Here is a 72,089-nt window from a genome sequence, read left to right on the forward strand (position 1 = left end):
TCTGAGCAGCCAGGTTTAGGTGAACTTCTTTCTTCCAAATAATAGACGCACCAGCAAAGGTGCTATATCTTTGACGAATCCAGTCTTTTGCTGAACTAACGGCGAAAGAGCCTGTATAATATGGCATCCAAACTCTTGAATCATCCCCACCATTCGGAATAGGCAATTGAGCTACAATAACACCAGCTTGTAACATACGATCCATATGCACTTCAGGGAAATCCTAATGATCAGCTAACCAAAATTCACCTACCAGCACATTTCTATCAAGGCTTTGGTCTTTAAGGATGTCAGCAAAACACCTATCCGAGTACCATGCATCATAATACAAAAAAGTAGTACGACCATCACCTAAGAAAACTCTAGTGTTCGATTCCACCAGCTTGTAAATCTTCCTAATACCCGGAAGAATGGAAGAGTTAACCCCCTTAACTTTGATACAACCATTCCTACCAAAAAATTTGGCACGAAGAAAACCATCCCACTTTTTCTTAGAAGTACGAATGTTCCACCAAATTTTCATTATAAGAGCATCATTCATAGTAGACATACGAGTTAAGCCTAGTCCACCCTCCTCAAAAGGAAAACAGACTTTATCATAAGCTACCACCACCGCACGACTTAGATTAGAATCTCCCGTCCAGATGAAATTCCTAATCGCCCTTTCACATTGCAAAATAAATTTGCGAGGTCATTTGTAAATAGCCATATTGTGAATAGAATAACTATCAATGACAGATTTAACAAGCACAATACGATCATGAAAAGATAAGGAAAACCCCTTCCAACCAGCTATTTGAGATTTTATCTTTTCAACCACATTAGAAATATGACGGTATCTAATCGTACCTGGCATTATTTGAACTCCCAAATATCTGTCCGGGAAAGTGGCAACACTCATCCCCAAATAATCAGCAAGGTAAGTACTTCTACTCAAAGAACCACCACCATAATAAATCTTGCTCTTTTGTCGACAAATTGTTTGACCATAAGCTCTTTGATACTTGCCCAACAAATCCACAAGTTATGAAGACTTTTTAAATTTCCTTTACAAAAAATCATAATGTCATCAGCAAAGAAAAGATGAGTAGGAGAGATACCACCTCTTGTAACCATGTGAGACATCTTTTTATCACGAAAAAACTACGTAATATTTCTGCTAAGAACATCTTCAAGAAAGACAAAAATCAGAGGAGAAAGAGGATCCCCTTGACGCAAACCTCTATTAATTTTGAAATAACCCTCCGGACTTCCATTCAAAAGAATAGAGATTATAGCTGAATTCAAGATATTATGAATCCAAGTGCACCACTGTTCCGAGAAACCATATCTGCGAAAAACCTCCAACACAAAAGCCCAACTCACCGTATCAAAAGCCTGAGAAATATCAAGATTGAGGCCAATATTACCATCTTTGTGCTTAAGGTGGAGTTCATTAACCATTTCAGAAGCCAAACTAATATTTTCATGGATATTACGCCCTTTCATAAACGCAACATGTTCCTCAGAAACCAGATTATCCAAAACACTTCCTAGCCTAGTAGCAAGAATCTTAGTAAAAATTTTAAGAAAAAATTACTAAGACCAATAGGCCGAAAATTACGAAGAGTGTTTGCACCTCTTACCTTCGGAAGCAAAATGATGAGGCTAGAATTGATCCCATTTGGAATATGACCAGTATCCCAATAAAAAGTATTAGCCTTAATCAAATCATCCTGAATAATATCCCAGCAATGACGATAGAAACAACTAGAAAAACCATATAGACCTGGAGCACTGTCAGCTCCTAAATCAAAAACAACTTGTTTGATTTCCTCCAGAGAAGGTATTCTATCCATGGCAAGACTCTCTACCTCCGAGATGCTAGGATGCTCATAATCAAATAAACTAAAATCATAGTCCAACTCTTGGCCATTGAATTTTCTCTCGTAATATTGCACAACATGATCACGAACCTGGTCATAATATGAAATAGTAATGCCTGCATCATCGACTAATTCAAAAATAGTATTAGCACTTCATCGAATACGAATGCTATTATGAAAGAAAGTAGAATTGCTTGAACTCTCCACAAGCCATTGATTTCTAGCTTTTTGTTTAAGCATAGTGTTTTGCTAAAGACGCATTTCACTTAGCTTAGACATGGCCTCTTTCATAAGATTGAGATTAGTAATATCACTAGGATTCTCATCCGAACGAAGAGCAGTAGCTTCAAACCTCAATTTATCTTGCTTCAACCGAGAATGAATATTACCATAAACCATAAGATTTAATTCTTTGATCACACCTTTTAGTCTCTTCAATTTATAAGTAAAAATAAAGTCAAGAGAACCGTGAGCAGGCATATTCTAACTTTCACTAACCATACGAAGAAAATCAGCGTGCAAAAACCACATTTTCTGAATACGAAAATGAGCTCTCTTAGGTCTTGGAACAACAAAAGGATAACCCAAGAGAGTTGAATGGTCGGAAACTTCCCTAGGAAGAGCTTTACACCGGCAATTCTCAAACTTTGCAAGCCAAGCAGCATTAATAACAACACAATCAAGTTTACTAATAATTTTATCAGTACCCGACTGGCTATTTGTCCATGTGAATTTTGTACCCAAAGAATCCGTTTCAAAAAGATTATTGTCATCTAAAAAATCTGAAAATTCATTGATAGCTGAAGTTCTTGGCTCAAGACCTCCCTTATTCTCATCAAGACGAATAATACAATTGAAATCACCCATAACAAGCCATGGCTTATCATCATCTTGGAGATTAAGTTGATGCCAAAGTCTTCTTCTAGTAACTTGAATATAACTAGCATGAACAAAAGAAATATGAACTCCTTCAACCTCAATAGTAATGGCTTGTTTACTCCTATTGATTATAGAAGGACTTATTGAATTCAGATAATAAACCCAAATATTAGCAATACTATTAGCAGTAGCATTATGAATAACATGAGAAGAAAAACCTTCAAGTTGAAGTCTGTTGCCAAAAGCAACCGAGCAGTGCACCTTTGGTTCCACAAGACAAAAAATATCAGGTTTGAATTCCCTTATTAACTCCCTAAGTTTACATTGAGCTGCCTCACGAGCAACTCCATTAATATTCCAAAAGAGAACCCGCATATTAAACCTTGGTATTTTGAGGTTTAGTTAGCTTAACTTGATTAGAAGTATTTGAGGAGGACTTGAGTCTTTGTGAAGAACCATTCCTAGCATGGATTCCCAGTTCAGTTTCATCATCCGAATCAAACATAACATCATTATTTTTCAAAGCATTAATTTTGTTTTGAAGAGCTATCAGCTGTTGCTGCTTAGCACGTTTAACAACTTCGTCAACCATATTAATATCAAGTAGCTGGTTATTAGAAGATTCTCCTACATAGTTCGCACCCAGGATGTTAAACTTATTGTGAGAAACATATTCAGAACTAGTTTCAAGAGCGTCACACACCGGTGTTGGCAAAGATGATAAAGGAATCCTACCAGGATTAGGAAGTTTAGTTCTAGCCAATTCAACATTCCCACCTGGCTTAGTACTCAAAGCAGAAGTACTCACCGACTTTTCCTTGGTAACTAAAACTGAATGCATAGCTTGTTTGGCTCTTTCAAACTCATCTAAAGCACTATGCAAAACAGCTTCGGAAATAGCTAAATCATCTTGTAATTGTTGTTCCTTCTCAACAGTGCCTTCAATGCTCACAACTTCATGTTGAACGTTAGGTTGAGATGGACCTTTTCGATTTCTCCTGCCATTCTTCTTATGAGTTGCAACTTGCCATGCCGAATTTTGGTCACCTTGATGAATAACAAGAGCAGAAGATTGCTGAGACACGCCAACTGAAGAACCAGCTTGCTGAGACGTACCAGCTGTAGCACCAGCTTGCTGAACTGGCGTAACATGTTTTTTTTCTACATTCGGAGTCTGAATGTCCAACAATCTTGCACTTAAAACAATACTTCGGTTTCTTTAAGATTTCAAAGGGCTGCCAAAAGTTGCGACCACCCACTTTGACATGAACAAAATCAGAATTGAGCTTTGAAAAATCAACATCAATCAAAACAGAAGCATAATGACCATCTCCATGGTTTAGGGTTCTTTTGTCTACCACAATAGGGGTTCCAAGCGACTTACCTAACGATAAAAGAGTCTTCTCAATCGACATCTCGACTAACGATAAATTAGAGTATCTGCACCTTGTCTAAGAACTGGGAGATGTTCAACATGAAAAAGCTGGAGATATTCTTCAGGAATCATCCATTGACCATTCACAATTAAGATGCTAACTTTTAGGTTAGGATTTTGAGAGATCAGGGGGTGAGATGGATATAATTTGCTTATGGGTTCATCATAAATCCATCTGTCATTCCATAGAGAAATTTTCTTCCCATTCCCAACTTCTCATCTAGTAATCTCATTGAAGTGTGGTAATATCCATATAAAGCCAGGCCAAATGGAAGACCTTTTATAATAAGAAATCCAGTTTCCAAATTTATCAGTGTATTTAGATAAGAAGAAAAGAGCCCATTCATCCTCAGATTGAAGCATTTTCCAGAGAAACTTCATTAAAAGAGCTTTGTTCATGTCTTCTAGCCTTTTATCCCCAACCCACCTTATTCAAATGAAGTACATACTTTGTTCCTTTTTGAGAGTAACACACTTTTTATCTTCAGCATTCCCAGGCCACAAGTAATTTCTAATGATTCTTTCACAGGTTTTCAAAACCTTTCTTGGCCACTTATAGATTGACATATTATACACTGGAATACTGCAAAGAACAGGTTTTACCAAAGTTAATCTATCTTGAAAGCTTAATAACCTTCCACTCTAAGTAGAAAGTATTTGTTGCATATACTCCACTAGGTGCCAAAGATGAGATGATTTTACCTTCCCTTGAACCAGCATAACACCAAGATATTTGTCAGGGAAATTAGAGATATCCATATGGAAAAAATCAACAATTTGTCTCTTTCTAACAGATGAAGTACCACCCACAAAGCATCTACTTTTTGAAGTATTAATAATATGACCTGCAACGCTTGATATTCCAAAGAATATTTCTGAGATGAGTAATGCTTCTCATGTTTCCATTGCAGAACAAGAAAATATCATCAGGAAAGAGTAAATGAGTGGGATGAATACCATTTCTTATCACCATGGGTTTAATTTTCCTCTCATGAACTAGTTTGTGAATGTTCCTACTTAAAATATCTTCAGCAAGAATAAAAAGAATTGGAGAAAGGGGATCACCTTGATTTAAGCCTCTGCCAACACCAAAGAATCCAATAGGGCCTCCATTTAACATGATTGATAATTTTATGGTTTTAAGTAGGACCATAATCCAATCACAACACTTCTTGGAAAAACCGTATCTTGTAAGAGCTTTATAAAGAAAATCCCAGCTCATAGTATCATAAGCCTGAGAGATATCTAATTTTAAACCCAAGTTGCATCCTCTTCTTTTAACTGATAATTCATTCACTAGCTCAGAAGCAAGCAAGACTTGTTCATGTTTTTATGAAGGCACATTGTTGAGGAGATATTATTTTTGCTAAGTATTGACTGATTCTCATGGTAACAATCTTGGTAATAACTTTGAAGCTGAAATTGCTGAGACCAATAGGTCTAAGCTGCTTATCATTCTTAGCTCCATGAACTTTAGGAATCAGGACAAAAAATTGGAGTTCATCCCACTAGGTATAAAGTTGTTCTCCCAGCAATACTGCACTGCAGTTACTAAATCAGTTTTTATTACTTCCCAAGCAAACCTGTAGAAAATACCAGTAAACCCATCAGGCCCTGGAGCACTATCTTGATTTAGATCAAAAACTACATTTTTGATATCTTCTTCAGAGGGTACTTTTTCTAGAATGGAATTGTCTTCAGCAGTTATGACAGTTGGAGCAGCTTCAAAGAAAGAATCATGTATATTAACATTTTGGTGAGCAAATTTGTAGCTGAAGTAATCAATAAGAACATTAGAAATACCTAGTTGATCAGTAATAATATTGCCAGAAGAGTCTTCAATTTCAGAAATAGCATTTTGGGCTTGTCTTAACTTGATGCTTGTATGGAAGATTTAGTGTTAACGTCAACATCTTGAATCCAGCTAATTCTTGCCTTGTCCCTAAGAAAAGTATTATAATTGTTTGCAGCCATATCACAAAGTCCTCTACTAGTAACCAAGTTATTTAACAGGTTGATGTTAGTGGGGTCACTATCAGACTTTAGAGTTTCCTCCAATACCTTTTCTTCTGCTTTTTTTAGGAGTATCCTTAACATCACCAAAGACCTCCCAATTCCACACTTTTAAAAACTTTTTTAATCTTTTGAGCTTATTCATGAACATATAAATGGGATTACCATAAATTTCTTCATTCCAAGAATCCCAGATTACTTGCAAAATTTTGGGTAGTTCAACCAAATTTGTTGAAATCTAAAAGGAGGATTAGGAGCTCTGGGAATGATTGCATCAGAACCCAGAAGAGGACTATGATCATAAATCCCTCTATTACCAACTTTATAATGCCACCCATTAAATTTATCCAACCATTTAAAGTTAAATAAGGCTCTGTCCAGGTTGCAGAGAATCCTCTTGTTGCCAGCTCTCCCATTACACCAAGAAAAATCTAGCCCATTTTTAGGATCTTGTAACAAACCACAAAAATCTACACAATCCTGGAAATCTTTCATTGTTGTTGAAATAGGGCTTCTACCTCCTCTTTTTTCATCAATAGACAAAATAGTGTCAAAGTCACCCAGCACTAATCATGGTTCATTCATAAGACTAATATCAGATAAGTCTTGCCACAATTCTCTTATGATGATAGTATATGAATTGGCATGAACTCCAGTGACAAGGACATCACCTACTTCAACAGTAATGCATTGACTAGTTACCTTGATAACAGAAGGAGCAGAAATTGAACAATTCCAAAAAAGCCAAATATTACCTTTAGAGTTATCCTTAGAGTTATGAATTATTTGATGATGCATTCTAGGAAGCTTAAAATGAAAATTTGAAGATTTAATTTTGGGTTCAACAATTCATACAAGAGAAGGATTATTGGAGTTAACTAAACTTCTCAATTTGTCTTTGGCCTTTTGTCTTTTAAGGCCTCTAATATTCCAAAAGATTACCTTCATTTAAGAGGTGGTGGTTGAGGAGATAAACTCCCCTTATCAATCATATGCTTAAGGGATTCTTTACTAGCTTTCCTTGTGACAACTGCTGCTTTAGAGGAGGATTTTTCTTTGAAGATTTAGAAGAACCCACTTCTTCACTTGACTGAGAACTAGTTAAATTTTTTGGGATAATAGTAATATTTTGTGGGATAGTACCAAATTCTAAAAGGTTGGTTGCATTAATTTCCTTAATTTCCCCATCTTCAGGTTCTGTAAGCTCATTTTCATTTTCTTGTAATACTTCAAAAGGGTTGATGCCTTCTGAGTAGAATTGATAACATTCAGATCAGAATTTATCTCAGTAACTTCAGTTGAATGATTTTCCATGGAAACATGAGGATGTTGAACAAGTTTTGCAATGTCTAAATTTATTGGAGGTATAGTAGAATTACCAGAGTTGTGAGGATTTTGAACTTGACTGGATTTTTGCTGCTCAGAAGGCATCAACCTTGATGGTGGAGAGCTTTGATTTTGCTCAATAATAATCACCTTCTCCACCTGATTAGAATTGCCTGTTTTTTAAGATTGTTATGAAACTCTGCATTCTGTAGTTAAGTGATCCACAATTTTGCATTTAGTACAAAATTAGGCAGTTTGGTAAGAGTTACCCCCTGAGAGAATGCTCCATACTTAGTAATTATCCAAATCTTATTGGCAATTGTTTTAGCTAAATCAATCTCAATCAAAACTTTTGCATAATATCCACTCTGGTATTATAAGGTAGCTGCATCAACTTTGATAAGAGTTCCAATTGCTCTGCTAATAGTAAATAAAGTTTCTTTATCCCAATACTCCAAACTAAGCCCTGGATAGTGAACCCATACCATAGCTTTAGATGTTTTTTGATTTTTAGGTCGGAAATTTGGAATCCAGTTCCTAACCCTAAGAACCTGGTCTTGAACTTCCCATTTACCAGAAGTAATATACTCTTTATCTTCAATGCTTGATAATTGGATAGTGAAGAAACCTTTGCCAGTTGAATAAGTTGGTATTTGTATTTTAGCTTCCATTGATTCCGAAGACTCGTTGCAGCATCCGAAAATGTAAGGCGAACAAAATCTAAACGACCAATTAATGAATATTTCCAGGCTTCATATCGTAAATCATCTTTCTCATTCACCAAATTAATCGGTGGATGAATTTCAGGGTTTTTTGAAAGATCTACAATTACAGGATTCATTGTAGACCTAAAAGAATTTCAACAACAAAAAAATTGAATAACGAGGGTGAAAACTGAAAAACTAACCGTAAATGAAGATGAAAATGATTGAAACACCAATCATTTGGATATTTGAGTAATGAAAACACCTGGTAATAACGGATTGATTGACTTGAAAACGATGAAGTTTCAAAAAAATGGAAACAAGTTAGTCGCCCGATTTGCAGAGCGTGGCTCGTCCGAGTTTCTCAACTATTACTTTTTCAAAACCTAAAAAATGAAACTTTTGACAAAATCATATGTCTTATAAGGCGTAAATAGTTCTCGTAACAAACAATACTTCTCTGACACAATCATAATTCACATTTGGCTAATGTTTTTTTTCTTATAAAGTCAACAGTAATGTTACCTAACTATTATTAAGATACTAATATTAAATTAATATTAAAATTAAAAGTGATAACAAAGTATCCAATCACTAATATGTTTGCCACTACTTTTTCTGATTTAACTCAACTTAGCATGAACAGAAGTTCATTCGCACCAACTATAAATAAAAGCATTAAATTACCAAAATACCCTTTTATGTAAAAAGACAAAAATGCCCTTGAAATTTGGATGATTATTACTAAGCACAAGTACCTGGGCATCGTGTATCCTGTTAATATCTCTTATTCAACATAGAGAGTATACATAATCTACCTAAAGATACTTTATTTGTCTTTATGTGTAGAGAAGTTGTCTTACAACAACTTGTGTAAACAGGATAAGTTTACTTGTCTAAAGTATCGTTTGATACCTGATCTATAAGATCGATTCTTTTCAAAGAATCGTTGTTATTCAATAACACATTAGATGCGAAAATATTTTTAAATCCGGTCAGAATTGTTTATTTAAGGTTGGCACCTATGTTTGGTATGTGTTAAAGAATACTCGAGTATATGTACTCATCTTGATTGAGAACTTTTACTAAAGGATGTATCCGCAAACCAGATCTCAAGCTAAAATTTTGAAAGCATTGAGTGGAATGGCTTCCAATGAAACTATTAATCTTGATAATTCCTTCAAGAAATCTGGTTGTGAAGATAAAGGAAAAGGAAAGGAAGATGCGACTCATCTTCTTGTCCAAAACAATTTGGATGCTAAGATTGATATCCTCAATCTTCGACAAGTCCTCCTCAGTACTATTGAAACACACCATAGAAAAGCAGCATTACTAAGAACTGTTATCTGTAACCAAAGGAAGCTGATTAAACTTTGAATCGGTAATAGGGAGTATGCTCGGAATATTAATCGAAAGGTTAATGCTTTAGCCTGTGAACATAATCAAGGTACTGTGTGCAGAATCCGAGAAATCAGTCGAGATGCTGTTGATGAAGATCCTGAAAAATTTGAGGAAATTGAAGATGATCTTTGAAAAATATGTTCAAAGAATGTTCCATGAAAATAGACATCAGTTTTTTATTTATCTCAATTATTGTATAAGGTCTATTTCTTAATAAAACTATCTATTATTTATGAATAAAATTATTAGTTTATAATTTTTCTTGTGATAGTTTTTCTGATTACATAGCATGTGCTTGAATGCTCTATATTGTTGCTATGTGTTTATGGGATGTTTGATTTCAGTTTTCATAACCTTAATATTCTCATACGTGTGAACCCTTATGGTTTTTGTGGCTTTTTAATTTAGAGGGAGGCTTTATCAAAGGATCATAAGTTGTTCCGATTGAGACTCATATGTAAAAAGTCACAATGTGTTGAATCAATTTGTGTTTACATTAGTTGTGTTTAGCATAAACATATGTGTTTCGGGTTTTCACTTTTGCTATTGGCACGCATTAGTTAAAACCGTTTCAACCTTTCTCTGGTTAAGGTCGCTTTTCTTGTTGTTCTTTTATTCTTGCGAGAGGATGACAACACAATGGAGGAGAGTTCTAACTTGAACTTGCGCTTAATGATATATCTTTATGGGGAGAAGAGGATACGGAATCTGAGGTAACAAATTTGTTAGTTAATCGTTTTCCTGTTTAAGAAAAGCCTGATTTTATTGTATATATTTTTCTTTTTCTTAACAAAATTTGGTACAATTGATGTTTATTCCATTATGTGTGTATGGACGTGTGTGTGTGTGTGATTCAATTGTTTCCGGTTAAGAAAAATTATTGTTTGATATCCTTCTTTATTGTTTGGTATCAATTGTTTTTGACTTAACGACATTTCGGTGCAATTGCGGTGCTATAATGTCTATGCTTGTTTCAATTTCTTCGGTTAAGAGAAATAATTGTGCAAGTCAATTCTTTTGTTTGTATGTATTTTTTATGGCTTAACAAAATACGTGATCATTTATTTAGTCCAATTTGATTCCGGATAAGAGAAACTAAGTTAATTCTGATCTTAGTTATACTTATCAAAGTGAAGGATTCGGTTATTCAAGTATAATCGAATGCCTTGACAAGAAATACTAGTTAACTAACCTAGTACTAGTCTTGTCTAAAGTGAAAGGTCTAAGTTATTGTCTGAATAATTAGTGCCTGATGAGAAAAATAAAGTTAATTCTGATCTTTATTTTGGTATTATCGAAATAAGGGATTGTATTTGTGCAATCGGTTTAGCAAGGGAACTAAGTTTCTTAGTCAATTTGTTAAACTATTAGGGAAAATTGCTTCGGGAAATTGTTTCCTTGATAACATATTAAAACCAAATTACTTGTAGTTTCGTTTTTGATATTGGTTATCTAAAATGGTATGTGAAACCTTCGTGCTTAACTCTTATAGGTTGTACAAGTCTTTTAGATTTGTAAGATCCTTTCGATTTAAATTTTATTTGCTCGAACCTTTGTCATTTTGTGACAAAAAGGGGGAGAAATATATGGAGTAAACAAGTGATTTGTAATCACTAAGGAAATAAAAATTGTGCTTAAACGTTATATCTAACGAAAGAGTAAAGCATTGACTAAGGGGGAACAATATATCATATTGCTATTGTAGTTATCTTGACTACAAAAGAGGAATAACAAAGATGTTCGGAATGAAAATCTACCTATCTTACCTTTAGGGGGAGTATTAGCTTTATTATTCGAATGTCAACATCGGCATTTATGGATCGAATATATGTAAGTTATTGTGTTTTTGAAACTTGGAATCAAGCGTATGTGTAGCTCTGTTGAATCCACCAAGCGTTGGTATGTCAAGTTTGGTTGTCATATTTTAGTGAATCAAAACTCATTTAAAGAGTCGCTTGATTATGTACTAGAGACAACTTCGTATAGGTCAGACTAGAAAGTCTAGGATTATGAGACATACAAGTATTACTCGAAGACTTGAAGAATGTGAAGAAGTAACAAGCTATAACAACGACATCATCCTTCCTCTTGATGTTAGTAATATTTGACTTGAACTGTTTCATTCCTAACGTATCTTTCAAGTCGTGTTATATTGAAAACATAACTGCGAAGCTGTGAATGATTATACTCTAGTAGTAACACATGATCATAGTGTTAAGGAATTAGGATACGAAGTATAACGCTTATCTTTTAAACTTCGTATATGATACATCGACATAATCGTATGAATGCTATTGTGATTATGTGTATGGGTAAAGTTGAAGATTTCGTCCTAGGAAACAATGTTTACATTTGTTTAAAGGAAGTACATTCATGAACTTGTTTTATGAATCTAAAGGGAAATCACTAGGTTTATTGGTGATGTTATTCATTGCATATCTGTGGATTACCAATATGTGTGAGTTAGTAGAACCTATCATAACTCATTATGTATCTTGTTAAAACTAGTCACAGTGCCTGACTTATGTATTGGTATGAATTTTATTAGTGTAACTAATCCTAAGTAATCACCTGAGATGGTATGATCGATATTTGTAATTGGTGTGACCGACCCTAGTAATTGGTGTGACTGATCACAAAAGAGTTGTGTAATCGATCCTTGTAATTGGCGTAACCGGTCCTAGTAATTGGTGCAACCGATCCTAGTGACTTGTGTAACCGGTCACAAGTAATACCATGAGAATATGGTAACCGGTCCTGGTAATTGATGTAACTGATCCTGGTAAGTGATGTAACTAGTCCCAGTAACCATATTAAGGTAGAACCGATCCTTGTGTTTGGTAAAATCGTAAACTCGTGATTAATTAATTGATATTTGATCAATCACATAGTTGTCTTGGAATACAGATGAACCAATTCCAAATTCGTTTGAAAGTGTGGTATAATCGATTCCAAGATTGTAAATATGAAAGAGGATTTACAAAGAAAAGATGTCGACATACTTTTAACATGATCAGTAATTCTTATTTTTTATTGTTCAAAGATATTACATAATAACTCAAGGAGATCCCTGACCGAAATAAATTAAGAATCTTTTAATTAAGGTTATTAGTTTTATATTCTTTTAATTACCAGCAATTAAATGCATATCTCTGGATAATAAAAATTAGTAATGTGCATTTACTAATTGGAGATTTTCTAGTGAGATTTCGGAAATATTGGACAAAGAATTTCCAGGAATTATGAAAACCGATTTGGGCATTTATTGCATATCTTGAGAATATTCGGTTTTGGAAATTCCTTGGTGTCCAAACATCCTTGGTCTATAAATACCTAAGTTTGTATCTCTTGCAAACTATCCTAAGAGCCAAACAAACTTCATCTTCTTGTAGTTTCTGGTGGATCCGTCTATCCGGAGAGGAAAGTAACCTAATTAGGAGAAATCTCTTACGACCGCTCGTTTAAAGACTTATGTTGGATCAAGAAGCTCTACGAGTTCCGTTGGTAGGAAACTAGATAATTGCAGTTTATTTTAGTTTTCGATTGATTTGATTGACTAACGGTTGTTGAACTTTGATTGCACCTAGTTTGTTTATTCTTGAGAATCTTCTCTTCTGATATAAGATTCACTCAAACTAGATCGAAGTGTCGACATGATACATCTTGTGATAATATATTGTTAACAGACTTTGTTTTGTGTGTGATTGATCACAAGATATTCAAGTGGTGTTGTGCAGGTGTTTATTGAAGATTAAATAATATTTCTGATTTGGTTTCTATATCTTTGGGTGTGCACAAACCTTGATTGCCTGAGATCAACTAGAATCGTATTTATTCGATTGATTGGTTGTGTAAGATCGGCATCACCTTATAGTTTCTTGTTTGATTATACATTGATTGATTGCAAATCTAAACTCTGCTACTTCGGTAGTTGTTGGATAGATTGATCTGACCAGGCAAAGGAGTTTATTGGTTAAACAGAAGAGCCTTTGCATATGACTTGAGATATCTTCATATGAAAGAATCAAGAGAGTTGTTACCAAACAGATTTGTTGTTCCTTTACCGTTTGGAATACGATCCAAAGGAATTGTTCCAGTGTGTGCACTTATTGGATGTCGGAAGCGCATGGATACTGAAGAAACTAGGTGAACTATAGGTTTAGTTGCTTGGTCTCAACTATATGAAGTTTGTTATATTTTGTATAGCGGCTTAATTCTGAGAGTATTCAATTCTGTACTAGGTCCCGGGGTTTTTCTGCATTTGCGGTTTCCTCGTTAACAAAATCTTGTTATGTCTTTTACTTTTCTATTTCCGCAATTATAATTTTTTATAAATACACAAATGTTAACTCTGTATTACTTGATAGTGTACCTATAGAGTTTGGTTAAGTCCGAACCTATTATCAAGTAATCACACTTTGATTGTTGAATTGTCTCGATCTCGTATCCATAGACGATCACAAAAAGTGTGAATACCGATTTGTCGTATTGTCTCGACTTTGTCCATAGAAAATCACTTTCGGTAAGAGGACTTATAGGTGGATAAATTAAAGATTGTGGAGTATTTGGGTATGCCTCGTCTTTTCAGATACTAAAATATGACAACCAAACTTGACATACCAACGCTTGGTGGGTTCAACCGAGCAACGCTCTAACACTTAATCATCTTCAATTCATCACCAACCATCATTATCTCAGAGACCCATAACCTTCTCTTCTGCCAAATCGACCATATACCTAGTTCATGTTAAATTCATAACAATTCCAAATCTGTGAACCTCAATTTCACAAAGAACCCATGGCCTATCTTTACACAACCATTTCTACTTCAATTCCAGTAAATACCCATAGATAATCAATCAAGTAAATTCAATTTCACATAACATATAATTCAACTATAAAACCCTAAATTCAAATTCTCTAAATTACCCTTTATTTTGAGGTTGGAACAAACACTCAAATTAACGCCATCCTCATCAATCTTTCCCTGATCTTTCTTATCTCCACCCGATCTCAATTACAAACTCAATTCTCAGAAACCCTAAAAAAACAATCCTAGTCTTCAATTTTTCACTGTAAACAGAGATTCAATTGTTAACTCTTCATCCTTGCTTTCAATAATGAAAACCCCTCATTAATATCCTGATTTCATCTTCAATTTCACATGATCTCTTGATCATCTCTAGAAACCCTATCCTTAATTCTTAGTCATTTAGAGTCGCTTGATTAAATGTACTAGAGTCAACTTCGATTAGGTTAGACTAGAAAGTCTAGGACTGTTGAGATGCACAAGTATTACCTTGAAGACTTGAAGATCGTGAAGACATATCAACTACAATATGAAGACATCATCCTTCCAGTTGCGGTTCGTAATACTGACTTGACTTGTTTCTGTTCCTCTCATTATTTTCAAGTTATTTAAGATTGAAAACATAATATGCGTGGTTATATTTAATACTCTATTATTAGACTTGGTCATTTTATTGTGATCAAAGTATCAAGGAAGAATATTTGATTACAAAGTATAACGTTTATCTTTTGAACTTTGTAGATGTGACATCGACATAATCTATGTAACTTGTTACTTGATTTTGTATTGGATATAAGTGTGATTTCATCCTAGAAAACTATGTTTAACTACATATGTTTAAAATAAGTACATACACGAAACTTGTTTCGTAATCGAAAAGAAATCAATAAGAGTTTTGGTCTGATTTTCTATGAAAGATCCATTGAATGACCAATTCGAACCTTATATGAGAATGTTGGTAGAACCAATCTTAACTTATGGTGAGATTTATGTTAGAGACGAACCTAGATTTTGTTGGGACTCTTGGTAGAACCGATCCTTACCTATATTGGGATGCATGGTAGAAGCGATCCTAGCTTTTGTTTTGAGTCTTGGTAGAACCGATCCTTACCTAAATTGGGATACATGGTAGAAACGATCCTAACTTTTGTTGGGAGTCTTGGTAGAACCGATCCTTACCTATATTGAGATACATGGTAGAACCGATCTTATCTTTTGTTAGGAGTCTTGGTAAAACCGATCCTTACCTATATTGGGATACATGGTAGAACCGATTCTAACTTATGTTGGGAGTCATGGTGGAACCGATCCCTACCTATACTTTGAGACTTGGGAGAATTTATCTTAACCTATGGTAGGACTCATGGTAGAACCGGTCCGAAGAGAAAAACCGAGTTTCAATATTCACATATTACTTACGGTTTTGTGTGAGTTTGGAATTATGGTCTTCTAAATAGGAAAGTTCCATATGTCGACATAATTTGAACATGTGTATAATTCTTATCTTTTATTGTTCAAAGATATTCCTTGATACTCAAGGTAATCCCAAACAGAAATATTGAGAATCTTTTAATTAAGATTTTTGAATAATATGTTTTTGATTTTCCAGCAATGAAAACATATCTCGTGAAAAGCTATATTAGTTAAGTGCTAAACTAATATTAGATATTTTCTAAAGAGATATTTCGAAATTACAGGTTGGATATTAGTTGGAAATATGAAAACCGAAATTAGGTATGTTAGAGCACTGCTCGGTCGAACTCGCATGCGTTGTTATATCAAACATGTTTGTCAATATTAGTGATCAAAACTATATGTCTTGATTTCTAGTTTACTTATAACTAAGTCTCGGTCTAGGATAGTTAAGTGCAGTTGAGCTCCAGACTCCATGGAGATCATCTTACGAAGACGAAGAACTACTCGAGGAATAAGTGGAACTTCATCCGAAAAAAAGGTATGTGGAGACTTGAACTTATCTGTCACTCAAAAGTCTATTTTATCTCCTACTCTTGAGACAAAGTCGTATAAGTATGATAGTTTTCATACATACACATTTGCTATTTCGAGCCGAGTTTACTCGCGTATCTTTTTCTCGAAATATGTGTTGGTGAGCTTTTGTTTTAACCACTTTCATCTTTACCCGCGACGAAAGTCATGAAGATGTTTCAATCTTGAAAATAACTTTGATTACGATAGTCGTGAATAATGATTGTTATAACATTATAGAAGAATGTTTCAATGATTGAAATGTAGAGTTGAGATTACCAACTATGGATATAAGCACATATAGTGTGTTCGCACATTAGTGTATAAATCCATGTGCCGGAAACCAAATGCGTGCATATGTGTGCATGTTGTATTGGTGAAAGAGACAGGTTGAGTACGCGTACCCGTTCGCGTACCTGCGGAAGTTTTCATACCGAAAATTTCTTCTAAGTTTGTAAGTTTGCAAACTAGTAAACCAGTCACCTTAAGTACGCATACCCGTACGCGTACCCACGGAAGTTTTCGAATCGAAAATTTCTGCTGAGTTTGTAAACTCAAATCCGGTAGCTAAGGTACGCATACCCGTACGCGTACCCAAACTGGTTATTTCTCAAATCGGTTGTTCATGAACTTAAAACAATAAATTATAAGGAATGCAATCTTTGCAAACCGTGGTTGTATTGTTCATGAATTGATTCAACTGAATCAAACCGATTTTGTTTCAATTGTGTCTATGAATAAAGACCTAAGCAATTGAACAAGTTCTTATGAGTCATTTGAACTAGTTATGAGAAAGATGAATACGGTTAATATGAAAGTGCTCATATGGCTAACCATTGGTTAACTATTTGTGAACCAACTAAGTGTACACGTTTAGGTACGGTTACTCAAACCTAAATGAATACATTTTATTTGTGTGTGACAAGCTAAGTTTCGATCTAACGGTTGAAATATATTAGCTTGGTTGAATCAGGTTTTTCATCTAACGGTGATTATTGAATGCTTTGTTACCAAGTTAACTTAGATTGCAAACCCTGATTTGAAAACTATATAAAGGAGACATCTAGCAACTGGAAAAACTAATCCCCACACCTCCCGCGTGATACTAGTTGGTTTTTCTAGAGTCGATTCTCCTTTAACCTTAGATTTCTTCTCGAGACCCTGTAGGTTAACAACTGAAAGACTTCATTGGGATTGTGAAGCCAGATGAAACTACTTTCTTGTAGTTGAGCGATCTGATCTTTCCATTTTCTATCGTACGAGTTCAATTGAATAATTGACTTGAGATTATATCTCCGATAGGGCAAGATAAAAATAAATCACAAACATCTTCGTCTCATCGTTTGTGATTCCACAATATCTAGTTTCGCTACCATACGATTTAGATTATTGTGAGGTGATTGATAATACTAGGCTGTTCTTCGGGAATATAAGTCCGGGTTATCAATTAGTTCCTGTTCACCATGATTTATCAAAATATGGAACAAAACTCATAGGTTTATTTGTGGGAGACAGATTTATCTATTATCGTAGACTTTTCTGTATGATACAGATTTTTTTATTGAAGTCTTCGACTTTGGGTCGTAGCAACTCTTAGTTGTGGGTGAGATCAGCTAAGGGAATCAAGTGCGTAGTATCCTGCTGGGATCAGAGACGTAAGGAGCGCAACTGCACCTTGAATCAGTGTGAGATTGATTAGGGTTCAACTACAATCCAGACCGAAGTTAGTTTGTAGTAGGCTAGTGTCTGTAGCGGCTTAATACAGTGTGGTGTTCAATCTGGACTAGGTCCCGGGGTTTTTCTGCATTTGCGGTTTCCTCGTTAACAAAACTTCTGGTGTCTGTGTTATTTCTATTCCGCATTATATTTTGTTATATAATTGAAATATCACAGGTTGTGCGTTAACATCAATCAATTAGAATATCCAACCTTTGGTTGTTGATTTACATTGATTGACACTTGGATATTGGTGTTTGGTACTATCCAAGTTTATCTCTCTAGTATTTGATAAAGGCTCGCAGATTTCCATTTGCTTGAGTAAAGATCAAATCGAGAGATAAAGATATTAACTCCTTGATATACTTTTTATTAAGATTGAGTCTGACTGTCTAGTTGATTCTCTTAAAAGTATATTAGAGTTAGTCCATACAGATTGTTAATCGAAATATTGTGTGAGGTTGTTGTACCCCCGCTTTTTCAAGGTACTTTGTTGCATATCTTGAGACTCTTTCAGTTTTGGAATTTCCTTGTTGTCCAAACAACCTTGGTTTATAAATAGTTGAGTTTGCATTTCTTGCAAACTGTCTTAAGAGCCAGGAAAACTTCATTCATGTTGTTCTGGTGGAGCCGTCTATATGAAGAGGAAAGTACCCTAATTAGGCTAAATCTCTTATGATCGCTCGTTTAAAGACTTTTGTGGAGTACCATTGGTGGGAAACTAGATAATTGCATTGTTATTTTAGTTTTCAGTTATTAATTTGATTGACTAACGGTTGTTGAAACTTTGATTGCACCTAGTTTGACTATTTTTGAGATCCTTCTTTTCTGATATAAGGTCAAACTAGATCAAAGTATTGACGGGATCTTCAGAACTGTTTTTAGATATGAAGACAACTTGTGATCATCCATTATTGACAGACACCATTGTATGTGTGTGATCGATCATACGTGAATTCAAGTTTGTGTCGTGCAGGTACAATAGAAGGTAATTGAAAATTTGAAGACAAGAATATTTTTCTTATTGGTTTTCATATCTAGTAATTTGTGCACACATTTTGATCGGTTGGGATTCAACTTAGATCTAATTTATCTTTGATATATTAGATCATGTAGTTGTTTAGATCAGCAACTATCATTTGGTGGTATTCTTCAAAATCTTGATTTGATTTTCGAATTTGGATTGATCTTACCCAAAAAAGAAGTGTATTATTTTAAACGGAAGAGCCTTTGTCAATACTCAATGAATCTTTTCTTAAAATAATTATTGGAGTAGTTACCAAACAACTTTGTTCCTTTACTGTTTGGAAGAAGATTAAAAGGAGTTGAGTGCTTAAGACTTTACATCGGTAAAGCCAATCAAGATAGTGATTTCTGTCTTAGGATTCACGTGCGTTCACCAGATGATTGTAGGCGTAGGGATACTGAGGGAACTAAGTAATTAGGGTTAGATTACTTGGTCTCAACTATATGAAGTTGTCTTTGTTCTTTGTATAACGGCTTAATTATGAGAGTATTTAAAACTGGACTAGGCCCCGGGGTTTTTCTGCATTTGCGGTTTTCTCATTGACAAAATCTTGTTGTGTGACTTACTTTTACTTTCCGCAATTATAATTAAAAGTAAATACACTAGTACGTTAATCCTAATCACTTGACATTGATCGTATAGTCAATCGGTCTTGTATTGTAACTATTGTCAAGTGAATATCTTGAAGTTGTATTGTCTTTAGTTTGTCCATATATGATCACTCAAGGTATGGGACTTATAGGTTGAAACGAAAAGATTGTGGTGTACTTGTGTATCCTCGTCATTTCAATTGGTATGAGAGAAAGCAAACACAAAAAGATATAACAATGTGTGTTTGGCGTGATCCAACTTATAAGACATTATTCAAAGTGAGATTAAGCGAAAGCAAAAATTAACGAAAGATTCGGTTAACGTAATCGCAAGAGGTTGTTGAACCACTCTCAGAATCAGTTTGTGAGCAATTGTTTATTTACGAAAATAGTCTAAATATCTCTAACGAGATAAAAGAGAAACTTCAGGTTGCTTTACAATCAAAGACTACTGAATGTCAAAGGCAGCGTCTACAACAAGGAAATTGAAGAGAAAAATCAGAAAGTGTCAAGGTTCTACGAAGTTCATAAGTTCATCGTCAACAGTTGAAGACTGAAGATTGAAGATGTTTCTATGGATGTTGTAATAGTGGTGTTGATTTCCGATCGGATGTGAAGGTAAGTGAGTACTCCCATCCTTGCTAATGATTGATTTCCTTTCTTAGAGATCATCAGAAAAATATTCTTCGTGTCCACAATTCTGCGGAGTCTCCAGAAATTATTTCGGAAGGTTCTCCTTCCCACCATTCAACATGTGCGGGATTTCTCTCTTTATTCCTGCCTGCACACATGAGAGACTAAATAAACGGTCTTTTTGAGTGTAATTATCATAAATCCCTATTGGTGAGGCAGAAGTCGAGGCTTGTGATCTCGAACCCGAATTCTTTCATATGGTATGGTTATTTCTCGCTCAACTCTTAAGGATGAGAATGCGTTCTTTTTGTAGTTCTAACTTCTTATTACTAGCATGCAGAAACTCTATGTCCTCATAGCTTCTTGGATGCTTGGGACTCAATTACGCTTTGCACATGGGTTCTTTGGAGTAGTGGTTAGCACTCAGGACTTTGAATCCTGCGACCTGGGTTCGACTCCCGGTAGGACCTCTTCTTTTTTTGGAGGATGGGTTAAAAGAATACACAAAAGTATAGTTGGATTTTATGCGAAATTTTCTCTCTAAAATTTTTTGGCGATTTTTTTAGGGCTTTCAAATTTTTCACGTCCTTTCCTTCATCTTGGATCATCTTTTAGGTGATTCAAGATGGGGAAACTTCTGATTCTTCTAAGAATCCTAATGAGAATAAAACTGTGTCTTTTGCTGATTTGGTTAAGGGTAAAAAACCCTATTTGCTAAACGATTCTGATTTACTATCTCTACCTGATGCGTCTTTGTATGAAAAGGAACTAGCCTTGGATTTACCTTTAAAACTTACACAAGAAAGGCGTGAGATTTTTCAATTTAGTCTTATTCGGAGACTGAATTTTAAAGGGTTAAAACTTAATGAAGTTCAGAAAGTTTTAGAAGAGCAATGGAAACTTAGTGATAGGAGGAGTAATTTGGTACCAATGACAAAGTTTTTCTTCATCATCAAGCTAACTATAGCTGAAGACAAAAAACATGTTTGGCATGGTGATACGTGGGTAGTACAGGATCAACAGCTTAGGGTTTTCAATTTTTACCCTAACTTTGATCCGGAGAGACAAAATACTTCTTGTGATACTGTTTGGGTAAGCTTCCCTTGCTTATACATTGAATTATGGACGAAAAGAATTCTGTTATCCATTGCTAAAATTCTTGGTAGGCCGATTGCTATTGAGAAGAAAACTTTGGATCATGATGTTGGGAACTATGCTGCTGTGCTTATTGATATTGATTTTGCTAAACCGATTCCTAAAAGAATTCGTTTGAAAGCTAAGGGCAATGAGTTTTGGCAATATGTAGAAGTTTAGGATTTGGAGAACATCAAGTTTTGCACACATTGTAAGTTTATGGGTCATAAGTTCGAAAATTGTCTTGCTGCTCGCAAGCTTTTGGGAGGTTCTAAATCTGTTGAGTCTCATAAAAATCTGATTCAAAAATCCAAGGATGGTAAAGAGGTTAAATACAAATAAAAAGTATGCTTGGAGGGAGGTACGTGGAAAGACTAATATGCATGGTAATTTGCATGGCTCCCATGCAGATCATGCTAATCAGACTGTAGAGTTGGGAATTACAACAAGAGATGAGACTGTAGATGAAAATGTGCAGTCTGGGAAGGAGAGTACTGAATCAGTTCATGAAAATGTGGTTGATAAACTGTTAGAGAAACAACTTGACAAAGCCTTTAAAGAGTATCGTGAAGCACATATTAATTTGATAAGATGTAAAAATAATATTGCTGCCAAGAAGGATCAGGCTATACGTAATGTTGAAAATGCAGCTAGTACGCAAGGGAATTCTGAGATTTTTTCTTGCGAGCAAACTACTCAGTCCGTGCAAAATATGGGAACTCAGTCCGTGAAAAATATGGTAAATATGGCTTCTCAGTCCGTGAAAAATATGGGAACTCAGAAAGAATCCGTGTCCAAGCTCAATTTGGAAGTTATTAAGTCTGGGACCAAGAGTACTGAGGTTACATCCGTGTCCAAGCAAAATTCTGCTCAGCAGGCTCAGTCCGTGACCAAGTTTTCTGAGAGTAAGTTTGTGTCTAAGCAAACTAGCAAGCAAGCTCAGGCCAAGTCCAATAATGACCAGTCCGTGGAATTGCAGATTCAGCCAACTTCCATGACCAAGGAAAAATCTGATTTTATGTCCGTATCAAAGCAAAATACAAAGCCAGGGTCCGTGCGAACTAGTAATATTCAGGTCGTGACTACTCAGGGTTTGAGTACAAATACAAAGTCTGTGTTTAAACCAAATTCAGTTTTGGAAACTTCAAAGACAGAGTCCGTTAATAATCCTAAAGAAGATTGGAAGACAGTAAAGAGCAAGAGCTCCCCTAATAAAGGTACTCCTTTTAAATTTGCTCCTTTTGAAACACCTTTTGTGGATGAGTTCTTTAGAATAGAGATTGTGGTAAATAACAAGTATGATGTCCTAGCTTCTAAGTTAGGCCTTGGTAATGATCTTAGTGAGGTTATGGTGGAAGAGGAGGAACAAGATGATTCAAGTGACTCAGATGCTAGTTTGGGCTCGAAAGATTGGGGTGAAGTTGATGAAGATATTCAAGCAAGGAAACAAGCTATAAAAGTGGCTAAGAAATCTTCAAAACTGTTGGCCTTGCGGTCTTTGCAATCTGATGCTAGCTTGGAATTCAACAAGGATTCTTCGAATGAGGAATTTCCAAGCTGCGACAATGATCATAACAAGGAAACTCCAACCGGGTTTGATATGAATAATATTTTATCTATGGAGGAATTAGAAGAGGCAACTAACATTGAGAATGATGAAGTGCGTGCAAATTTTATTAGGAATCCAGCCTTTAGGCAAGACTATTTCAAGGGAAAAAAGGAGCTAATGGATAGAATGGCACCTAAGAAAAAAGCTCAATCTCCTATTAAGCTTATTCCTGGTGGTAATTATGCTTCAGATGGGGATGAATATGAATATGTTGATATTTATGAAGATGAATACAAGGAACCTTATGGAGACCTTGATTTGACACAAATAATTGTTGTTCTTCATTCCAAGAAGAAGAATTTTAGAGTTGGAAACAAGGTGTGCAAACGATTTTAATGTTCCTAGTTTTTCTCTTTATGTTATTTATTTGTGTTTATGAGCTTATTTTATGAGCTTTTAGAGTTTTTTTCCCCTTTGGTTTATGGGGGTGGGGAGGCCTTGAGTCTCCCATCTTGTAATTCTTGTAATTACGTTTTTTTGTTATAATAAACCTTGGACTTAACAAAAAAAACTGTATTACGCTCTGAAGTTGGAGAAGGTTTTTTGGGTACACCTCTGGTAGGCCCTCATGAGACTACAACTCGTCCACTAGAGACACCTAGGGGTTTAAAGGCTTAATGCATACGCTAAATGCATTCGAGAGACCAGCGACAGTGATATAGTTAGGATTTCTAAATTTCTGTTTCACTTGAGGACAAGTAAAATTCAGGTTTGGGGGTATTTGATGAGTGCCAAATATTGCATATTTCTAATCTATTTATTGGCAATTAACTCATCTTTTGCGCTTTAAAATCATATATTATCCCAAATTCTGTGTTTTCATTGCTTTCAAGAATAAATACTTTTACTAATTAATTTTGTGTTTTTAGGTACTAAATAAAGCTTGGATGAATTGAGATGCCAAAAGAGCGGAGAAATGGTGGCCAGTGACAACGGAAGAGAGAAACAAAGCTCCTGCTAGAAGGCGGTGAAGAACGTAAAGGAAACATTGCGCAAAGGATGGATGCAAACCGCTTGCAAAATCTACTCAAGCAGTGGGCTAGCAAGATGAATTGGGCTTGGAAGAAGTGATAAAACCCTAACCTAAATTCATACCCAAAATCCAAACCCATACCTATATCTGAACCGTCGGATTAGATACAGCTGCATAACATCCCACTGGAGACATCAAATCCTGATGCATCTGCCTAACACCCTAGCTTCCTATTTTCTTCCCTATCGAGCAGAACCCCAACTTCTTCTCCATTTTCTCTCTTGTTCAACAGTATAAGTGCCACCATCTCCTCCATTAACTCCATCTCCCCTGCGCCTCTGCACACAACCATCACCATAATCATTAATTAAACCTATATTCTACCTCTCTCAACCTTATCTTCCTGCTTATCAAGAACAATAACCCTAGAAGATAAGATTGAGAAAGCTAGGGCTAGGTTTATCTTCTACATTGGAGGAGCATCAAATTAATATCTTGCAGAGTTGAATTGAAGAAGGGGAACTGTCAGAGAAGCAATTATGGTGAGTGGGTCTCTATCAATTGTTGAATTGAAGTCGAATTGAGAGATTTTGTGTATAAATAGAGAAGAGGCAGTGTGATGTAAAACTCATGCCCGGATTAGCCGGTGCACCAAGGAATAGTTTCTGTTTGATTTTATTATCTCCATGATGTTATAATTTCATAGTTAGGGTTTAGATGAAACTATTAATTTATTGCTAAGTTTAATTCAAGTTCTGGTATTGTTCTTGTTATACTGTAATGTTTTGGATACATATAATCTGAGCACTTCTTCATATTACTTTCACAGTGTATGTCATGCATCCATTGTAGTTAGAATACTTCTATGTTGATTGTGCTGCAACTCATACTTAACAGAGTGTTGTTCGATCCTTTGACTAGTTGTGCCTTAATCAGACAGTTAGCACTTCGGAGGGATACCTTAGTTGCGATTAGAATATCCATATTAGGATTGGTTTAATCATCTAAGTGATTGATCTTCGGTTAGTTGTTTTGTGAGAGGACAACTAATACTAGGATTAGGTAATTATCTTAGTGACAGTAAACCATCCTCCTGAAACTACCCTTAGATACGCAGGCTTGAACCTTCACCGCTATCTGGATGGTCGGCAGAACCTAGAAGTTCACCGGAGTCCATTTTAAGGGACAAGAATAGTATTAAGACTGAATTGATTTAGTATAGGTTAAACAGTGGATTCGATTGCCATAACATCCTAGTTATCTACTTGTTTAGAGTACACTTTGATTTCGCTTTGTTATTGTTTAAAAACTCTTTCAATCATCTAGCCGTATCGGCAAACAAAACCCCCCTTTTTGGTTACTCTTGTTCTAAGTCAGTTATAGTAAGACCATAGATTCAAATCTACACCCACCTTGTCCATGTGGATCGACCTGTGCTTGCCCTGTGTCACAATAAGGCACTGTGCACTTGCAGCTTGACATAGTTGTAGGCTTGTTTACAGACCTACCACCACACTTCCAAGCAAGTTTAGAATTGGTTGACATGTATTCCAAGATAACTATGTGCTTGATCAAATATCAAATCACATACATGGGTTTAATTGATTCTACCAACCACTAGGATCGGTTATACCTCAATATGGAATTACTTGTGATCGGTCACACAAGTTACTAGGACCGGTTACATCAGTTACCAGGACTGGTTACCATATTCTCATGGTATTGCTTGTGATCGGTCACACCAGTTACCAAGACCGGTGACACCAATTACCAGGACCGGTTACCAATTACAAGGATCGACTACACAACACTCTGTGATCGGTCACACCAATTACTAGGATCGGTCACACCAATTACAAATATCGATCATATCATCTCATGGTGATTACTTAGGATTGGTTACACCAATTTAATAAAAATTAGTCATACTAACTCATAAGTCAGGAATTGTGATTAGTTATACCAAGATACGTAACAAAGTTACAATCGGTTCTACTATCTCACACATATTGGTAATCCAAATATTTGCAATGGATAGCCGTACCAATAAGCCTAATGATTTCCCTTTCGATTTATTAAACAAGTTCATGAATGTATTTCCTTTAAAAGAATGTAAAACATCGTTTCCTAGGATGAAATCTTCACCATAACCCATTCACATAATCATAACAGTATATACAAGATTATGTCGATGTCATATCTACGAAGTTCAAAAGATAAGCGTTATACTTCGTAGTCTAATTCCCTAATACTATGATCATACAAATATGACCATGTCACATCACTAGAGTATTATACAATATGTACAGTATATACATCTTCACAGTTATGTTTTTAATATAGCTCGACTTGAAATATACGTTAGGAATGAAACAATTCAACTCAATATTACTAACCTCAAGAGGAAGGATGATGTCGTCGTTGTAGTTCGCTTATTTTTCACATTCTTCAGGTCTTCGGAGTAATACTTGTATGTCTCAATATCCCTAAACTTTCTAGTCTAACCTAAACGAAGTTGACTCTAATATATAATCAAGCGACTTTAGATGAGTTTTGACACACTAAAATATGACAAACAAACTTGACATACCAACGCTTGGCGAGTTCAACCGAGCTATGCTCTAACAAAGATGCACATGTGAATTCTATCTATAAAGCAACCTACAGTTTAAAAGCACAATTAAGTTTAACTTCCTAAGAGCACTAATTCTATGAAATAGACTAATCAATGCAAACGAACATGTAAAAGCACTAAATCGTTTTAACAAAGGTTATGATTCATATGTGATTAAGAAGATGTACCATTATAAGTAATAACCAGTTAACCACACTACGCTACTTATAATCAGGAATTAACAACTTTTACATATTGAAATCCTAATATAACTTTAGAGATGAAAACAAATCTAATTGATTCCGGTCTCAACCAAACTAGCAATAAAATCATGTGACAATATTAATAATGAATGATAAAGAATAAAGTTGAGACAAAACTAATTCATTGATTCAAATATCATGTTGACAAATCAACTTAACTCTTAACCAATAATATGTATTTAGCTACTCATAGCTATGGAGTTCAACATAATAATATTAAAGTAAAGAAGATAAAACATAAAGCAAACCCTATTTCTTCCTTGTTCTTCTCCTTTGTAACTCGAGAAGATTCACATCTCATGACAATCAACAACCTAATCAACTCAAACCCATCTCATTCACGGCTTTAGATCCAAGCAGCACCATCTTCTTCTCAAGTTCAGAAACCCTAAATCATCTCAGATGCATATCAACCCCATTTCTTCATTTCAGCTCGATCCCCATCTTTGCTTCACTCTCGAATATAGACCCATCTTCTCCATCAACTGTTCGAATCATCATTTGCTTTAATTCGTTCTTTTCCCTGAATTTCTCTCACTCTCGGACAACAACTCTTTGCAGCCGTCATCTCCTCTATCTAGATTTCTCAATTTCAGGTGAAGCTCGAAAATAAAAAAGAAACATTTATCTTGATGTTAGGGATACGTAGTGATGAGAATTACTTAAGGCACCCACGGTTGGATACGGTCCACCAACAGATTATTTGGCCTGTCAGTTCCACGTAGCCGACAACCTAATTCTCTATTCAAATCAACTGTCAGTTATGGGGATCTGACAGTTAATTCTTCACCTCTTTCTTGCGCAACCTAGCCGGCTCCAGATATAACTCACCTATGCATTGACCTTTTGCCCATTTTCGCTCCAAATGAATGATTTCTTCTTCTTTTACTCCGATGACTCCAATGCACCTATAAAACTCAAAAGCAAACATAAGATACACAATTCACAAGAAAAGTAGCAAAGAAAACATAAACAATAGATAAATATCTAGGTGTTTAAGACACCTATCAAGTTCCCCCACACTTAGACTTTGTTAGTCCTCGAGCAAATCAAATTAAACTAAAATACATACAACTACTTTTCGTTGAGGATACGGTCACACTTAGCATGTATAACAAGCCTTTGAACCCCTAGGTGTCCCTAGTGGACGAGTTTAAGTCTCGTCAGGGTTTACTAGAGATATACCCACAAAACCTACTTTTCCAACTTACAAGTTCTCTGAAATGATAGGATACAACGCGCTAAGAAGACATAAGTATTCTGCACACTAGTCATAAGAAGTCAAACATATCAAAGAACACAATCTCATCCTTAAAAGTTCAGAGAGAAATAACCATCCCTTATCGAAAGAATTCAGGTTCGAGAGTGATCGAAAGTCTCGACTCTGCCTCACCAGAAAGGGTTTTATGAAATTGCTCTCAATAATAAACAACGTTTTTATGGGTCTCACATGTGTCCAGGTATGAATGAAGAGAGAAATCCCGCGACACGTTGAATGGTAGGAAGGAAAAAACCCTCCGAATTATATTTTGAAAACCCACATGTTTTATAATTTTGAAAACCTTTTTTTCTGAGGATCTCTAAGAAAGGAAATCAACCACATAACGATGGTGGGAATATGCTTACTTACATTGTTATCCGTTCAATATGCAGTTAACAGTACTCTCACAACGTCCATAGAAACATCTTCGGTCTTCAATCCTTGTCTTCATCTTCGTCTTCGGTCTTCAACTCTTGATTATGAAATCTTGAACTTGTATAATGTTGACAATGTGATTCTTTCCTCTAATTTCTTGTTGCTTGAAACTTCGTTATGAATATTTCTTCTTCCATTGGCTTTATTAAAAGAATACAAAATTAAAAATGAACTAAACAAACCAAAATATGATGCAATGAATTTTTTTATTTTCTCACAACGGATCTATCATAGTGATAACTTTATCCCAGGTTCTTTTTTTTTCTTCTTTCTTGAGACAAGATAAAATAAAATACAAGCTAACAAATAAAAATAAAGATATAAAATAAAATGCAAGCACAAAGGCCATGGTGTAAGTGTTAGAGCATAGCTCGGTCGACCTCGCATGCGTTGCTATATCAATCATGTTTGTCAATGTTAGTGATCAAAACTATGAGTCTTGATTTCTAGTCTATTATAGCTAAGTCTCAGACTAGGATAGAAAAGTGTAGTTGAGCTCAAGGACTTCATGGCGATTCATGATACAACGACGAAGATCTACTCAAGGAACCATGGAACTTCATCAACAAAAAGGTATGTGGAGACTTGAACTTATCTATCACTCAAAAGTCTATCTATTCTATCTCCTACTTATTATGAGACAAAAAGTCGTATGCTATATAGACTGGATCATACACATTTGATATTTCGAGCTGAGTATTCATTACTTATCTTTTTATCGAAATCGTGTGTTGGTAAAGCGTTTCGCTCTGATCAAGTTTATCTTCACCTAGTGACGAAAGTCATGAAAATTTTCAATTACTTTGATAATTGCTCTGACGTGAAATGGTCTGTGAATAACGACTATATAACATCCTCTGAGAATGTCTCAATGATTGGAATGAGTGTTTAGATTACATAACCATGTATTCCTTAATCCGAAGTTTTCGAACTTTGTTGATTGAGAGAAACCGGAGGAATTGGCTTTGCCAAGTCCGCGAACCCAGTTTGCGAACTCAGTCCGCGAACTGACGGAAGTTCTCTTGCAGAGAATTTCTGCTGGATTTTCCCAAAATTCGTTTGCATGTTTAGTCCGTGAACTCAGTCCATGAACCCAGTCCGCGAACTGGCGGAAGTCTCCTTGCCGAGATTTTCTGCTGAGTTTTGAAAACTCTGTCGGTTGCCTTAAGTCCGCGAACTTATTTGTGAGCTTAAGTGGTTATGATCTAAAGATGTGCTCTGAACATGAAACTTAAATTACTAAGGAATGCTTTATGCAAACCGTGGCTATAAAGTTCATGAGCCGATTCATCGAATCATCTTTGTTTCAATTGTGTCTTGTGTAGTTAAATAAGATCTCATGGAAATTGAACAACTCTCTAACTAGTTCATTTGAGTCAATTGAACTAGTTATGGTGAAGAAGAACTAGGTTAATATGAAATGCTCATATGGTTAACCTTTTGGGTTACTATGTTGAACCAACATACACGTACACGTTTGGGAACGGTTTTCACAAACCCAGTAAACGTATATCTCAAGTGTGTGTGACAAGCTAAGTTTTTGATCTAACGGTTGAGAAATATTAGCTTGAACCTAAATCAGGTTTTCATCTGTAGATGGTGGATTTTCGACAAAGGCTAAATTCGTAAACTCATAATTATACGAAGCTCTGATTCAGCAATCAGACGTGAGTATCGAGACACGGGTCTCTCATCGAATTCTCAACCAGTACTTTAATTAATATTTTTGGTACGCTGCCAATAATCCATCAGATGAGCAACACATGCTCAGACGATCAAATATTCAACAATCCATCGCATGAGCAGCATTTTCTCAGATGAGGAATGTTTGCTCAAACCAAGGAATATTGGTTCAACAATCGATATTCAACGATCTATCGAATGAGCAATACTTGCTCACTTCATCGTAAGAACTATACCTCTGTCTCATGACATGTTCAATTCATGAGTTTCAGAACATCATGTTCAACTCAACGACTACATGGACACATCGTCCCATCAAACCACGAAGTCATCAATTGACTAACAAACCACGAGACCTCAATCGTGTCACTTGGGGGGATATCACTTAGGATTTTGGTCTGGCGGTCTACGGCACGTGTGTTCAAACACACGATGGAATGTGAGTAAGCCGTGCAATCAGTTGTAGGAATTCAAGAGGCAGTGGGTGGAAAATTGACCAAGTCTCCACACGTTGAGTAACTGGTTTCAAACACGATCTCCACTTCCCCACTCCTTGATTCCATCAACTGTCTCACTTCATGGAATCATGGTGTCTACAATTCCATTAATATAAATAAGTCTTTGAATCATGATTGAATCATCATCATCAGTATCATCAATCTCACGTCAAACTGACAACACGAGATCATCAACTCATCAATTGAGCAACTACTCTAAATTGAGCAATTTCAATCACTCAGAGCTTATGGTATTCAGAATTCACACACCCACAATCTTTGATTACCATTTATTCCACACATTTCTCAGCTTCCCTCCTACAGATCAACCATCCTCTCTTGTGACCGAATTTACTCTGGAACGGTCATTGTCTTGATTTAGGCCGGAATACTACAGATTGATCTCTCGAATCTAAAGCACCCCCTTTGCAGCGGTGCATCTGTGTGAGGTTTAACATTTCGCTCAGTTCGAGGAGTCTCCTCCGTACGGTCGTCTCCTCAATCCCTTAAAAACCAGCAAATCGTTTTTCCCCATCTACATCATCTAACGGTGAATATTGATTGCTTTGTAACTAAGGAAAAACCCTGATTTGAAGACTATATATAGTATACATCTAGCATTGGGCAAAACTAATCCCCACACGTCTGTGTGATACTAGTGCGCTCGCTAGAGTTGATTCTCCTCTAACCTTTGGTTTTCTTCTCTAAAACCAGGTTAACGACTTAACGACTTCATTTGGATTGTGAATCCAGATCGATACTACTTTTATCGTAGTTCTGTGATCTAATCTTGCATCTTCTATCGTACGAGTACAATCTTTGATTGGCTTGAGATCGTGAGAGTTCTCCGATAGACAAGACAAAGAAGTCACAAACATCTTCGTCTCACTATTTGTGATTCCTCGACGTCCTCTTGTGTATTCAAGTAAGACTTTTGAGAGGTGATTGATTAATCTAGGTTGTTCTTCGGGAATATAAGACCGGATTATCAATTGGTTCCTGTTCGTCTTGATTTCATATCTTAAGACGGAACAAAAACCTAGGGTTTTTCTGTGGGAGACATATTTATCCTTTGATAAACTTTTCTGTGTGAGACAGGTTTGTTTATTATCAAGTCTGCGATTTTGGGTTGCAGCAACTCTTAGTTGTGGGTGAGATCAGCTAAGGGAATCAAGTGCGCAGTGTCCTGCTGGGATCAGAGGCGTAGGAGTACAACTGTACCTTGAATTAGTGGGAGACTGATTGAGGTTTAACTATAGTCCAGTCTGAAGTTAGCTTGGAGTAGGCTAGTGTCTGTAGCGGCTTATTACAGTGTGTATTCAATCTGGACTAGGTCCCAGGGGTTTTCTGCATTTGCGGTTTCCTCGTTAACAAAATTCTGGTGTGTCTGTGTTATTTCATTTTCCGCATTATATTGTTTATCTTTAGAATTGAAATAATACATGTTGTGCGTTAAAGTTTAATCGATTAGAGATCCGACCTTGTGGTTGTTGATTTCATTGATTAACACTTGGACATTGGTCTTTGGTACCGTCCAAGTTATTCCTTGTATTTGATAAAGACTCGCTATTGTTTTTAGCTTGAGTAAAAATCAAATCAAGAGAGAGATATTAACACCTTGAGATACTTTTATCTATATTGAGTCTGACTGTCTAGTTGATTCTCTAGCAAAGTATTTCGGAGTTAGTCCATACGGATTGCTAAGCGAAATATTGGGTGGTGTTGTTAGACCCCCGCTTTTTCAATTGGTATCAGAGCAGGCAAACACGTTAAAGACCTTATAAGTCTGTGTTTGTCGCGATCTGATTATGGACGAGTCTATCTCTAATAACGTACCAGTTCAGAAATTACCCGATGATTCTAAAATCTTGGATTCACCTGAGAGAACTGTCACATTTAAGTTAATATCTAAACATTCTCTTGATGTAAAAACTGTTGATTGGGAAACTCTCCTAGAAGAACAGTTGGATGAAATTTCTGATGAAGGTGATTCAGATATTAATAGAGATGTTGATGAGGAAGTCTCAGAGTATGTTAAGTTTTTGGATTCGTGGAAAATGAAGAAGATTACAACTTCTCATGTCTCACCTCTTCTGATTCCCCTCTGTCGAGAAAACAAGAAATTGAGAAGATGTTGCGCAGGTGTTTATTTTTCGAATCGTTCTTGCCAATCGATCTTCAAGGATTCTGAGGAAAACCTACGTATGAAGTCACTTGAATGTGATAAGCTTTATCAAAAGTACTATTTGTTGGAAGAGAAACTTGCAGAATCTGAAGCAAGGTTTAACTCTCAACGAATTAGTTTTGATGACAGAGAAAGTGCTTGTCTCACTCGAGAAAAACGTCTTGAGGTTGATTTAGCTGCTACTCTTGATAAAATCAAGATGTTGGAAGAAGATGAAAAAGCGGGGGTCTAACAACACCACCCAATATTTCTCTTAGCAATCTGTATGGACTAACTCCGAAATACTTTGCTAGAGAATCAACTAGACAGTGAGACTCAATCTAGATAAAAGTATCTCAAGGAGTTAATATCTCTCTCTTGATTTTATTTTTACTCAAGCTAAAAACAATAACGAGTCTTTATCAAATACAAGGAATACTTGGACGGTACCAAAGACCAATGTTCAAGGATCAATCAACAACCAAAGGTTGGATTTCCAATTGATGATCACGAACGCACAACCTGTATTATTTCAATTATATAAAATATAATGCGGAAAAGAAATAACACCGACACCAGAAATTTTGTTAACGAGGAAATCGCAAATGCAGAAAAACCCCGGGACCTAGTACAGATTGAATACACACTGTATTAAGCCGCTACATACACTAGCCTACTGCGAACTAACTTCGGACTGGACTATAGTTGAACCCCAATCAGTCTCCCACCGATTCAAGGTACAGTTGTACTCCTACGCCTCTGATCCCAGCAGGATACTGCGCACTTGATTCCCTTAGCTGATCTCACCCACAACCAAGAGTTGCTGCAACCCAAAATCGCAGACTTGGTAATAAACAAATCTGTCTCACATAGAAAAATCTATCAAAGGATAAATCTGTCTCCCACAGATAAACCCTAGTTTTGTTCTGTTTTTTGATAAATCAAGGTGAACATGAACCAATTGATAATCCGGTCTTATATTCCCGAAGAACATCCTAGATTAATCAATCACCTCTCCTTCCTGACTACACAAGTGGATTGTCGAGGAATCATAAACAGTGAGACGAAGATGTTTGTGACTTCTTTATCTTGCCTATCGGAGAACTCTCACAATCTCAAGTCAATCAACCTATTGTACTCGTACGATAGAAGATGCAAGATCAGATCACACAACTACGATAAAGTAGTATCGGTCTGGCTTCACAATCCTAATGAAGTCTTTAAGTCGTTAACCCGATTCTAGAGAAGAAAATCAAAGGTTAATGGAGATCGACTCTAGTGGGCGCACTAGTAGCACACATACGTGTGGGGATTAGTTTTGCACAATGCTAGATGTCTCCTTTATATAGCCTTCAAATCAGGGTTTTGCCTTATTTACAAAGTAATCCATATTCACCGTTAGATGAAAACCTGATTTAGATTCAAGCTAATATTTCTCAACCGTTAGATCGAAAAACCTAGCGTGTCAACCATATGAGCATTTCATATTAACTTTGTTTTTCTCCACCATAACTAGTTCAATTGACTCAAATGAACTAGTTAAAGAGTTGTTCAATTTCTATGAGATCTTATGTAACTACACAAGACACAATTGAAACAAAGATAATTCGATTCGATTGAATCGGCTCATAAACTTTATAGCCATGGTTTGCATAAAGCATCCTTAGTAATTTAAGTTTCATGTTCAGAGCACATCTTTAGATCATAACCTGTTAAGTTCAGAAACAAGTTCACAGACTTGAGTTAATCGGTTGAGTTTTCCAAACTCAGCAGAAATTCTCGGAAAGAGAACTTCCGCTAGTTCGCGGACTTAGCACACAAACGAGTTTTGGAAAATCCAACAGAAATTCTCGGTCGAGAACTTCCGTCAGTTCGCGGACTGAGTCTGCGGACTGGGTTAGCGGACTTGGCAAGCCAATTCCACAATCCTCCCGATTTCTCTTGATCAAAAAAGTTCGAAAACTTCAGTTCAAGGATATGTTTATGTGATCTAAACTCTAATTTCAATCATTGAGACATTCTCAGAGGACGCTATGTAGCCGTTATTCACAGACCGATTCACTTCAGAGCAATTCTCAAGGTGATTGAAACTTTTCATGACTTTCGTCACTAGGTGAAGATAAACTTGATCAAAGCGAAACGCTTTACCAACACATGATTTCGATATATAGATAGGCGAGATATACTCGTCTCGAAATATCAAATGTGTATGATCTAGTCTATATAGCATACGACTTTTGTCTCATAAGAAGTAGGAGATATAAGAGATAGACTTTTGAGTGATAGATAAGTTCAAGTTTCCACATAACTTTTTGTTGATGAAGTTTCACGGTTCCTTGTATAGATATTCGTCGTTGTATGATGAATCTCCATGAAGTCCTTGAGCTCAACTACACTTTTTTTATCTTAATCCGAGACTTAGCTATGTAGGCTAGAAATCAAGACTTATAGTTTTGATCACTAACATTGACAAACATGCTTGAGATAGCAACACATGCGAGGTTGACCGAGCTATGCTCTAACAATCTCCCCCTTTGTCAATTTTAGTGACAAAACTATTAATACATATGGAATACAAAAAAGATAAACTTTAGTGGCTCCTATTCCATAGTCTAATCTTCAACGTTCCTTGAAATCTTCGTCCTTCCAAGTACTCCAATGATCCCAAAGGTTGTAAGTTTAGCACCATCGTTGTTGAAGGTCCGTAGCTATAACAATGAGAGAAATCGATATTCTCGATTATTATTATACAATGTCATAGTAATATTATGTAACATCAAAGTCCAATTGTATCACGACTTTAACAATAATACTAAGGTGATATGTATCACTCCCCCTTAGTCAATACTCCATCTCGATCATGGAAACCACTCCCCCTTACACAATGATCCGAAAACCATATGTATTTGTAGTGTGAACTACAATATTTCTCCCCCTTTTTGTCAATAAAATTGGCAAAGGTACAAGAATGAGATCATAATGAAATTTCCACAAGAGACATTTCATAACAAAAAGAAAAATACATACCAACTTAATTTAGATGCAATCTAATATCCGAAGCTAACAGCATTCATCAAGGAGTTTTAAGATACAAGATAACCCCTATAAAATTCCACAACCGCACTCCCCGCAAGATATTACCATTAAGCACAAGTTCAAAAGAACACTCCCCCATTTGATGTCATTCCGGAGAGAACAACAAGAGCGACCTTAATTTCGAAAGAAAAGAAGGATTTTTTATTGGACACCAAAAATCATGAGAATGATTTTCTATATCCAAAACTCAACCAAATTAACCACAAGTAAACCCATGATTAATTCAATTGGAATACGCAACTAAATCAAACCACGAAAGTGATCAGTTTAATTGAAAGTGCTCAACATAAGTAAACTCACGGAGCTACGACTAAGTCAATCAGACGGAGATGACTAACTTAACGTTAAAATACTCAACATAAGGAAAACCTTACGGAATATACGACTACATTAACCAATAGAACATGATAGTGTAGCCTTTCATATACTCAACACAAGAACTTGTGGAATATAAGAAAACTCAACTAGATTAATTACAAGAGACCCTGTAATTAATCTAATTGGAATACAAATAACCAAACTAATCACCGAAGTAATCAATTTAATTATTTTGGGCTCAGTATAAAAGAACTTATGAAACCTCGACTAAGTTCATCATAGAATATGACAACTTTAACCGTACATGTACTCAACATAAGAAAGAAAACTTATGGAGTACTAACTAAATAACCAAACTAGTTAATTAATTTAGTTCCTAATACTCGACATAGAACATCACATGGAACAACCAACAAAGCCAAGGTAAATCGACTTAATTGTAAGGTAATCAACAGAAGACACACAATGGATCCTTCACGGTAAAAAATAATAAAATGGATCAATGAAGATCAATACCGTTGATAACATACAAGGATCTATTCTATTTTCCATCATAACTACATAATAGACTTTATCCTTGTTAAACAAAAGATGTTATCCTATTTTCCATCAAATACAGGACTGCATAGGCATAACTTTTGTATATGTCAAAAGTCCATTCGTCCTTTCGAATACCGATTCATGAACGACTTTACTTTTGACCGCAATATGGGACCTTCAAGTTCACGGACGCAAACAATACATATCCCATAAAAATATTGCAATATCACAAACCATTAAAATACTACAATAAACACCATCCTCCAAATATTTTTAGAATTTAAAACCAATAAACCTAAAAAAATAACATAAGAAGATGAAAACAAAAATATCTATGTGTAGTCACAATCATCGCTATTCAAAGCACTAGTTATTCTTCCAACTAATCCAAAAAGAAGACATCCTAGGCAACAATGCCTTTGAGAAATTCAGCATCATTCCCGAACTCCTTGTTGTCAACAGCCATTGGAACATACGGTTCACAAAAATAGGAGTTTATATCAACGAACTGTCTTGGATGATTATATCGTACCAGGGCTCTCTGAATTTCTAAGGACCTCGACACAAAAGCCTTTATTTCACGAATCTCCTTTCTTACATCCTTCAACTCATCAAGAACATCGGAAAACTTCTGAGAGTTAGAAGGAACGGCCCTGGGATTTCTTGTATTCCTTCTTTTTCTTTTCAGGGACTTAAAAACAGAAGATTTTTCTTTTTCCTTGATTGAAGATTTAACAATCATGTTGACATCCTTTCCATCTGACATGGTGCTTTGAGAACAGTTATAAACAACTGGATTTGTGTGATTGAATCACTTAACTCAACAAGCAATCTTTATAGGATGTCAAAAAGGAAAAAGGAATGTAGGGTTCGAAACCTATTGACAGGTTCATATACGCCCAACTCTAAAACCCTATAAAGAGTAGAATTGTCGATAATAACCTTTTATTTTATTTGATAGACAGAAAATAACAAATCTAAGAAAAAAAGGAAAAACTTTACTGAAGCCTGAATCAGCACTTAATCTTGTCTCTTTTCGATCAGGCACATGAGACAAGATTTTCCCAACAACACAATCAAGTTGTGTTGCGATAAACAACGATTATCCATCTTTTTCCTCAAGGGAGGAATCTTCAGACTTCTGTTTATCAAAACGATTCGACCATACTTTCTTTTCAAATGGTCTTACTCTATCCCTGGAAACCAACTTCTTAGACGAAGATAAGATCCTACATACCTCGGCGGTCTTCTGAGCAAGTTTCAGCTTCCTTGCTAATCGATCTGCTCTTCGTTGAAATTTGCTGGCGTGCCTTATTTGGTGCTTTTACTTGTAACACCTTGATAGTTCGTGTCCCTTCATCAAACAAAACGAGCACGTCAAACTTGGATAGTATTCAGGCATCTGAGATGTGCAAGCTGCTAGACATACAGTAGATCCTGAAACATTACTGATAGGGTTCCCAGTTAGAGAATCTTCCAGCTTGATCGGGTTTCCTTCTTCTCCGAACCCATTGAGGTTGATATATGTATTGCTACAAGTATCAAAATCGATGTTTTCACCAAGAATCCCTACACTTGATTTCCTATCTTCATCGGAATCATAGGTTTCAGACATTTCATCAAGTGTTACAGCTAGACCTTTGTTCCCAGTGTATTTTCTACGATTTGGGCATTCGTTAGCAAAATGGACAAAACCCTTACACTTAAAGCACTGAGGCATGTCCTCGTCATCAGCCTCGTCAGCATCCCTTTTTTTAGGAGGTACGCGACCGTGAGGTTTGTCTGATGACCTAGGTTTATCTCTTGAAAACCGTTTACTTCTCTTCCACAGAAGATCCCTAAACTGTCTTGTGATCAAGGAGACCGAGTTGTCAAGGTCTTCATCTAAAAAATCATTCTCAGACTGATTATCCTCAAAGACATGAACACTTTTACCTTTGGAAAGTATTTTAGTACTCTTTTGTGCTTTAAAGGCAACATCCTTACCGACTTTGGATGTATGCTCATGGTCAAAGATCTTTAGCTTCCCAACCAAGGTGTTTCTGGAAAGATTATTGAGGTTATTCCCTTCAACGATGGCATGCTTCTTAGACTCGTATCTAGATGGCAGCGATCTGAGAATTTTTATCACAATGTCCTTTTCAGGAATAGTCTTACCCAATGTAAAAGATGCATTAACAATTTCAGAAACTTTGTGATTAAACTCATCAAATGTTTCTTCATCTGCCATACGAAGGTTATCCCAATCGGAATTAAGGTTTTGAAGCCTAGCTTCCTTTTCACTGGAGTTTCCTTCAAATACGGTTTCTAAGATATCCCAAGCATCTTTAGACCTAGTGCAATTAGACACATGGTGTTGAAGACTTGGGGCAATGGCATGTATGATAGCATTTAACCCTTCAGAATTCTTCTTTGCAGCAAGAATCTCGGCAGCATTATATTCACCAATATTCTTGGGAACAGTTCCGTCTCCAGCTGCAACAACGGGCGCATCATAACCATTCACCACATAGACCCATGATTGAAAATCACGCGATTGAATAAAAGCTCACATATATTTTTTCCACCATAAGTAATTGGAGCCACCGAAGACTGGCGGTACGTTAATAGAGATAACACCCCTGTCCATAGAGTCAGATCGCTACGAACACAGACTGATGAGGTCTTAAACGTGTTTGCCTGCTCTGATACCAATTGAAAAAGTGGGGGTCTAACAACACCCCCCAATATTTCACTTAGAAATCTATATGGACTAACTCCGAAATACTTTGCTAGAGAATCAACTAGACAGTCAGACTCAATCTAGATAAAAGTATCTCAAGGAGTTAATATCTCTCTCTTGATTTGATTTTTACTCAAGTTAAAAACAACAGCGAGTCTTTATCAAATACAAGGAATACTTGGACGGTACCAAAGACCAATGTCCAAGGATCAATCAATATCAATCAACAACCAAAGGTTGGATTTTCAATTGATGATCACGAACGCACAACCTGTATTATTTCAATTATATAAAATATAATGCGGAAAATAAATAACACAGACACCAGAAATTTTGTTAACGAGGAAACCGCAAATGCAAAAAAACCTCGGGACCTAGTCCAGATTGAATACACACTTTATTAAGCCGCTAGAGACAATAGCCTACTGCAAACTAACTTCGGACTGGACTATAGTTGAACCCCAATCAGTCTCCCACTGATCCAAGGTACAGTTGTACTCCTACGCCTATGATCCCAGCGGGATACTGCGCACTTGATTCCCTTAGCTGATCTCACCCACAACCAAGAGTTGCTGCAACCCAAAATCGCAGACTTGATAATAAACAAATCTGTCACACACAGAAAAGTCTATTAAAGGATAAATATGTCTCCCACAGATAAACCCTAATTTTGTTCCGTATTTTGACAAATCAAGGTGAACAGGAACCAATTGATAATCCAGTCTTATATTCCCGAAGAACAACCTAGATTAATCAATCACCTCTCTATAATCCTTCCTGACTACACAAGAAGATTGTCGAGGAATCACAAACAGTGAGACGAAGATGTTTGTGACTTCTTTATCTTGCCTATCGGATAACTCTCACAATCTCAAGTCAATCAATCGATTGTACTCGTACGATAGAAGATGCAAGATCAGATCACACAACTACGATAAAGTAGTATCGGTTTGGCTTCACAATCCCAATGAAGTCTTTAAGTCGTTAACCTGATTCTAGAGAAGAAAATCAAAGGTTAATGGAGATCGACTCTAGCGGGAGCACTAGTAGCACACATACGTGTGGGGATTAGTTTTGCACAATGCTAGATGTCTCCTTTATATAGCCTTCAAATCAGGGTTTTGCCTCAGTTACAAAGCAATCCATATTCATCGTTAGATGAAAACCTGATTTAGATTCAAGTTAATATTTCTCAACCGTTAGATCGAAAAACCTAGCTTGTCACACACATTTTGGTAAACGTTTACTGGGTTCGTGAAAACCATGCCCAAACGTGTACGTGTATGTTGGTTCAACATAGTAACCCAAAAAGGTCAACCATATGAGCATTTCATATTAACCTTGTTCTTCTCCACCATAACTAGTTCAATTGACTCAAATGAACTAGTTAAAGAGTTGTTCAATTGCAATGAGATCTTATGTAACTACACAAGACACAATTGAAACAAAGATGATTCGATTCGATTGAATCGGCTCATGAACTTTATATCCACGGGTTGCATAAAGCATTCCTTAGTAATTTAAGTTTCATGTTCAGAGCACATCTTTAGATCATAACATCTTAAGTTCACAAACAAGTTCGCGGACTTAAGTTAATTGGTTGAGTTTTCCAAACTCAGCAGAAATTCTCGGAAAGAGAACTTTCGCCAGTTCGCGGACTTAGCACACAAACGAGTTTTAGAAAATCCAGCAGAAATTCTCGTTCGAGAACTTCCGTCAGTTCGCGGACTGAGTCTGTGGACTGGGTTAGCGGACTTGGCAAGCCAATTCCACAATCCTCCCGATTTCTCTTGATCAACAAAGTTCGAAAACTTCGGCTCAAGGAATACATGGTTATGTGATCTAAACTCTAATTTTAATCATTGAGACATTCTCAGAGGACGCTATGTAGCCGTTATTCACAGACCGATTCACGTCAGAGCAATTCTCAAGGTGATTGAAACTTTTCATGACTTTCGTCACTAGGTGAAGATAAACATGATCAAAGCGAAACGCTTTACCAACACATGATTTCGAGATATAGATAGGAGAGATATACTCGACTCGAAATATCAAATGTGTATGATCTAGTATATATAGCATACGACTTTTGTCTCATAAGAAGTAGGAGATAGAAGAGATAGACTTTTGAGTGATAGATAAGTTCAAGTTTCCACATACCTTTTTGTTGATGAAGTTCCACGGTTCCTTGTATAGATCTTCTTCGTTGTATGATGAATCTCCATGAAGTCCTTGTGCCCAACTACACTTTTCTATCCTAGTCTGAGACTTAGCTATATAGGATAGAAATCAAGACTTATAGTTTTTATCACTAACATTGACAAACATGCTTGAGATAGCAACGCATGCGAGGTTGACCGAGCTATGCTCTAACAGATGACTTGAAAAAGTTCAGTACTAGTTCAAGCAAATTAACCACTATGCTAGGAGCAAGTAAAAATCATCGTGATACACGAGGATTGGGATATAAGGGAATAGATGCTCCAAGTATTAGCAAAGAGGTAAAAATTTTCAAGGCTAATAATTCTTCTCAACAAAAGGTTTCAACTGATGGTAAAAGTGAAATACCTTCACCTGCAGTTAAGGTTCAAAAGAGTAAAGTTTATCAACCTCCAAAGACAACACACATGGATCAAGGTAAGAAAATTCCTTATGTTTGCCACTATTTCGGAAGTAAAGGTCACCTGGAAAGGAGATGTCGTTTCCGTATAAGGAATGAGAAACTTCATGATGTTCTTGTTTGGGCATCACAAGAAGTTGTGAAACCAAGATCATACGTTAAGACTGATCCTCTTAACGTTACAGGTTGTAATTGTCCAACCTTTAGGCAAGGGAATCAGTGCTATGATAAACCTAGATTTTCCTATAAACGTCGTACGGATCCTTTTCACAATCGTAATGGTTATCAAAAGGATAACTTCGTAAAGACGAAGACAAGATCCGATGCTCCCAACTGGAGAAAGACTAACTTTCAAAAGAATAGTCAATTCAATTCTCTTCCGAGAATTCTAGAGGAGAGTAGTGGGAAGAAGGTTCCAATTTTTCCTAAACGCACTCAGAAGTGGATACCAAAGAAAGTCGATGATGTTTTTATTGTGAAAAGGAATGATCTCCCAGAAAATTCCATGACTATGGAGAAGGCAATATCCATGATGTTGGAACTTAACAAGTTTTTTGGGAAAATGGAATTGGATGTGAAAGGTTCTAAAAGCGATCTCTTTCATGATAATCCAAAGGTCACTTGTGGTGAGCAATACATTGTTCAACCCAACACAACTTGATTGTGTTGTAAGTGCATCCTCACCAAGGAATGTCCTGTTATGTATACGGTGAGGGAAGCACGAGAATTGGGGCACACAGATTATGTTCGGAAAGGCTTTAGCATTCGAATGGATTCATATAAAAAGGTATGTCTATAAACTTGAGAAAGATTTGTGTTTTTATTTGCTTAGAGAACTTATAATGATTCACGTACCTTTCTTATCGTTCTTTTCTACCTAACTTGATCTGTGTTTAAGGTTCTTAAATGTTTAGGTTTGAAAATAATAGTTCGGGATGTTTGAAATTCATGGTACACCTACCAGGTATGCATAACATCTTTTAAAATCAAAATCCAGGGGTAAAGTTCGCAGACTTGAAAATTCGTTTGCAAACCCGTATGCATACTTGACGTCGATTTTCGATAAACTTGTTTTGGCCGTAACTTCTTCGTCCGAACTCGGAATGACCTCAATCTTTTTGAATTCTCTTCCTCTTTGAATTCTCTTCAAAATGGATATGAGAATTATTGATTTTGGATGATTTAAGATTGATATTTGTCCTGTATCTTGTTTTTGAGTGTTTTGCTCCGTTTCGTTGCACTTGTTCCACTTCTCTTGGACTTGGGCACTTGGATTCATGGACCAGTACTCTTATAAGATCATTTTTATCTTTTACAAGAATGTTTTTGGTGAATCACAAAGAAGGAAGTTCAAGAATGGGTAGTAGTACGCATTACTATGGGATTCTTGAATGTTCACAATCATTTTATGTGAACTATGGTGCATGGTCGTTAATGAATTTGTATGTTCTTCTTTGAAAATATTTTTATACGCCTTTGGTAGCTATTCTTGGTAGAAATCCGGGCGTAAAAGATTGATTCTACTCTCTAAGGACAAATCATCTTATATATGCATTACGAGTTTGTCTTGATGCCTAGGAAACTTCTTATGAGAATTTATTCTTGTTTTTGAGAAGGATTACTAGAGTTTGAATAACAATTATTGTGACTACACATATCTATGTCCAACGTTTTTCATCTTCATGTTTTTAGATTTATTTGTTTAAATTCTAAAACTATTTGGAGGATGATGTTTTGCAGTATTTAGTCTTTATGATTTGTTATATTGCAATTCGTTATGGGATATGTATTGTTTGCGTCCGTGAACTTGAAGGTCTCATATGTTGTCAAAAGTAAAGTCGTTCATAAATTGGTATTCATATTGATGAAAGGACGAATGGACTTTTGACAAATACAAAAGTTATGCCTATGCAGTAATTTATTTGACGGAAAATAGGATAACATCTTTTGTGTGACAATGATAAAGTCTATTATGTCATTATGAAAATAGTGATGGAAAATAGAATAGATCCTTGTATGCATTCCACAGTAATGATCATCACTGATATGTATTACTGTGAGGCTCTGTAATGTGTCTTATGTTGAGCACGATACAACTAAGTTGATTATTTTGTGATTAACTTTGTTGGTTGTTCCGTAAGGTACTTATGTCGAGCATCTTTGAACTAAATTAATCATCTTGGTTGGTTGTTTAGTTATTTGCTCTGAAAGTCTTCTTTTGTCGAGCAAAATAATTGACAATTAAATTGATTACTTCTGTGATTAGTTTGGTTGTGTATTTCAATTATATTAATTATAGGTTCTCTTGTAATTAGTCTAGTTGAGTATTCATATATTCCACAAGTCCTTGTGTTGAGTATATGAACGGATATACTAATGATGTTAAATTGGTTAATGTAGTCGTATATTCCGTAAGGTTTTCCTTATGTTGAGTATGTGAACGATTAAGTTAGTCATCTCCGTATGATGACCTTAGTCGTTGCTACGTAAGTTTACTTATGTTGAGCACAATCAATTAAATTGATCACTTTTGTGGTTTGATTTAGTTGCGTATTCCAATTAAATTAATCATGGGTTTACTTGTGATTAATTTGATTGAGTTTTGGATATAGAAAATCATTCATATGGTTTTTGGTGTCCATTTAAAAATCCTTCTTTTCTTTCGAAATTAAGGTCGCTCTTGTTGTTCTTTCGGGAATGACATCTAATGGGGGGTAGTTCTTTTGAACTTCTGCTTAATGGTAATATCTTGCGGGTGTGCGGCTGTGGAATTTTATAGGAGTTATCTTGTATCTTAAAACTCCTTGATGAATGCATTTAGCTTCGGCTTTATGATTGCATCTAAATTAAGTTGGTATGTATTTTTTTTCTTTTAGTCTATGAAACGTCTCTGCTCAAAAATTTCATTAGGATCCCTTTCTTGTACCTTTGCCAATTTTATTGACAATAGGGGGAGAATTAATGTGTAGTTTTACTGCATATACATATGGCTTTCGGATAATTGTGTAAGGGGGAGTGGTTTCCATGTGAGATGGTGTATTGTCTAAGGGGGAGTGATACATATCACCGTAGTATTATTGTTAAAGTCATGATGCAATTGGACTTTGATGTTACATAATAATACTATGTAACTGTATAATAATGATCGAGAATCTCGATTTCTCTCATTGTTATAGATACGGATCTTCAACAACGGTGGTGCTAAACTTACAACCTTTGGGATCATTGGAGTGCTTGGAAGGATGAAGATTTCAAGGAACGTTGAAGATTAGACTATGGAATAGGAGCCACTAAAGTTTATCTTTTTGTATTCCATATGTATTAATAGTTTTGTCACTAAAATTGACAAAGGGGGAGATTGTTAGAGCATAGCTCGGTCAACCTCGCATGCGTTGCTATCTCAAGCATGTTTGTCAATGTTAGTGATCAAAATTATAAGTCTTGATTTCTATTCTACATAGCTAAGTCTCGGACTAGGATAGAAAAGTGTAGTTTAGCTCAAGGACTTCATGGAGATTCATCATACAAAGACGAAGATCTACTCAAGGAACCGTGGAACTTCATCAAAAAAAAGGTATGTGGAGACTTGAACTTATCTATCACTTAAAAGTCTATCTATTCTATCTCCTACTTCTTATGAGACAAAAAGTCGTACAATATATAGACTGGATCATACACATTTGACATTTCGAGCTAAGTATTCACTACTTATCTTTTTCTCAAAATCGTGTGTTGGTAAAGCGTTTCGCTTTGATCAAGTTTATCTTCACCTAGTGACGAAAGTCATGAAAAGTTTCAATTACTTTGAGAATTTATCTGACGCGAAACGGTCTGTGAATAACGGTTATATAACGTCCTCTGAGAATGTCTCAATGATTGGAATGAGAGTTTAGATTACATAACCATGTATTCCTTAGTCCGAAGTTTTCGAACTTTGTTGATTGAGAGAAACCGGAGGAATTGGCTTTGCCAAGTCCGCGAACCCAGTTTGCGAACTCATTCTGCGAACTGACGGAAGTTCTCTTGCCGAGAATTTCTGCTGGATTTTCCAAAAACTCGTTTGCGTGTTTAGCCCGCAAACTGGCGGAAGTCTCCTTGCCGAGATTTTCTGCTGAGTTTGGAGAACTCTGCCGGTTGCCTTAAGTCCGCGAACTTGTTTGTGAGATTAAGTGGTTATGATCTAAAGATGTGCTCTGAACATGAAACTTAAATTACTAAGGAATGCTTTATGCGAACCTTGGATATAAAGTTCATGAGCCGATTCATCGAATCGAATCATCTTTGTTTCAATTGTGTCTTTTGTAGTTACATAAGATCTCATAGCAATTGAACAACCCTCTAACTAGTTCATTTGAGTCAATTGAACTAGTTATGGTGAAGAAGAACTAGGTTAATATGAAATGCTCATATGGTTAACCTTTTGGGTTACTATGTTGAACCAACATACACGTACACGTTTGGGCACAGTTTTCACAAACCCAGTAAACGTATATCTCAAAGTGTGTGTGACAAGCTAAGTTTTCGATCTAACGGTTGAGAAATATTATCTAGAATCTAAATCAGGTTTTCATCTAACGGTGAATATTGATTGCTTTGTAACTAAGGCAAAACCCTGATTTGAAGACTATATATAGAAGACATATAGCATTGGGCAAAACTAATCCCCACACGTCTGTGTGATACTAGTGCGCTCGCTAGAGTCGATTCTCCTCTAACCTTTGGGTTTCTTCTCTAGAACTAGGTTAACGACTTAAATACTTCATTGGGATTGTCAAGCCAGACCGATACTACTTTTATCGTAGTTGTGTGATCTGATATTGCATCTTCTATTGTACGAGTACAATCTTTGATTGGATTGAGATCGTGAGAGTTCTCCGATAGGAAAGATAAAAAAGTCACAAACATCTTCGTCTCACTGTTTGTGATTCCTCGACGTCCTCTTGTGTATTCAAGTAAGACTGTTGAGAGGTGATTGATTAATCTAGGCTGTTCTTCGGGAATATAAGACCGGATTATCAATTGATTCCTGTTCACCTTGATTTCATATCTTAAGACGGAACAAAAACCTAGGGTTTTTCTGTGGGAGACAGATTTATCCTTTGATAGACTTTTCTGTGTGAGACAGATTTTTTTATTATCAAGTCTGCGATTTTGGGTTGCAGCAACTCTTAGTTGTGGGTGAGATCAGCTAAGGGAATCAAGTGCGCAGTGTCCAGCTGGGATCAGAGGCGTAGGAGTACAACTGTACCTTGAATTAGTGGGAGACTGATTGGGGTTCAACTATAGTCCAGTCCGAAATTAGCTTGGAGTAGGCTAGTGTCTATAGCTGCTTAATACAGTGTGTATTCAATATGGACTAGGTCCCGGGGTTTTTCTGCATTTGCGGTTTCCTCGTTAACAAAATTTCTGGTGTCTGTATTATTTTATTTTCCGCATTATATTGTTTATCTTTATAATTGAAATAATACAGGTTGTGCGTTAAAGTTTAATCGATTAGAGATCCGACCTTATGGTTGTTGATTTCATTGATTAACACTTGGACATTGGTCTTTGGTACCGTCCAAGTTATTCCTTGTATTTGATAAAGACTCGCTATTGTTTTTAGCTTGAGTAAAAATCAAATCAAGAGAGAGATATTAACTCCTTGAGATACTTTTATCTAGATTGAGTCTGACTGTCTAGTTGATTCAAGTATTTCGGAGTTAGTCCATACAGATTGCTAAGCGAAATATTGGGTGGTGTTGTTAGACCCCCATTTTTTCAGTAAGTACTTTAGCGCTTGATTCTTCACAACGTGTATTGTCTCGATATCATAAACCTCTTGAACTCTCATCTTGATAATCTCCGCTCTTGTACATAAGTCTACAGCTTGTAAGAATTCCGATCCTTGTCTTATTGCTTCACTTGAATCCGAAATCTTCTCATTTCTGTACTGCTTGTAAACTTGAACGTCTTCAACTTTCCTTCGAAATTGTGATGCTCAGCTTGTTGATGATGATGGTGTTTCTATGGACCTGTTAGTGTAGATAGAGATAGAGTGGATGGTGCTAACTGCAAACAAGATTACAAGTGGTATGTAAGTTAGCAATTCAATGTCACCCCCATGATTGATAAAATAGCACTCAAGAAATCAAAGTAATGCTTCTATTGGTGGGAGGTTGGGTAGCTCACCATTCTACCCGGAATTAACGTACGATGACATACACTCTAAAAGCACATGTTTAGACATGTACAAAGAATTGAAGGTCAGTGCCTCGCTTGTTGTAACAATGGGTAGTCTCCACTATGAGGGATCCTAAATTTAATACTGAATTCAATTTGCACCTCATTTTCCATTGGCATAGTTAAATCCAACGTTAACTCTCATACAACTAAGCAACCAGGTCACGTTCTCTAGCATATCTAAGTTCAGTGACTCTTGTGAGAATTTCGATGCAATCTTAGCGACATGTAAACTATGTGACTCTAAACTAACTACAAGTTGGAGTTTTTCATGCACTAATTTACACAAAAGTTGAAATTTTCTTGTAATTACAATGCAAATGCTTAACCGCCGCCCCACACTTAAACTTTACATTGTCATCAATGTAAATTGAGTCATCTAAGTAGAGTCAAGGTGGAAAATCCTACATGAAATGTGACAAGAAATCAGAAAAAGGTAAATACAAGACAAGAAAAATCTGAAAACAAGACAAGAACATAAAATAAAAATAAACAAGAAATACTCATCCATGGGTTGCCTCCCATATAACGCTTGGTTTAAAGTCGTCAGCCTGACTATCTCCTTGTGTTGCAACGCCTTAGCTAGGGTCTCATACATTATGGACACCCAAATGAACATCACTACGATACCGCATGACTTCAAACATGTTGAAGCGAATTATCTCCTCATCAAACTTCATCGTGAGTATTCCCTCGTCCACATCAATGACAGTTTTAGGCGTCTTCATGAAAGATCTCCCAAGCATCAGGTATATGGATGCATCCAAGCCATTATCCATTTCTAGAACACAAAAATCAGCTGGAAACACTAGTTGATTCACCTGAACAAGGACATCCTCAATAATACCCCTTAGGTAGACATTAGTACGATCCGCAAGTTCCAACACAATATTAGTTGGTTTCTCAAAAAGCAGGGTCTAACAACCTCACCCAATATTTCGCTTAGTAATCTGTATGGACTAACTCCAATATACTTTTAAGAAAATCAACTAGACAGTTAGACTCCATCTTAATAAAAAGTATATCAAAGAGTTATATATCAATTTATCGATTCAATTCGCACTCAAACAAATAGAAATTTGCGAGCCTGATTGAATACAAGAGAAATAACTTGAACGGTACAAAAGACCAATGTTCAAGGATCAATATCAACAACCAAAGGTTGGATTTACCAATTGATCGATTCAATGCATAACCTGTGATATTTCAATATAACAAAATATAATGCGGAAAATAAATAACACAAACACCAAAAGTTTTGTTGACGAGGAAACCGCAAATGCAGAAAAACCCCGAGACCTAGTCCAGATTGAACACCACACTGTATTAAGCCGCTACAAACACTAGCCTACTACAAAATAACTTTGGTCTGGACTGTAGTTGAACCCTAATCAATCTCACACTGATTCAAGGTAAAGTTGCGTTCCTTACGTCTCTGATCCTAGCAGGATACTACGCACTTGATTCCCTTAGCTGATCTCACCAACAAATAAGAGTTGCTACGACCCAAAGTCGAAGATTTGATAAACAAATCTTTCTCCCACAGAAAAGTCTATAGGAATAGATAAATCTGTCTCCCACAGAAATACCTACGAGTTTTGTTCCATCTTTTGATAAATCAAGGTGAACAAGAACCAATTGGTAACCCGGACTTATGTTCCCGAAGAACAACCTAGATTTATCAATCACCTCGCAGTAATATTAATCGATTAACGAAACAAGATATTGTGGAATCACAAACGATGAGACAAAGGTGTTTGTGACTATTTTTCTATCTTGCCTATCTGGAGATATAAATCTCAAGACAATCTTACGATTGTACTCATTCACGATAGAAACAACAAGATCAGATCACGCAACTACAGAGAAAATAGTTGGGTCTGGCTTCACAATCCCAATGAAGTCTTCAAGTCGTTAACCTACAGGGTTTCGTGAAAAATCTAAGTTTAAAGGAGAATCGACTATAATTTATGCAACTAGTATCACACAGGAGGTGTGGGTATTAGGTTTCCCAGTTTCTATAGTTCTCCTTTATATAGTCTCCAAATCAGGTTTTGCAATCTAAGTTACCTTGGTAATAGAGCATTCAATATTCACCGTTAGATGAAAACCTGATTAGATTCAAGCTAATATCTTTCAACCGTTAGATCGAACTTAGCTTGTTATACACAAAAGAAATGTAACTTCATTTAGGTTTGAGTAACCGTACCTAAACGTGTACACTTAGTTGGTTCAATAATAGTTAACCAATGGTTAGCCATATGAGCACTTTCATATCAACCTTATTCATCTTCACCATAACTAGTTCAAATGACTCAAATGAACTAGTTAGAGAGTTGTTCAATTGCTTAGATCTTATAGAAGTATACAAGACACAATTGAAGCAAAATCGGTTTGATTCACTCGAATCTATTCATGAACATTATAGCCACGGTTTGCAAAGATTGCATTCCTTATTATATAAATGTTTTATTTCATGAACAAACCGATTTTAGAAAGAAACCTACTTAAATATGCAAACGGGTACGCGTACTTAAGTAACCGGATTAAGTTTGTTTTTCACTTTCAAACTCCAGCAGAAATTCACAGACGTGAACTTTCCGCCAGTATGCGTACCCCCCGGATTTCCAACAACCGCCAGTACGCATACGGGTACGCATACTTTGGGTTCCCGGTTTTGGAATTTTACACACATGTGAGAACACACTATGTTTATATCCAAAGATGGTTACATGTTCTAAACTCTCATTTCAATCTTTGAAACTTTCTTAGAGGATGTTATATAGTTGTTGTTCACAAACTATTTTCATCAAAGAGATTTTCAAGTTATTGAAATAATCAACATGACTTTCGTCATGAGTAAAGATGAACTTGGCCAAAGCGAAAGCTTACCAACACATATTTCGAGAAATAGATAAGCGAGATAAACTCGGCTCGAAATAGAAAATGTGTATAATCGAAGTCTATATAGCAATACGACTTTTGTCTCAAAATAGGAGATAGAATAGATAGACTTTTGAGTGATAGATAATGTAGCGCCTCCAAAGCTAGCAGCTGACTAATCCAAGAGATTAACTAAATAAAGAGGCATTAACAATCTAAATCATTTACTTAAACATTCAATTAAGAAATCTTCTACAAAGCTTAACCCAAAACTAGCCTGCTCAGAAATATATATGTATACAAGAACTCCTCTCAAATGATACATATACAATAGTCATTTGGTTTACAAATACAATATGCAATATAATAAACATTTCAAAAGTTAACCAACTAACGAAATCAACCCTTGAAGCTTTCGCTGCGCAACTCTGATCTATCTCTGAAACTGAAAGTGGGAATGGGTGAGAACATCATCCCTAAAAGGGGTGCCCAGCAGGAATAACATTAACTTTCAAGTAATCATGGAAAGATTTGGAAAAAAATAATGTTTTCTCAAACATTAAAAAGTGATCAAGTCACTGAAATAAACAAACATGTATATGGACAAACTCCTTTTTCAAATAATGTATAATATTCGTGCTAACCACACTCATTAGCTATTGATATCACCAAGACCATGATGACCCACTCTAAGTATAAAAGCTGAATTCATGTAGATATACTTGTGAAGGAGCGTATCCTATATACCACAAGTGGAAAATCTTATTTCCCATAACAATTCATAATGACAAACAAAACATTACAAGTCCTTTCCAAATCTTGGAAAGATTCACAGAATCAACAGAATTATCATAATGCAATTTAAACAAAGCATGGAATGCATGGACAGACAATGCATGAGTTTGTTTAGCGTAAACTTTTGTAAAAACAACAATAATTGTTATAAAAGAGTCAAATGTATTCCCACCTCTTTTGATGACAAGCCACGCCTACCTCGAGATGCACGATCCACTGGTTCGTCCTTTGAATCGATCGTTGTTAATAACTAACTGTTAATCAAAGAAGCACTCTAAGAGTTTAGCCAAAAGGCTCATACAAGGCTCATACACGTCTAACTAATGGTTCTAAGTCCATTATGGTATCTCATTCTCTATATTTAACATAACTAAGAGTTCACTAATCCAATTAGGTTGATTCTATAGTCCGTAGCATCAACAACCTTGTAGAATAAATCTAATGCTAATTCGGACCATAAGGGGTCCAAAATATCAAACTAAGAATACAAGGTACTAAGCCCAAGTTCTCTAAACAGACCCATTAACTAAGGTCCAGTCCACCTGAGTCAACTAACGGTCACTAACAGTCAATTTCAGTCAAAGGTCAAGGTCAGGTCAAAGGGTTAACTCGGTCAGGGTCCAGTGATTCAAGTCTGGTCAGGTCTAGTCACTGAGTTAACTCAGTCATATACACTAAGTCAGTTAAACAGATTGAGTCAGCTAGACCGACTGGAATAACTAATCAGCCCAATCCTATTGCAGTTACAAGAACACAATGAACCTGATTTTATTCATTACAACATTACACAAATACTTCACTTAAACAGAAGGATCCACCTATTTGCCAACCTCACTTTTCCTATTTTCCACTCTCATCAAGATTTCTAAAGTAATTCTACAATTCAATTCTACTTTTTCCTATTTACCACTCACATAAATCAAATTAAATTTTACTATAACTATCACCTTTTTAATTTGTCTATTCCTCCATTAATCTCTATTTTTATTAAAAATCCATTAAAAGAATATTAAGCCTATGCTAGAACTCTGATCAACTAGTTCATCAGCATGTATAAATTTACTGTCTCTTTAATTCTCATCATTTAACTAGTAGAAATCAATGATTTAATTGGAAAATAATCCGTAATTTATTATTATGGAAGATTTTAGTACTGAAATTTGACGGCAAAATTTTACGATTGAAAATAATCCGTAAATATATTCACTGAAGAAGATTTAGAGGTAAGTAACTAACTAATTTTTGTTTGATTAGTTTCTTTTTTTTTTAAATAAAATTCCGTTGAACAGGTCTCCAATTTCTGGACGACCACAGAGTACTTCTGTCGTCCAACTGAAGACGACTTTGCAACGAAACAGTTGGCTGTAACTGGCCGACAATGTACTTAAACACACGATTGTTTCTGGACGACTGAAGTACTTTCTGGTTCTTCCTATGATGGCGAACGACGACCATTTTATTCCAATGAAATTAAAGTGAAGTGCTCCTATAATTAGTCGTTATTAATCTTGAAGAGTTCCTGAATTTTACAGGAATAAACTTGTTTTAAATAGAATTAATTGTTCGTAATGAATAAAATTCAGCCATGTCTTGACATTTCATGAATTTTAGTCATGGCTGCTGAAGCTCATGAGTTTGTGATTTGGCTGCCATGGATGCCTGTTAGTTAGGCAGGTGTCTGCTAAGTCATTACCAAGAAGCACAACTTATGCATGAAGATGTTGAACACATAATGTAGGTATATTAGATTTGTCCATTTGTTTGTGAAGTAAAAATGAGAAGAAAACGTTAGACAAAATACGAGAGAAGGTGGTGATGGTGGGAGAGATGGAGACGAAGTGCCGGTGAGAGATTGATTTGTTTGTTTAACGAAATTCAGGGGGTTTCTCAAGACTTGGGCGCAAACAAAAAGTCAAACAAGTGGTAATTAGGATATGTGAAAAAATATATGGGTGGCAAATAGGATAACTGGGGTTGGCAATTAATGAGAGTGGAAATTAGGAAAAATGAGGGTGGAAAATAGGTGGAGCCAAACAGAATTCCAACACATCTGTAATTTAAGATTACCTTGATCTGTATTTGCAGCCTTTCACTAAGATCACTGCCATGATAGCATTACAATCTACCCCAGCTTGCACATCCTATCAGCACATACAAAAAATCTAAGAGTTATAACTAATTCCTATGTTGCTTCAGTTGCAACTCAAATTGGGCTCTCACTGACATTAATCAATACCTTTACTTCATGAAAACATCGTAACTTATTTACAATTGCAACCTCAGCTTACCTGAAACAACAATTGCGAGCTTTTACTGAACTATCAACTACAGCCTCACAACTACTAGAAAAAACCACTTCAAAATAACACCACCAGCCCCACACTACCTCTGCAACTCAGATCAATCACAACCCAGTCCAACCACATCTTCTTTCAATACCTAAGTCATCATCTTTATCAAATCCGTAACTTCTTCCATATCCTTTAATTACTCACTCACTCATCCAAACCATAACCATTCCAATACTAACACACTTAAACTTCAATAAATACAATCATCATTGTCAGTTAAACGAACTCGACTACACACCCACATAACTGAGCTAATCTTAATCAACTTTAATCATCAACAGTTCATAACCTTACAGACACAACAATCCATCTCAACTTCTCTTTCCCATTCCACCTGCAACACTAGTTAATCTGCACCTCATCTTAGCAACCACCAATACAACATTCCACCAACACATTTCTTGCAACAACATCAACACCAGTTCATAATATCTCCTAATCATTCATCCATGTCCCAACAACATCATTACCATTTCAAATATTACACCTACCTATACACAGTTCCATTGCCATACCAAATTCAAGTCATAACTTCATCAATCATCAACAATTTATAACAAATATATCCACCAGTTCAACATTACCAACACGTCATCACCTAAACCCCAGCATATCTCAGCTACAATCATCCATTACCACCAGACCTCAGTTCAACACCAAACACCATTTCCATGTCATACTAAGAACTCAAACAACACCACATGCACCACAGTTACCTCCAACTCAAATTCTGCACCTCATCCCAACACAATCAACAAATACAGCAGCACCATCACATATCAAACACATCTACCCATCCTATACTTCATACAATCATCTCTACTCAAATTAGAAGTAAACCCATTCATCAATTCAAACTCAATTTCACAAATAAAAAAAATTAAATTGAGAAAGCTTCATTTACCTTCTTCTCAATTTTCTGAATTGAATCAATACCAGAATCAGTGTCACCATCACTAACTTCTCATGTTTTTACTTCTCTTCTTTTCTCTCAATTTCATAACCTTCACCACTGCCAATCTTATTCTTTTGCATGTGCTCTGAATTTCTTCGAAACTCTAATTCTTAAATTCACTACCAAAACAATTCCCCAACCTTGATTAAACAAAAACCTTTTGTTCCTCATATGTTAATCCCTCGGTAAATCTATTGATTCCATCCACACCCCGAATCAAGCTGAAACCCCAATTAAATCCACTCCTTAATTCTTTGTTTCCATTGTTGGAATCCTAGTCCCACATTGGTTATATGGGGATTAATTGGTAGTTTATAAGTCAATGGGTTCCCTCTTCTAGTGAACCGGTTTTCGAGTTGAGTTCTACCCATGGGCTTATGACGAGTTTAGGGTCGGTACCCTAACATTTGGTATCAGAGCCAACCACCACGACCCATGCCCGCTCCACGGAAGGGGTGACCTATATGCTAGATTAAAGTGTTGGGGCACCTATGTATGGGCGTAGTTGTCACCCGCATTGAATAATGATCTGATAGGGGAGTGAAGCCTCCATAAGAGAAAGGGATACCTTCGGGTCAGTGTCGATAGAGTGAGCCAACGAGGACGTTGGGTCTGGAAGCGTGGTGGGATGTTGGGATCCTAGCCCCACATTGGTTAGATGGGGCTTAATTGGTAGTTTATAAGTCAATGGGTTCCCTCTTCTAGTCAACCGATTTTCGAGTTGAGTTCTACCCATGGGCTTATGACGAGTTTAGGGTCGGTACCCTAACATCCATCCTTAACTTCACATAAATCCAAAACCCGATTGCAGAAACCATAATTCCTTCGATTCACTACTGAATCAAGTACAGATCTTCAATTGAACCTAAAACCATGATTCTTCATTAATAATAGCTTCATAATTCATCTTCTAAAATTTCATAACATCAATCAGTTCTATAAACCATAATTCTGATTGTAACAACATCACTTCTTCTTCTCCTGGGCTCAATTAACATCAACATCTCCACCAACAATCAATCCTTTATCTTTATACTCTTGATTCAATCCCAAAACCCTCAAGCACGACACAAAAATCATCAGCAGAAAAGAAACAGAGAAGAAGAAATAAGAATGAAGAGGAATGAAGAAAATAGAATGAGAGTTATCCTCTCGATCGATAAGGATAAGGCCGACCTAAACTTATAAAGACACCCAGAAAATTGTTAAGGGCAGCCAGGCCGGTCCAAACCAAAAAGACTACTTTTCCTTTCATATTTATCCAATGATATCTTCTTCTCCCGGTATGCGATTGACACGTTCGAGTAGTCCATTCTACACAACTTTCCGTGACCGATTCAACAGTACTAGTTTCGTAGCTAGATCGTTGTTAGATTAATTCCTACTAATTAACGTTCGTGTTAAACTAATCGAGTTATTATCGGCTAATTTGTCACTTGACTGGTCTAATAGCGTTGACGAGCTTGAGGGTCTTTACAGATAAGTTCAAGTCTCCACATACCTCTTTGTTGATGAAGTTCCACAAGTTCCCTTGAGTAGTTCTTCGTCTTCATTCGATGAACGTCGTGGAGTCTAGAGTTCAACTACACTTACTATCCTAATCCGAGACTTAGCTATAAGTAGACTAGAAATCAAGACTTATAGTTTTGGCAACTAAACTTGACAAACAAGATTGAGATAGAAACGCTTGCGAGTTCGACCGAGCAGTGCTCTAACAATCTCCCCCTTTGTCAATTTTAATGACAAAACTATCAATACATATGAAATACAAAATAAATAAATTTTGTAGCTTCTCTTCCGAATGTTTGATCTTCTTGGTTCTTCAACATTACACGAAATCTTCATCACTTCTAAGTACTTCAATGATTCCAAACGTATTCAATTCAGCATCATCGTTGTTGAAGATCCGTATCTATAACAATGAGAAAACAATAGCTCTCAATCATTGTTATACAATCTCATAGTATTATTACACAACATCAAAGTTCAAATGTATCACAACTTAGATAACAATACTATGGTGATACGTATCACTCCCCCTTAGTCAATACTCCATCTCACATGTAAACTGAAAAAGCGGGGGTCTAACAGACTCACCCAATATTTCGATTAGACAGTCACACTCAATCTTAATAAAAAGTATATCAAGGAGTTAATATCTCTATCTCTCGATTTGATCTATACTCAAACAAATAGAAATCTGTGAGTTTTTATCAAATACAAGAGATATAAACTTGGATGGTACCAAAGACCAATATCTAAGGCTTAATCAATTTCCAGTCAACAACCAAAGGTTAGATTTCACAATTAATCGATACAACGCACAACCTGTGATATTTCAATTATATAAAAAAATATAATGCGGAATAGAAATAACACATACATCAGAATTATTGTTAACGAGGAAACCGCAAATGCAGAAAAACCCCGGACCTAGTACAGATTGAACACCATATTGTATTAAGCCGCTACAGACACTAGCCTACTACAAACTAACTTCGGTCTGGACTGTAGTTGAACCCTAATCAATCTCACACTGATTTAAGGTACAGTTGCGCTCCTTACGTCTCTGATACCAGCAGGATACTACGTACTTGATTCCCTTAGCTGATCTCACCCACAACTAAGAGTTGCTACGACCCAAAGTCGAAGACTTGAATAAACAAATCTGTATCACACAGAAAAGTCTACGATAATAGATAAATCTGTCTCCCACAGATAAACCTAAGAGTTTGTTCCGTCTTTTGATAGAAATCAAGGTGAAAAAGAACTAATTGATAACCCGGACTTATATTCCCGAAGAACATCCTAGAATTATCAATCACCTCACAATAATCTTAATTGTATGGTAGCGAAACAAGATATTGTGGAATCACAAACGATGAGACGAAGATGTTTGTGATTTATTTTTATCTTGCCCTATCGAAGATATAATCTCAAGTCAATTATTCAATTGAACTCGTACGATAGAAAATGGCAAGATCATATCGCTCAACTACAAGAGAAGTAGTTTCGCCTGGGTTCACAATACCAATGAAGTCTTTAAGTCGTTAACCTACAAGGTCTCGAGAAGAAACCTAAGGTTAAAGGAGAATCGACTCTAGCAAAACCAACTAGTATCACACAGGAGGTGTGGGGATTAGTTTTTCCAGTTGCTAGAGTTCTCCCTTATATAGTTTTCAAATCAGGGTTTGCAATCTATGTTATCTAGGTTACAAAGCATTCAATATTCACTGTTAGATGGAAAACCTGATTCAACCAAGATAATATCTTTCAACCGTTAGATTGAAACGTAGCTTGTCACCCACAAATGAAATGTATTTCATTTAGGTTTGAGTAACCGTACCTATACGTGTAAAATTAGTTGGTTCACAAATAGTTAACCAATGGTTAGCCATATGAGCACTTCCATATTAACTGTATTCATCTTTCTCATAACTAGTTCAAATGACTCATAAGAACTAGTTCAAGAGTTGTTCAATTTCTTAGGTCTTTACTCATAGATATAATTGAAACAAAATCGGTTTGATTCATTTGAATTAATTCATGAACAATATAGCCACGGTTTGCAAAGATTGCATTCCTTATAATTTATTGTTTTAATTTCATGAACTACCGATTTAAGAAATAAGTAGCTTGGGTACGCGTACGGGTATGCGTACCTTAGCTATCGGATTTGAGTTGGCTTTTGGTTTCCAAACTCAGCAGAATTTTTCGAGTAGAAAAGTTCCGCCAGTACGCGTACCTAAGGTGACTGGTTTATGAGTTCGTAAACTCCAAACTCAGCAGAATTTTCCGGGAGGAAAAGTTCCGCCAGTACGCGTACGGGTACGCGTACCCAACCTGTCTCCTTCACCAATTCCGTATGCACACACTTGGTTTCCGGTACATGGATTTATACATTAATGTGCGAACATACTATATATGCTTATATCCATAGGTGGTAATCTCAACTCTATATTTCAATCATTGAAACATTCTTCTATAATGTTATAATAGTCGTTATTCACAACTATCGTCATAAAAGCCATTTTCAAGATTGAAACATCATCATGACTTTCGTCACGGGTAAAGATGAAAAATGGTTAAAGCGAAAGCTTACCAATACATATTTCGAGAAAAAGATAGGCGATTTAACTCGGCTCGAAATAGGAAATGTGTATGTATGAAAACTATCATACTTATACGACTTTTGTCTCAAGAGTAGGAGATATAGTAGATAGACTTTTGAGTGATAGATAAGTTCAAGTCTCCACATACCTTTTAGTCGGATGAAGTTCCACTGGTTCCTTGAGTAGTTCTCCGTCTTCGTAAGATGGTCGCCATGGAGTCTGGAGCTCAACTACACTTAACTATCCTAGTCCGAGACTTAGCTATAAGTAGACTAGAAATCAAGACACATAGTTTTGACAACTAAATTTGACAAACAAGCTTGAGATAGCAACACTTGCGAGTTCGACCGAGCAATGCTCTAATAATCTCCCCCTTTGTCAATTTTAGTGACAAAACTATCAATGCATATGGAATACAAAATAGATAAAACTTTGTAGCTTCTCGTCCACATACTTGATCTCCTTGGTGCTTCAACATTACTCGAAAACTTCGTCTTTTCCAAGTACTCCCATGATTCCAGAGATGTTCAGTTCAGCATCATAGTTGTTGAAGATCCGTATCCATAACAATAAGAAAACAAAAATTCTCGATCATTGTTATACAATGTCATAGTATTATTACACAATTGCGTGTTCTGATCTTACTTCTACTATCGTGATTGAGTATTATCTTTAATAAGATTTGCTTGATATTTATCTCTGATAGGTAAGATAAAAAGTAGTCACAAACATCTTCGTCTCATCGTTTGTGATTCCAAAATATCTTGTTTCGCTTCCGTACGATTAAGATTATTGTGAGGTGATTGATAATACTAGGCTGTTCTTCGGGAATATAAGTCTGGTGTATCAATTGGTTCATGTGCACCTTGATTTATCAAAAGATGAAACAAAACTCATAGGTATTTCTGTGGGAGACAGATTTATCTATTCCAATAGACTTTTCTGTGTGAGACAGATTTGTTTATCAAGTCTTCGAGTTTGGGTCATAACAACTCTTGGTTGTGGGTAAGATCAGCTAAGGGAATCAAATGCGTAGAATCCTGCTGGGTTTTAGAGACCTAAGAAGCGCAACTGTACCTTGATCAGTGTGAGATTGATTAGGGCTCAACTACATTCCAATCTGAAGTTCATTGGTGGTAGGCTAGTATCTGTAGCGCCTTAATACAGTGTGGTGTTCAAAGATGGACTAGGTCCCGAGGTTTTTCTGCATTTGCAGTTTTCTCGTAAACAAAATTTCTGGTGTATGTGTTCCGCATTATATTTTGTTATATAATAGAAATATCACAGGTTTTGCATTAAGTTCAATAAGTTCTTGAATCCGACCTTTAGGTTGTTCATTGAATTGATTGACACTTGGATATTAGTTTTTGATACCGTCCAAGTTATTCTTATATTCAATCGCGCTTGAAAATTCATATTTGTTTGATTGAAGATTGAATTGAGAAATATAGATATAACTCTTTGATATACTTTTCTAAAGATTGAGTCTAACTATATAGTTGATTCTCTTGAAAGTATATTGGAGTTAGTCCATACATATTACTAAGCGAAATATTGGGTGTGGTTGTTAGACCCCCGCTTTATCATGGTGAACATCAATTAGTTCACCACAGGTAGTTGAAACAAAGTCATGCATGATCTCTACGAATTGTATAACTTCCTTAAAGCTCTCAACAACTTTTCCATACCTCATTAAGATGTTATCCTTTGTCGTCCCCTTTTATGGGAGATCCTTCTTAGTGATATTTGCTGCTTTATTGGTTTTCTTTTGTACCCATTTCTGAGTGACTTTAGGAGCAACATGTTTTTTTTCTCCCCAGTGTTATTAAGAACTACCTTGGGGGATTCTAGAAGAACTGATACTATTCAACTCAGGTTTTTCTCCAGTTAGAAGCATTTGATCTTGTCATCATATAAACATAAGCACGTCTGGTTTTATCTGTTTTACGGAATCTGCATCCCATTTGCAAGTGACCTGGTTTTCCACAATAAAACCAATTTTTAGTAGAATGAAAAAAAGTGATGCTTATTGTTGACAGAATGTGTATGTGCTTGCATTGGAGCTTGACAGAATTACTTCTTTCCGCCATTAGTGTATGGTGGAGATACTTCACTCTTGTTGTCAGTGGGGTCTTTTGGTTGATAAGAATCTTTAGCCTTGACAAATTTTACCTCTTTGCAAATTAATTAGGAGTGTTTATTTCTTCATATCACAATACTCACGTATCACGATGACTTCTACATGCTCCCAATAACGAGGTTAATTTATCTCAGCTACTATTGAGAAACAAGCTTTCTTTTAAGCTCATATTTTCTTCTTCCAACCTTTGTTCTTTCAAGCTCATTAACTAGATCATTCTTGGATAATTCAAATTGAACTTTGAGATCTTCTCGTTCTGAATCAAATAGTAAGTTCATCTCAATGTTCTCCAAATTATCTAGTTTTACTCGAAGTACCTTCTCTCGACACATCCTCCGTAGATTTCTTCTTTAAGACCTCTTAATTGTTTGAGATAATCCCTTGCACCAATACACTCAAGTTGGTCTCGCAAGTCTTTATTCTCACTATAAAGTTTGTCATAATAAAGAGATTTCAGATTCAGAAAGTTTTTGATGACATTCCTTAAGAAGTTTATTAGCAACTAGATCTTCATCGAACTCTTCTTCGTCGGAGTCAAAATTTGTGTTTGAAATCTATAAGCTAATGCAAACTCGCCTGTGTCCTCTAGATAATCGTCAGGCATATCATCAAGAGTTGAGAGAGTTGCAGTGTATGCTGGCTGTCTACGGTCCCTGCTAAGGCATACAGAAAATAAATACCCGATCCCACGACAGGTGAAGCATTGAATAACATCATTAACACAAGTTCAAGGCTTATGATCAGGATATGTTGTATCTTTAGAAAATCTCTTTTTCATGTTTCTCAAGATTTTCTGAATTATCGCGGAGTATCATTCTTAGTCCCTGGCACAATAGTTTACCCTCAAAGGGACTAGAATTGTTTACAGCTTTAAGAGAAATACCTATCTCTTTTTCAGACCGGTGTGCATTCTCAAAAATCTTTAATTCACCAACTAGATCACTCTTTGCTAGTGTATAAAAATCATTTGCTTATGTGATGGCATGTTTTTTAGACTCGTATCATGATGATAGAGACCTGAGAATTTTATACATAATATCTTTCTTTGGAATAGTTCTTCCTAACGAATGTGAGGAGTTAACTATCTGATAGAGTTCATGGTTAAATTCATCAAAGGTTTCATCATCATACATACGAAGGTTTTCCCAGTCATGTGTTAGGTTTTGCAGTATTGTTTCTTTCTCTGTGGTATTTCCTTCGAATATAGTCTGCAAGATATCCCAAGCTTCTTTCGAAGATTCATATATAGTCATATGATGTTGGAGATCTTGGCTTACGGCATGTATAATATCACCCAATCCATCGGAATTATGTTTTGCAACACTGATTTCAGTTTCGTTATATGTAGTTATGTCCTTAGTAATAGTATTCTCGCCTTCACAAACTGTCGGAAGAATATACCCCTTTACCACAAGTATCCATGTCCAAAAGTCGCGGGCTTGTCAGAAGGAGCGCATAGAAATTCTCCACCATAAGTAATTTGTGCTATGAAATTGAACTTGGTTGACACATGCTCAAATTCGTGTCTATAGGTTCGAATCGCCACAAACACAAATTTATTAGGTCTTTACGGTGTTTTCCTGCTCTGATACCAATAGAAAAGGAGAGGGTAACTAGTACACCACCAACTTTTTCATTCGGCAACCTATATGGACAATCCTTGTACTAATGATCCGAAAACCATATGTATTTGTAGTGTGAACTACATATTAATTCTCCCCCTTTTTGTCAATAAAATTGGCAAAGGTACAGAAACGGGATCCTAATGAAATTTTCATGGAGACGCTTCAAGACCAAAGAAAAGTACATATCAACTTTGTTTAGATGCAATCATAAAGCCGAAGCTAAATGCTTTCATCACAGAGTTTATAAAGATACAAGATAACTCCTCAAATATTCCACAACCGCACTCCCCACAAAGATATGGAAATTAAGCGCAAGTTCAAAAGAACTCTCCCCCATTTGATGTCATTCCCGAAAGAACAACAAGAGCGACCTTACTTTTACGAGAAAAGAAGGATTTCTTTGGACACCAAAAACCATAAAATGATTTTGTATCCAAAGTTCTCAATTAAACTAATCACAAGAGAACCCATGATTAATTTATTCGGAATACACAACCAAATTAACCACAAACGAGTCTATGATTAGTCTAGTTGGAAATGCTCACATAAGAAGACTTATGGAGCCTCACAGTATATACATAAAATATGGATCAGGGAAGATCAATACTGCAGAATAGACAAGGATTCATTCTATTTTCCATCACTATTTGCAAAATGACATACAATAGACATAATCCTCGTAAACAAAAGATTTTAACCTATCTTCCATCAATAAATTACATAATAGGCTTAACTTTTGTTTGTCAACAGTTCATCGATCTTGTATCAATACATGCATATCGATATATGAAAGAGATAACTTTTGACATCGAATGGGACAATAATAGTTCACGGACGCAAACACATATATCCCATAACATATTGCAATATATAAAACCATAAAGATTAATACTGCAAAAATCATCTTCCAAATCAACTTTAGAATTTAAATAAATAAATCTAAAAACATTGCAAGATGAAAAAGTTGGACATAGATATGTGTACTCACAATAATGGCTATTCCAAACCCTAGTTATCCTTCTTAAAAAAAAAGAATAAAAATTCTCTTAAGAAGTTTCCTAGACATTATAGAGCTTTCTAAGAGCATCTACTGAGAATTCCTTCTCATTATTGAAGAAACTATTGATTATGGGATCATTCAATTCCTCTAGGTCTTCAGAAATGTCAGTTAACTCACTAAGTTCTCTTTTTATTTCACACAAGGTGTTCTTGGTTAGAGACAACATTTGTTCATAGTGATTTATCTTTTCCAAAGAGGAAACGATTTGAGATTTTAAATCATTTCTCTTGTTGATGAAATCTTTCACCATGCCTCTAAAATTATTATCATAATGACAAACAAACAAGAGATAGTTAGAGGAAGAACCTTCTCCATTGATTGTCGACTTCACTTTCTTTACTCTTGAGGAAGAGATTCCTTCACATAGATACACATTAACTGCTTCAACTGCATCTCTTTTTGTGATCCCTCTAGTTACAAGAGCCATGAGATTGTATTTTATGATAAAGAATGAGAAAGGAAGGACACATAAATATATATGGATTTATGAACACAAAACCCTAAAAAGAATTTGAATGAGTCTTTCAGGATTTGTTATCCACCATCCATCTTATTAGGAGAATATTTTCTTAACAAATATAAGAAAGATTTACAAATATACAGACTTGAGCCACTTTTAAATGCAAACCTCATTTTTCCCAAGTTAAAGATGAGGATGCAGACGTCATTAGAATTAATTAGTGACAGAGTGAGCCAAGTTCTCACACTTTTTGCATTTTAGTAGCTTGTCAGTGTCTGTTGTGTAAAAAGATTTCTTACCTCGTCTAGACCTGGATTTTCTTAGACGACCTTGATTATCCAGAGCTAAATTCATTTTCTGCATGTTCTATTGAAGTTTGGTGATTCTTTTATTGCTCCATCTGAATCTCCAACACGTGCTTTGATCATGCTTTGAATTTCCCCAAAAAGAACAAATCAATAAAGATTTTTCGTTTTTATGTGGCACTTCCTGTTTAACACAACAGTCAACAATCGTTGTTCTCTGATTAGTTGAAACAAACGTGTTTTTCGAGCTTTCAGTTTTTCTTTTGAACCCTAAACCGTTAGTGTTCCCAAAGGATCTCTGGCCGAATAACATTGCTGAGATTTTGTCATAACTTCCAGATAACCTTTGCGGGTCATTCTTAAGAGTGTTAATATCTTATTCCCTTAGATACAAGGTTTTGACAAAGTTTTCATTAAGACGCTCTATCTCAATGTTCTTCATCAAGAGTGATGATTCAACTTTCTTCAAGGATGCCTTTAGTTGAATATTTTCTTGAAGAATCTCCTTATTCAAGAGATCGACAATCTCTGTGTCACATTCAAAATCTGAATCAGAAGTTGAAAAAGTGAGGGAATCTACAGAAAGTGCCGAAAAACCATTACACCTGTTATGATCACTGTCGATGTAATCACTCAGAGTAGCATTTTTTTGGGTTGAATCATCAGAAGCATTAAATTAAGATGGATATAAATCACATCTATTCTTCCTCCTTGTAAACTCTTTGATTTATTTCATTATCAGTGATTTATCAAAATCAACATGATTGGAACAACATTCATCCGCCCAAGACAAGTTAGGAGATTCACTTGTTGTGCTCACATCGTTGAATGCAGAAGTTCTGCCTGTGTTCCGGTGAAGATAAAAAGTTCTTAACTTTCCAATCAAAGTATTTATGGAAAGTGTGTCAAGGTTATTTCCCTCAACGATGGCATGCTTCTTAGAATCGTATCTAGATGGCAGCGATCTGAGAATTTTCATCACAATGTCCTTTTTAGGAATAGTCTTACCCAACGCAAAAGATGCATTAACAATTTCAGACACTTTGTGATTAAACTCATCAAATGAATCTTCATCTGCCATACAAAGGTTTTCCCAATCGAAATTTACGTTTTGAATCCTGGCTTACTTTTCACTGGTATTTCCTTCAAATACGGTTTCTAAGATATCCCAAGCATCTTTAGACCTAGTGCAATTTGACACATGGTGCTGAAGATTTGGGGTAATGGCATGTATGATGGCATTCAAACCGTCGGAGTTTTGCTTTGCAGCAAGTATCTCAGCAGCATCGTATTCGCCAATATTCTTTGGGACAGTAGCATTACCTATTGCCACAACGGGAGCATCATAGCCATTAACAACATATACCCATGATTGAAAATCACACGATTGAAGAAAAGATCGCATAGAAATTTTCCACCATAAGTAGTTTGAGTCATCGAAGACTGGTGGTACGTTAATAGAGATAACACCTCTGTCCATAGAGTCAGATCGCTACAAACACAGACTTTTGAGGTCTTAAACGTGTATGCCTGCTCTGATACCAATTGAAAAAGAAGGGGTCTAAAAACCTCACCCAATATTTCGATTAGCAATATATATGGACTAACTCTAATATATTTTTAAGAGAATCAACTAGACAGTCAAACTCAATCTTAATAAAAAGTATATCAAGGAGTTAATATCTCTATCTCTCGATTTGATCTATACTCAAACAAATAGAAATCTGTGAGTCTTTATCAAAAACAAGAGATATAAACTTGGATGGTACCAAAGACCAATATCCAAGGATTAATCAATTTCCAATCAACAACCAAAGGTTGGAATTCACAATTGATCGATACAACGCACAACCTGTGATATTTCAATTATATAACAAAATATAATGCGGAATAATAATAACACAGACACTGGGAGTTTTGTTAACGAGGAAACCGCAAATTCAGAAAAACCCCGGGACCTAGTCCAGATTGAACATCACACTACATTAAGCCGCTACAGACACTAGCCTACTACAAACTAACTTCGGTCTGGCTTGTAGTTGAACCCTAATCAATCTCACACTGATTCAAGGTATAGTTGCGCTCCTTACGTCTCTGATCCCAGCAGGATACTACGCACTTGATTCTCTTAGATGATCTCACTCACAACTAAGAGTTGCTACGACCCAAAGTCGAAGACTTGAATAAACAAATCTGTATCACACATAAAAGTCTACGATAATAGATATATCTGTCTCTCACAGATAAACCTAAGAGTTTGTTCCGTCTTTTGATAGAAATCAAGGTGAACAAGAACTAATTGATAACCCGTACTTATATTCCCGATGAACATCCTAGAATTATCAATCACCTCACAATAATCTTAATCGTATGATAGAGAAACAAGATATTGTGGAATCACAAACGATGAGACGAAGATGTTTGTGATTTCTTTTTATCTTGCCCAATCGGAGATATAATCTCAAGTCAATTATTCAATTGAACTCGTACGATAGAAAATGGCAAGATCAGATCGTTCAACTACAAGAGAAGTAGTTTCGTCTGGTTTTACAATCCCAATGAAGTCTTTAAGTCGTTAACCTACAGGGTCTCGAGAAGAAACCTTAGGTTAAAGGAGAATCGACTATAGCAAAACCAACTAGTATCACACAAGAGGTGTGGGGATTAGTTTTTCCAGTTGCTAGAGTTCTCCCTTATATAGTTTTCAAATCAGGGTTTGTAATCTATGTTAGCTTAGTAACAAAGCATTCAATATTCACAGTTAGATGAAAAACCTGATTCAACCAAGCTAATATCTTTCAAACGTTAGATCGAAACTTAGCTTGTCACACATAAATGAAATGTATTTCATTTAGGTTTGAGTAACCGTACCTAAACGTATACACTTAGTTGGTTCACAATTAGTTAACTAATGGTTAGCCATATGAGCACTTCCATATTAATTGTATTCATCTTTCTCATAACTAGTTCAAATAACTCATAAGAACTAGTTGAAGAGTTGTTCAATTGATTAAGTCTTTATTCATAAACACAATTGAAACAAAATCGGTTTGATTCATTTGAATCAATTCATGAACAATATAGCCACGGTTTGCAAAGATTGCATTCCTTATAATTTATTGTTTTAAGTAGGGGTGCCAACGGGTCCTATCGGGTCCGGGTAGTATACTACCCGGAACCGGAACCGCTAATTTTAATCGGTTCCGGGTCCAAACGGTTCCGGGTCCGGTTCCTAAATTAATGGACCCGGAACTGGACCCGTTAAAAACCTTAATTACCCGTCGGCTCCGGGTATTTAACGGATCCTCTAAATTCAACTATATTTTTTGATAATATATTTTTATAATTGTTATGTTAGCTTGAATTTTATAATTTTTCATATAAAATTATTATTACATCTATATAAATGTTTTAATTAACATTAAAAGTAAGAAAATAAATGAAAAATAAAAAAAATTCAAGCAAAACCATACAAAATCTATCCATTTTAAGTAAAATTAAAAAGCAAAAGATGAATATTCGGGTACCCGATACCCGACGGATACCCGTTAGGACCCGAAAACTTATCGGTTCCTAATGGGTCTACCCGTCAGGTAGTAATTTTGTTAATGGGTCTAATCTTAGGACCCGGAACCGATACACCCGGGTCCGGTTCGGTTCCGAGTAATCGGGTACCCGTTGGCAGCACTAGTTTCAAGTTCATGAACTACCGATTTGAGAAATAACCAGCTTGGGTACGCGTACCTAAGCTACCAGATCTGAGTTGGCTTTTGGTTTCCAAACTTAGCAGAATTTTTCGGGTAGAAAAGTTCCGCCGGTACGCGTACCTAAGGTGACTGGTTTATGAGTTCGTAAACTCCAAATTCAGCAGAATTTTCCGGAAGGAAAATTTCCGCCAGTACGCGTACGCGTACCCAACCTGTCTCCTTCACCAATACCAGATGCACACATATGCACAAACTTGGTTTCCGGTACATGGATTTATACACTAATGTGCGAACACAGTATATATGCTTATATCCATAGGTGGTAATCTCAACTCTACATTTCAATCATTGAAATATTCTTCTATAATGTTATAATAGTCGTTATTCACAACTATCGTCATCAAAGCCATTTTCAAGATTGAAACGTTATCATGACTTTCGTCGCGGGTAAAGATGAAAAATGGTTAAAGCGAAAGCTTACCAACACATATTCCGAGAAAAAGATAGGTGAGTAAACTCTGCTCGAAATAGCAAATGTGTATGTATGAAAACAATCATACTTATACGACTTTTGTCTCAAGAGTATGAGATAGAGTAGATAGACTTTTGAGTGATAGATAAGTTCAAGTCTCCACATACCTTTTAGTCGGATGAAGTTCCACTGGTTCCTTGAGTAGTTCTTCGTCTTAGTAAGATGATCGCCATGGAGTCTGGAGCTCAACTACACTTAACTATCCTAGTCTGAGACTTAGCTATAAGTAGACTAGAAATCAAGACACATAGTTTTGACAACTAAATTTGACAAACAAGCTTGATATAGCAACGCTTGCGAGTTCGACCGAGCAATGCTCTAACAAAAACCACTCTCCCTTACATAATGATCCGAAAACCATATGTATTTGTAGTGTGAACTACACATTAATTATCCCCCTTTTTGTCAATAAAATTGGCAAAGGTACGAAAATTTGTGGGATCCTTATGAAATTTCCATAGAGACACTTCATGACCAAAAGAAAAGCACATATGAACTTTTTTTTAGATGCAATCATATAGCCGAAACTAAATGCATTCATCAAGGAGTTTATAAAGATACAAGATAACCCCTATAAAATTCCACAGCCGCACTCCCCACAAAGATTTGGCAATTAAGCACAAGTTCAATTAAGAACTCTCCCCCATAAAATGTCATTCCAAAAGGAACAACAAGAGCGACCTTACTTTCACAAGAAAAGAAGGATTTCTTTGGACATTAACAAATCACATGAAAACATGAATTTGTATCCAAAAATCTCAATTAAATTAAACACAAGAGAACCATGATTAATTTAATCGGAAATGCTCACATAAGAAAACTTATGGAGCCGCACAGTATTTACATAAAGATATGGATCAGGGAAGATCAATACTGCGAAATAAATAAAGATTCATTCTATTTTTCATCACTAATTGCACAATGACATATAATAGACTTAATCTTTGTAAACAAAAGTTCATCCTTTCTTCCATCAATATTTGCATAATGACATAAAAGGCTTAACTTTTGTTTGTCAAAATTTCATTCAATCTTTTATCAATACTTGCATACTGACATATGAAAGACTTGACTTTTGACCACGTATGGGACAATCATAGTTCACGGACGCAAACACACATATCCCATAACAAGTTGCAATATATAAAACCATAAATATTAATACTGCAAAATTATCTTCCAAATACTATAAATGATCTTAGAAGATAATTACTCCAAGAATCCAAGTACCCAAGTCCAAGAGAAGTGGAACAAGAGCGACGAAGCGGAGCAAAACACTCAAAAACAAGATTCGGGACAAAGGCCAACCTTAACTCTTCCAAACTCAGGAATTCCCATCTCCATTTTGAATATAATTCAAAGAGGAAGAGAATGCAAAAATAATGACGTCATTCCGAGTTCGAACGAAGAAGTTACACCCAAAATAAGTTTTCTGAAAATCGACATCTGCAACCCAGTATGCATACGGGTTTGCAAATGAATTTGCGCGACCTGGTGTAGTATGCAAACATGTTTGCGTGCTAAAACCCCTGGATTTTGATTTTAAATGATGGTATGCATACCTTGTGTGTGTACCATGAAGTCCAAACATCCCGAACTACTATTTTCAAACCTAAACATTTAAGAACCTTAAACACAGATTAAGTTAGGTAGAAACAAACGATAAACAAGGTACATGGATAATTATAAGTACTCTAATCAAATAAAACACTAATCTTGCTCAAGTTTATAGACATACATTTTTAGAAGAATCCAATCGAATTCTACAGCCTTACCGAACATAATCTGTGTGCCCCAATTCTTGTGCTTCCCTCACCGTACACATAACAGGGCATTCCTTGGTGGGGATGCACTTACAACACACTCAAGTTGTGTTGAGGTGAACAATGTATTGCTCACCACTAGTGACTTTTGGATTATCATGAAAGAGATTGTTTTTAGAACCTTTCACATCCATATCCATCTTTCCAAAGAACTTTTTAAGTTCCAACATCATGGATACTGCCTTCTCCATAGTCATGGAATTTTCTGGGAGATCATTCCTTTTAACACTCAAAGCATTATTAACTTTATTTGGTATCCACTTCTGAGTGTGTTTAGAAAAAACCTGACCCTTCTTCCCATTACTCTCTTCTGGAATTCTCGGAAGAGAACTGGATTGATTATTCTTTTGCAAGTTAGACTTTCTCCAATTGGGAGCATCGGATCTTGTCTTCGTCTTTACGAAGTTATCCTTTTGATAACCATTACGATTGTGAAAAGGCTTCGTATGACGTTTATAGGCAAATCTAGGTTTATCACAGCAATGATTTCTTTGCCTAAAGGTTGGACAGTTACAACATGTAATGTTAAGGGGATTAGTCTTAACATATGATGTTGGTTTCACAACTTCTTGTGATGCCCAAACAAGAACATCATGAAGTTTCTCATTCCTTATACGGAAACGATATCTCCTTTCCAGGTGACCTTTATTTCCGTAATAGTGGCAAACATAAGGAATGTTCTTACCTCGATCTGTGTGTGTTAACTTTGGAGGTAAATATACTTTGCTCTTTTGAACCTTAACTGCCGCTGAAGGTATTCCACTTTTGCCATCAGTGGAAACCTTTTGTTGAAAAGAATCACTAG

The 72,089-nt window shown here is 36.0% G+C and overlaps 1 protein-coding gene and 1 non-coding gene across 2 annotated transcripts; both read left to right on the forward strand.

The window, feature by feature from the left end:
* The first annotated feature begins 19,989 nt into the window (after nucleotides 1-19,989).
* Nucleotides 19,990-21,699, forward strand: LOC113360463. The gene is made up of 3 exons (XM_026603971.1): nucleotides 19,990-20,031; nucleotides 20,726-20,800; nucleotides 21,001-21,699. Exons 1-3 carry the CDS (start codon nucleotides 19,990-19,992, stop codon nucleotides 21,697-21,699), a joined length of 816 nt encoding a protein of 271 aa, XP_026459756.1.
* TRNAQ-UUG lies at nucleotides 20,784-20,855 on the forward strand. The gene has a single exon. It is a non-coding gene; the product is annotated as a tRNA-Gln (tRNA).
* Nucleotides 21,700-72,089: the final 50,390 nt, after the last annotated feature.

Source organism: Papaver somniferum, chromosome 3 (genome assembly GCF_003573695.1).
Source record: "Papaver somniferum cultivar HN1 chromosome 3, ASM357369v1, whole genome shotgun sequence".
NCBI classification, from domain to species: domain Eukaryota; kingdom Viridiplantae; phylum Streptophyta; class Magnoliopsida; order Ranunculales; family Papaveraceae; genus Papaver; species Papaver somniferum.

Coding starts and splice junctions, on each gene's coding strand:
- LOC113360463 (XM_026603971.1), top strand. CDS start 19,990: ATGTGTGTTTGGCGTGATCCAACTTATAAGACATTATTCAAA. Junction 20,032..20,725: donor CTTATAAGACATTATTCAAA/GTGAGATTAAGC, acceptor ACTAGCATGCAG/AAACTCTATGTCCTCATAGC. Junction 20,801..21,000: donor ATGGGTTCTTTGGAGTAGTG/GTTAGCACTCAG, acceptor ATCATCTTTTAG/GTGATTCAAGATGGGGAAAC.